This window comes from Urocitellus parryii, chromosome 15 (genome assembly GCF_045843805.1).
Source record: "Urocitellus parryii isolate mUroPar1 chromosome 15, mUroPar1.hap1, whole genome shotgun sequence".
Taxonomy (NCBI): Eukaryota; Metazoa; Chordata; class Mammalia; order Rodentia; family Sciuridae; genus Urocitellus; species Urocitellus parryii.
Window position 1 is genome coordinate 33,710,126 of NC_135545.1, and position 69,615 is coordinate 33,779,740.

At 52.7% G+C, this 69,615-nt stretch overlaps 2 protein-coding genes across 2 annotated transcripts; one reads left to right on the plus strand and one right to left on the minus strand.

Annotated features, from left to right (window-relative positions):
• Window positions 1-2,099: 2,099 nt before the first annotated feature.
• Ccdc102a (coiled-coil domain containing 102A) lies at window positions 2,100-19,495 on the minus strand. The gene is made up of 9 exons (XM_026395691.2): window positions 19,408-19,495; window positions 12,301-13,033; window positions 10,644-10,870; window positions 9,830-9,938; window positions 7,987-8,103; window positions 7,506-7,715; window positions 5,574-5,744; window positions 4,729-4,832; window positions 2,100-2,758 (listed from the first exon to the last, which is right to left on the minus strand). The coding sequence occupies exons 2-9, from the start codon at window positions 12,889-12,891 to the stop codon at window positions 2,629-2,631; spliced, it is 1,659 nt and encodes a 552-aa protein (XP_026251476.1). The 5' UTR covers window positions 12,892-13,033; window positions 19,408-19,495; the 3' UTR covers window positions 2,100-2,628.
• A 6,476-nt stretch (window positions 19,496-25,971) lies between these two features.
• On the plus strand, window positions 25,972-51,976 carry Adgrg5 (adhesion G protein-coupled receptor G5). The gene is made up of 12 exons (XM_026395724.2): window positions 25,972-26,041; window positions 42,145-42,245; window positions 42,467-42,542; window positions 43,399-43,562; window positions 44,095-44,231; window positions 45,033-45,149; window positions 46,380-46,532; window positions 47,232-47,353; window positions 47,522-47,790; window positions 49,675-49,792; window positions 51,294-51,571; window positions 51,876-51,976. The coding sequence occupies exons 2-12, from the start codon at window positions 42,182-42,184 to the stop codon at window positions 51,974-51,976; spliced, it is 1,599 nt and encodes a 532-aa protein (XP_026251509.1). The 5' UTR covers window positions 25,972-26,041; window positions 42,145-42,181.
• Window positions 51,977-69,615: the final 17,639 nt, after the last annotated feature.

Here is a 69,615-nt window from a genome sequence, read left to right on the forward strand (position 1 = left end):
TCCTCTGAGTCACTCCAGGGCTCCCCCCTGTTCCAAGGGAAACTGGATTCAGCCAGAGGGGGCACCACACTCAAGTTCCTGTAAGGTTGGGGCACAGATCTAGGGGAGATGGGTGCAGGTAAGGTCGGATAAGGGTGGGGACTGCCTGCAGCATTCCAAGGAGACGCATCATCTCTCTGCCCAGCAGCTCTGGCCGTGGGGGAGCGTGAGCCCGGAGTGGTCAGAGGTGCTGATGCCTCAGGAGAGAGAAACCCACACTTTTATGTGAAAACTTCCCATTACTAATATTAGCCATGCATTAAAGGGTTTTTTAAAGCATCTTCTGAGCCAAAGCTAATGCTTCTTCTGGCAGGCGCCGCGCCCCGCCCACTGGGAGGCTTGCTGTAGGGAGGGGAGCGCAGGGGGCTGGGGCAGGGACCCAGGGGACCCCGGCTGAGCTGCCCCTCTGCAGTGGGGTGGGAGGCGGCCCTTTCCTGCCATTCTGGGTGCAGACTAGGGGGAGAGCTGTAGAGGGCCCTGCTCAACCGGATCTCGCCCAGGTCTGGGAGCCCGGAAGGGGCCTGTTCTGTGTCTGGGGTGGCCGGGCAGGTGGAGGTGGCTCCCAGGGCTGCTACCAGCAAGGGTCTGGCTCCTAGCTCCTGGGGCCAAAGGGCAGCACTTTGAGCCATCCTGGGGCCAGCTTCCTGTTTGGCAGGAAATGGTCCCTTCCCTGCTGGTGGCGACTTCAGGGAGGGGGCTGGAGGGGCCGGAAGTCATCCCCCAGGGGACCTGGGACCTCTGCCTCCGCAGCAGCAAACCCACTGGCTGGCACCGTTAGGCAGGCTCAGCTCCAGACGGGGCTCCTGGACCGCCTCTGCTCTCCTCCTGGGCCCAGGGCTGGGGTGACCCTGGGCCCCAGCACTCGGCCTCAGGGAGACCTCACCTCTAGGCACATTTAATGCACTCCTCCCCCTGGTGGGGGCCCTTCCTCAACCTTGCCAGACTCCTGGTGCCGGGCTCAGCCCGCCTCTCCTGCACACCCCTGGAAACAGGGCCTCACCCCTTCTGCTAGGGCCTCCCCAACAATGCCGCCTCCCGCAGGAAGCAAGTCCCGGTGCTCAGAATCCACCCAAGGCACTCCAACCCCAGGGGCAGGTCCCCCGAGTCCCACCTCGGCTAGAAGGTTCCCACGATGGTGTTCCCGATGACCACTCCATCAGGGATGTGATGATCTTGTGGCTACGGGAGGTTTCCAAATGAAACATCAAACATAAAATAAGGGCTGGGACTGGGGCTGAGTGGCAGAGCACTTGCTTTGCACGTGTGAGGCCCTGGGCTCGATCCTCAGCACCACAGAAAGGTAAATGAATAAAAATCATTATAATTTTGTGGCCATAAAAATATTATAATTAAAAAAAAATAAAATAAAATTACCTGTAATGTTACTATTCCTAGAGCAGAGCTAGGGTACAGACACGGCTCCCCATGACTACTGTGTCTATGTTTAATGTGCCTAAGACTCAGTACTGACTGTGCCACACCTCCCTCTGGGCGAACGGCCATTGATCACCTGCACTTCATCCCTGTGCCCAGCTGGCCACTCCCTCCTGTCCAGGGCAGACCCCCAAGTGCTTTGATAATAACTAACCTTTATGGAGCTCTGGAGAAACTCATCAAATTCTCTTGGCGACTGTCACTGTGTGAGACCGCTTGGGGAAACTAAGGCTCAGAGAGGACAAGTAACTTTCCTGAGACTGCACAGCCAGTGAGGACCAGAGTGGAAATTTGAACCACCAGGTTGTAGAAGTGCAGTCTCCACTTTTCCACATGGCTGCGCACAGCCTCTCCTCCTTCCAGCTAGGATGCTCCTTCCTCCCTCCCTTCCTTCCTTCCTTCTCACATTCATTCATTTTTTAAATTTTTATTTATTTTGGGGGGGAGTACTGGGGGTTGAACTCAAGGGCACTAGAGCACTGAGCCACACCCCAGCCCTAGTTTGAACTTTATTTAGAGACAGGGTCTCACTGAGTTGCTTAGCGCCTCGCTGTTGCTGAGGCTGGCTTTGAACTCTAGATCCTCCTGCCTCAGCCTCCCGAGCTGCTGCTGGGATTACAGGCGTGTGACACGGCGGTGGGCTCATTCATTTATCATGTCACTCGATGCTCCTGAGCTCTGGTTCAGTGTCAGGTGCAGGCTGACACTGACCCCCATGTGCCCTCCTGGGTCAGCCACACTTTTAGGACTCTGCCCCAAGATTTTGAACTCCATTTATTACAAAAGACTGGGTTCGTCGCATCGTATTACGAACAGCTCCTGCCAGACCACCAAGGCAGCCCAGTGGGGCCCCCAGCAACCTTCCCCCACAGGTTCCGCCCTGCGTAAATCCTGGATGCTGAGGTCACCTGGACTGGGCCTTGAGCGTCCTGTGTTTACAAAACCAATGGCCCACGCAGTCCTGGACGTGCAAATGACATACGTGAGGCAGGAGTCCCTTCCCCAGGCGTCCTGTGAGGCCATGGAGGGAGGGACGGTCCGTGGTGGGAGCCTCATCTGGACTCACGGCACACACAGGCAGCTGTGCCCCTTCATGTGGCTGGTCAGCCTGGGGGTCTGTGGCTTCCGGCCAGTCCTGCCCAGCCCTGGGAGGCTCTAGGCCACCTGGATCTGCAGGTCCTCGTCCTCATCTAGGTCACTGGCTCCATCCCCGGCCTCCTCGGTGCCAAAGCGGGTGCTGCGGATCTTCCCGAAGAGGGGTGCATTCTGCTGCTGCCTGCGGAGCCTGCGGCGGGCAGAGGGTGACGGGTCAGCAGGAGTCCGCCACCTCCTGATCACGTGGCTGCAGCCTCCCCAGGCCCTGACAGCCGCCAGCACCTTGTGTGACCTCCGCTCTGCCCCTGGTGGGGACTCAGGGAGGAGCTACTGTCAGCCTAATTATAGACAAGGAAACTGGGCCCAAAGACACTGAGTGACCGTCCCCAGTCACAGGGAAGGGCGGCCGTGGGGCTGGGCTCTGGGGAGGGGGCTTGGAGAGGTAAGGACCTGGTCCAGGTCACACTGCAGGGCCAGGGTCCCAGGCCAGCCTCCAAGGGCAGAAGGAGCCAGGTTTGGAGGTGGGGGAGGGAGGGGGGTCTGAGCCCCTCACCTTCCCAAGGTCAGCGGGAAGGTGCTCAGCCCTAGGTCCTCCTGAAGCCAAAAACGTGGAGGCCAACTTGGCCTCTAACAAGAGCCAAGGGAGGAAACGCCCGCCCCGCCCGCCCGGCGGCTTCCTGGAAGGCATGAATTATTAACAGGCGGGAGGGGCCGGCACTCCATTACGGCTCAGTGATTTGTGAGCTGTCCCCGGACATTAAAGCATAAAGAGTGGGCAGCTCAAACGAGGCAGCGGTGCTGGGTGGCCCTGCCCGGCCCCAGGGAGGCGCCCGCCTGTTGTGAGAGTTTATGGCCCCTGAAGAATGTGGCTGAGACTGCGGGGAAGCCCTGGACTAGGCGGCCTTTGGAGGGGTGTGCGCGCCGTAGGACAGGCAGAGCCCGCCCACGTTGGGCTTGACCCTTGGCGGGACCCTGCACGACACCAAGGGCATCATCATTTCAGGAAGCTGGGGAAACTGAGGCTCAGTCAGCCACAGCACAGCGCTGTCCAGAGCCTGGACTCTCAGCCATGAGACCTGAGCGCACGGCCTCACATAATACATGCTCAATAAATATGGGCTGCTGATGACGGGGTGACCCTGCAGGGCCGCCTGCCATCTGCGTGGCTGTGCAAGGGCTTTCTCTCTTGGGCCTTAGTTTCCTCCTCTGCCTGCCCCCTAGAAAAAAAGACCCTGCCCCTCTTTTCTCTCTCAGAAAGAACAGGCTGCTCCTGGCACAGTATCTAACCGGGTAGTCATGGTGGTAGTAACAGCAGCAGTTAGATCAGCATTGATTGCGACAGGCACTTTCATAAGCATGAATCAGCTCACTGAATTCTCTCAATGGCCACGAGGTGAGAACTATTCTCACCCCCATTTTACAGTTGGGGAAACTGAGCCAGAGAGGTTAAGTGACCTAAGACCACCCAAAGCCTCAGCACACAGCATGGACCTTCCACCACCCAGGCAGCCTGGCTGCAGGTAGGAGAAGGCAGGTGACAGCCTGGCCAGTGCTGGGCACAGGGAGGGATGCGGGTCAGTCCTGTGGCCCTGGCTTCCCAGCTGTGGGAATGGGGAGGGCAGGCCCTGAACTTCTCCACCATCTCCTGGCATTAGGGGAAGTGCAGGGAGAAGGTGTGACTCTCGGAGGGCAGAGTGTGCCTCTGTCAGAGACCCTCTGTCTCACTGGAGGGGCTGATGGTCCTGCTGGCACTGACGGTCTCACCTGATATTAGGGCAGGGCCTCTGTATTCCCTGGCCTCCAAACCCTCAGATCCCTGCTGGCCTGGAGTCACCCCAGCCCTGGGACCGAGGGGTCTTCTTGTTCTGTCCACGATGCCCAGCCTGCTGGCCCTCCCAGGGCTCTGCTCCTCAGGCCTGACCTCTCTGGCCAGGCTTCCTGCCCTTGCTCCCGCCCACAGCCTCCAGCTGCTGTGGCTTCCTGCACCCCCCTAGGCTTCCTGGCCCTGGCCCTTCCGGCCTGGAAGGGACAGGATTTGGGCCCCAGGACCCTTCCTTTCCCATCCCTGCTCTGGCTCTGGGGGGGCTCCAGGCCTGGCAGGTTTCCCTGAGCCACACCTGGGCCGTGGGCCCTGGCCATGCAGAGGCCCCTGTGGCCTACCTGGACTGCAGGTGCTCCAGCTGCACCTGAAGGTTCTCGCTCTGCTCCGTCTGCTCGTCCAGGGACCGCTGCAGTTTGCGCGCCTGGTTGTGGGCCTCGTCCAGCTGCGGGGTGAGCAGGGACCAGAGCCCAGGAGTCACTGAGAGTGAGGACAGCCAGGCCAGACACTCCTCCCCTCCACTGTGGGGCCGTGTTTGCTCCTAAGGCCTGGCCCGAGGTGCTCTCCGTCACTCCTGTGCCCTCCCAAATCCACTCATCCTCCAGTGTCCCCAGCCACTGGTCCAGCCATCCACCCACCTGTCCCCTCAGCCTGCATCTTCCCGTGGAATGCCCATGCCCCTCACCATCGCAGATCTAACCAGCGTGCTCCACCTGGCCCTGTGCCCACCTCCCCGACACCCCCACCCCCACGAGCCCTCCCTCCTTCCCTCTGTCCACTCATTCTTCTGCCCATGGATGTGGTCAGCTGTCTAGCTATCTGACCACAGTCTACATGTCCAGGTGCCATCTGTCTGTACACCCGGCACCCTCCCATCCTTCCCCTAATGCCAGATAGCTGCTGTCTGAGCCCCTGTCCACCCTCCCTTCTCCTCCTCCCATCCACTATTCGTCCCCCCAGGGCACCCTCCTGGTCCTCCATTCAGCTTCCCACGTGCTGCCCACCCCGGTCTGTCCACCCTAACCCCACCCTCCTAGCCCCGCCCTCCTGTCCATGCATCCACCTGTCACTCCCTACCCACCACCTGAGGAGCCTGGCCAGCCCCAAGGGCCCCAGCACTGTGCACAGCAGGCCCCGAAGTCCCACTCCTCCTGGGGACCCACAGCTGCTCGGCCGCGGTACTCGCCTCGTCCTCGGCCTGGGCCAGCTCCTTCTTGAGCTCCTCCACCCGCAGCCGCAGCTTCTTCACCTCGGCCTCGTGCTGCTCCACCCGCCGGTTGGCGTGCGCCAGCTCGGCCACCTTCTCCTGAAACTGCTTCTTCAGCTTGCCGTGCACGTGCTTCAGGTCGGCCAGCTCCTGGGGTGGGGGCGGGGACAGGGAGGACCCAGTGTCACTGGGCGCTGGGCCAGGGAGTCCTGGGGGTCAGCGTCTCCTCTTCCTGCTGCCAACACATGGGCATTATGGTCTGGAGAGCAGTGGAGGTGCCATCTCGGGAGGCCTGGAGGCTCGGGAGATGAGGCCAGGAAGGAGAAGGCTGGGCTGTGGAGGACCGGGCTCCCCTTTAGACGAGGAACTGAGATGCCCCGGGGATGCCCAGCAGATGCTGGAGCCGCAGGGCAGGATTTCTCAGGAGGGACCGAGGCATTTACAAACCTGGGTCTGAGGGTGACTGAAGCTGGGGAGAGGGAGTCTGAGGAAAAGAGGTCACGGGTGGGAGTGCCCGGAAGAGGAGGACCAGCCGGCAAAGGTGCTCAGCCCTCAGCGCTGGAATCTGTTTTCCCTTCTGCAAACGGCATCATCCTTTCTCTCTGCCAACCTGAGCCTGTTCCTGTCTCCGTTATTTCTCGCTTCCTTGGGCGCAGCAACGGCCTCCCCGGGCCCTCCACCCAGCACAGTGGGCATTAGGAAGGGCAGCCTGCCCATACCTGCCTCCCGCTTTATTTACTCACTTATGTTCTGTGGTCCTGCGGATTGAACCCAGGGGTGCTCTACCACTGAGCTACATTCCCATTCCTTTTTTATTTTGTTGCTCAGGCTGGCCTCAAACTCCTGATCCTCCTGCCTCAGCCTCCAGAGTCACTGGGATTACAGGTGTAAGCCACTGTGCTCAGCTCACCTCCTGCCTCATGTACCTTGGACCCCTTGCTCACCCCCTCCAGCGGTGCTGCCCTAATCATTCTCATTATTCCCCAGTTCTCTCCTCCCCCACCAAGTCAGCTTACCAGTTAACCTCTGCTCTTCTTGAAGACTCAGCTCAAACCTCACTGACTGCGGGGAGCTTTTCCAGGACCCTGGGCCTAAGCTAGGTTCCTGGGTATCCCCTCTTCCTGCCACAGCTCTGGAGCTGTGACCGGTATGAGCATATGTGAAAGTGAGAATGATGCCTGCATCTCCTGAGCTACCAGCTCTGGGAGGGGCAGAGAGGTCAGCCACCTGTCTGCTCACTGCTAAGTCCCCAGCCACCTAAGCAAGTCCTTAATACATGCAGCTACTATGTATGGGACTGACCCATAGTAGGTGCTCAATAAATGTGGCTGCTATACCAAGTGGTCTAGCATACAGGGGGTACTCAATAAATGCAGCGATAGGTTGAGCTTCCTCTCATCCAAAATACTTGGGACCAAAAGTGTTTCATACTTCAGATTTTGGAATCTTTATATGTATGCAATGAGGTATTTTGGGGATGAGACCTAAGCCTAAAGATGAATTTTATTTTATTTTATGTCTTGGTACTAGGTATTGAACTTTGGGGTGCTTTACCACTGAGCGACCTCCCTATCTCTTTTAATTTTTAAGTTTTGAGATAAGGTCTCCCTAAGTTGCTGAGTCTGGTCTTGAACTTGGGATCCTCCTTCCTCCACCTCCTGAGTTGCTGAGTTTACAGGTGCGCACCACCACACACAGCTTGCACATGAAATTAATTTGTGTTTCTTCTACACCTCATGCCTCACTCACAGAGGCTGAACATAATTTTACACAATATTCTGATGGACCTGTGTTTTGACTGGGACCCATCAAGTCAGGGGTGGACTTTGCTCCACGCTGGTGGGCCTTTCAGATTTCAGGTTTGTGGATTAGGGACGCTCAACCTGTACAGTGGGGGTTCTGGATGGGCACCTTGTTCTTCTCGAAGAGCGCAGCCTGGCTGGCCCGCAGGTCGCAGTCCAGGGCGCTGGCTGTTTGTCGCCGTCGCCGGGCCAGGGCCTCCTCCAGGTCGCTGACCTGAGCGCGCAGCTTCTTGTTCTCCCGCTCCAGGCCCAGCTTCTCGGTCTCCAGCCGCTCCCGCCGGCCCCACTCGGCCGCATTCTCGGCCTGCAGACGCTCCATCTGCGACAGCAGGGACGGAGTGAGCCCCTGGGGGAGGGGGCTGGAGGCCCCCACCACCCCCAGCCGGTTTTGGCTGCAGGAAGTCAGATCCAGCTGCAGCCGCTATATTAAGCCAAGCTCCTTCCACGTGCGCAGGATGTGGGGCGCTTCTGGTCTTTGTGAAGCGTTGGGGGGATCTCTGCAGACTGGGGGATCCTGGGGGCGTGGCTGACCCCCCCAGGGCAGACCTGGCTGGGCGCTTCCCGGTGACTGCGGATGGGGGGCCCCTCACCTCGCCCCGCAGCTCAGCCATCTTCCGGTCCATGCTGGAGCGCGCGCCCAGCTCGTCCTCCAGATCCTCGGACATGCGGCCCAGCTCGTCCTGGTGCGCCTCCTTCAGGATGCTGAGCTGCAAGGACACCGCCCAGCCTGTTTACAAGAAAACCGCGGGATCCATCCCTAACAGGCCTGGGGAGGTGCTCAGCAGAGAGCCTTAGCCGTGCCCCCAGTGGGGACAGGTGTCCAGACAGGCCCCGACTCTGACCACTCTGCCATTTCCACTGTCGGCCGCTTCCTGCCCCTTACCATGGAGCCCCCCAGGGTTCACCGTGGCCTCCTCGCCATTCTCCAGGACAGGGCCCCAGCTGGAGCTTTGAAGAGGGCCAAATTCCAAAGGATGCCCCTCGCCACACCAAAACCCCCTTTGATGGCTCCCAGGGGGTACTTGGGACAAATCCAACTCCTGTGATCTCAGGTGTCCTGCACAATGGGAGTCTCGTCCGCTTTCCTCAGCCTCATTTCCCACCGCTGTCCCCTCGATTACTCGAACTCACCGAGTTCCTGCCTATCACGCGGCCTCTGCTTGTGTGCCTGGAACACTCTGAGGTATTTAGCAGGATTGGCTCTTTTTATCCCCAGGCCATAGCCTAAAGGCCCCCACCCTGAGGAGGCCTCTCCTGGCCACCCGGCCTAGTGGCCCACTGGAATTGCCAGTTGAAGGGACAGGCAACACGTCCATCTTCTGCCTGTGTCCCTGCGTGGCCCAGGTACAGCAACCCTCAGCATGCACTGATCTAAACACAGGTGCACCAGAATCCCTTGGGGTGCTTTTAAAATACTACCATTCCCTGCTGGCCACCACTGGGACCCGGCACACTACTGCTCCACGTGAGCTTGACAATGAGACTTAATCACGCCTAGAGAAAGGCCCCGGATGCAAGAGAGAGAATTTCTGCTAAACTGTGTATTTGTGTTTCACTCACGTTTCTTCAAATGATTACTCTTCACAAGTTGAGGAGATTAATGAGGTAGGGTTCTGGACTCAAGCCCCTAAGATGATGGATGATTCAGGAAGGAAGGAAGGGGTCTGCTTCTTGGACTTTTAGGAGCTTCCCTAAGAGGTTCTAAGGGAAGACCAGACTCCTCCAGGGCACAGCCTCAGGTTGTGCAGTGTCCCAGGTCCTCCTATCTCTGGGAACCCAGTGGATCCAGCCTGGCTTTCCCTGGCTGGCTGTGCCCCCTGGTGGCCACTGAGGTCTGCACAGGAGGCAGAAGTGGCAGCCCAGCCTTTCCTGAGACCCCTAATTGCAGTGGTCACTCCCCTCTACGGAGCCTCAGTTTCCTCTTCTGTAATATGGGGATGTGAGGACCAGTTCCCTCGACTGCCACGAGATCCAGCACACCCCAGGCACCCAAGGAACATCACACCCCATTCCTTCACCCTTCGTCCTGTGAGATCTGGACCACTTTGTGGCCTCACCTCTCACTACTCTCCAGCCACAGTGGCCTTCTCTGTGTCCTTCACTCTCTAGGCTTGTTCTGGCCACAGGACGTTTGCATTTGCTGTGAACAGCTGCTCCCATCCCTTCTGAAGGATGGCTTCTTCTAACCCCTTAGGTCTGGCCTCAAATGTCACCTTAGAGAGGCCCTTCCTGGCCCGCCACTCCTGTGTCTCATGACATTATGTGTCTGGTTATTGCCACCCCCCTGCCCCTGGCTTCCACAGGTGACCTCCTGAAGGTACCCTGATACCCAGAACCACTGAGGAATGAATTCTATCTGTCTCCCATCCCAACTCCCAAGATTCAATAGCGTGTTTCTGCCATCTCCAGGAAGACCCGCTGTCCCCAACTCACCTGCTTGAGCATCTCCTGCTTGGTCTTGCTCAGCTCCTCATACTTGATCTTCCACTGGCTCAGCTCCCCCTCCAGCTTCTCAATGTTCCTGCTCAGGGCCATCTTATCCCTGGGGAAGGAACAGGAAGGGGCAGGCAGACACCTGTATTTCAATTTCAGTTAGGACATTGCGGATTGATGGGCAGCGCTGGGGATTGAACCCAGGGCCTTGTGCATGGGAGGCAAGAGCTCTACCATTGAGCTACCTCCATTACCATTAGGTGGATTTTCATTTGTTTGGTATTTTTGGCTTAAACAGCAGCAATTTATTGTCTCTCAGATTTGGAGTCTGGAAGTCCAAGGTCACATGCTGGCAGGGGTGGTCCTATCTTGGGCTGTGAGAAGGTACCTGTTTCAGGCCCCTCTCCTAGCTTTGGGTGGTTTTCTTGGCCAAAGAGGCAATGACCTCTGCAGAAGCATCACCACAGCCTTCACCCTTACAAAGGCGTTTGGTTCTTCTACCCACTGTGGAGCTGGCGGCCAAACCCAGGGCCTTGTGCAGGCTACACAGCTCTCTATCACTCTCTCCCCAACCAGAACACACGCTCCATAGAGGCAGGGACTTGTCTTATTTATGGCCGTGTGGTCAGGACTGAGCACAGCGCCCAGTCCAGAGCAGATGTATTATTAGGATGAATCAAGAAAAACCTGCTGTGGGTCCTCCAAAACCCAAGGCTGGTGCCTGAACAGCACCTGCACCCTAGCGGCTCTCAGGTGCCGTCACACTGACTTTCCTTCTGGCCCAGCCCCCAGTCCCTGCCTGCCCCACACTCACTCTCGCTCCTTGAGCAGCACCTTCTGGGACTCGTCCAGCCGAAGGCGCAGGGCGGTCAGCTTGGAGGTGTCCTCCTCGGTGCTGGCGGTGTCCTCCCAGGGTAGCCGGCTGCGCTCCTGGCGGCTGGAGCTGCCCCGAGGGCCCCCAGACCCCAGGCTGCGAGCCTCCCAGCAGCCCTCGGGCTCCTCTGGTCTGTTCTTCAGGAGGGTCTCCACCAGCTCCAGGTCCTGTGGGGATCAAGGTGGGGGCTACAGCAGTGGCCACTGAACCCCGGGCCTGGAGGCCTTTCTCCTGGCCTCTCTAGACCCTGGTCTGGGATCAGCGTGGAAGTCACGCAGTGTCTCTGGGCCCGGTTTCCTCTCCTGCAGCCTGCCTTGAGTCTCTGGGAAGAGGGACACCCTTCACCTCCTGGAACTGTAGGCAGACATCAAGGTTTCCTGTATCCTGGGAGACTCCCCAGGAAAGGTGCTGTGTTTCCTGGTCACTGGACACACACAAACGTACAATGGCACCGGTCAGAACCAACGCCGAGGCTCAGGTTCCTCCTAGGGCTTAGGAAGATCCCCTCAGAGGAGTCCCAGCTCTCCAGTCCTATTTTTTAGGGGCAGACACTGAGGCATGCGGAGGACAGTGGCTCCGGGGAGTCCCCAAGGGGTGATCTTTTACTCCTCCTGGATCTCAGATTATCGTGAGTGGGGTGCCCTGGATGTCACCTGGCCCAAATCCCCTTTTCACAAATTGTGAAACAGGGATGGAAGGGACTTGTTCTGGATCACAGGACACAGAAGTGGCTGTCAAGAATGTAAGCTCAGACTGCAGACCCAGGGCTCTCCCCAGGTCCCCACAGCCTCCTGACTGTGATCATAACCAGAATGAGTATTAGGCAGGAGCAGCACTGTGAGGCCCTGAAAGGAACTGGAACCTCTCCAAACACCAGGCCAACTTGGGGAGAGGTGCCTCCGTCACCAGAGGTGGCAGTGCCCACTCTAGCCCAGAGAGGGGGCTGGGCCCAGACAAGGGGCTGCCAAGATGCTCGTCTGGAAAGGGGCTGTTTGGGTCTAGAAGTGGGGAGCAGAACCAGGACCCTGCCTCAGGTGGCCTTCTGGAAAAGGCCTGCTGGCCCAGCGGCTCTGACCATTCATGCTCCAGCCATACTGACTGTCAGAATCTGGAGCCACATGGCCTGGGTTCAAACTCACTCTAATCACCAGCTTGGACCTTGGTTCTGACCCTTCTGTGCCCTGGGTCCTTAGAAGGACTGCAGGGATAGACTAAGTAATGTGCACTCAGTGCTTAGCAGGCAGAGGCACTGGGCATAGGCACTGGGCCAGGGGGCAGTTGTTGCCATTCCCCAACCCCCCCCCCAGGCCCTCTCAGCCTCTGACCTTTGCAGTTTCTGTGCCGTCTGGTTCTGTTGACTTCTCAGGTGTGGGACTAGAGGGACCAATAGAACCTGGGATTCTCTCCCCCGAGGATCAACGGAAGGAGGTGATCCAGAGCCCAACCTGCAGACCACCCCCACCACCCAGGTGGCCTGGCCCTCACCACTCCTTTTGGAGCCCTGCAGCCCTGACTTCTGGCCAGGTCCATCAGCCTCACTCACTTCCAGACCCAGGCAAAAGGCCGGCACCTCCTCTCAAACCGGGCCTCCACGCACCTGGCTGCCCTGGGGCCTCTCCGACCCGACGTCGCGCACCGGCTCATGCTCCCGCTCTGGATCCGGCTCTGGGTCTTCGTGTGTCTTGTCCGCGGCGCCTCGGGAGCCCCGCAGCAGCGCCAGCTCGCGGCCCCGCGCCTCGCACTCTCCCTGCGCTTCTTGGCGCTCGCGCCGCGCACCAGCCAGCTCCTTGGTGAGCGCGTCCAGGCGCTGGCGCAGCTGGCGCACCTCCTCGCGCGCGCGGTTGCGCTCGGCGCGGACCTTGCTCCACTTCTCGCGCCAGTTGGCCGTGCAGTCCGACCACCAGCGCATGGTCTTCTCCATCTGCGCAGCTCGGGCGCGCGCCTCCTCAAGCTCCCGCAAGCGCAGCTCCTCGCGGCTCTCCCAGTCCCCGTCGGCCAGCAGCGTGGACGGCGGTGGCAAGGGCAGCGCGGGCGGCGGCCCCGGCGAGGGCGTGCCGCTGGGTGGCGTGGGGGGCAGCGAGTCGATCGGCCCCATGCGCTCGGGCGACGGACTGCCCAGGATGGTCAGCAGGCTGCCCTTGGATAGCTGCGGGGACTCGGCCAGTCGGGGACTTGGCCCGTGGCTCATGGCGCGGCCAGGGAGGGTGCTGGGCTCGAACTTGTGGCTGGGTTCAGAAGCGGCGGGGGGGACGCCTGGCGTTACCACTGTGCATGATGGTCACGGCGACCCACTGCTTGCCAGGCCATCAGGTAGAGATGCCTCCTCGTATCTGAGGGAGAAGGCAACCATTATTAGGCTGTGACCACCGTAGGTCCATAAAATGGGCCACAGCGGCTGGACTGGCGCGGGAACAGCCCTGGCAGAGGCGGGAGGAGGGAGGTGTGTTCCAGGGCAACCAGTGACAGAGGAAGGCCTGGCGCGCAAGGGCCTGCAGATGCACCTGAGTCCCTTCCCGCAGCAGCTCAGCTGATTTGAAACCTGGATTTGCTGTCCTTGACCTCCTTGGTGACATCTCACACTGAATGGCCTGTAAGACCGGCCCACCTTCACACACCCTGGGCAACTCCTCAGAGCTATCACCTCCTCTGGCCACCCCTCAGGCCAGGCCCATCAGCCCTGCCCCTTCTCCCTCACCACATTAACCAGCCTTCTGGACCATTTACCCGAGTCTGCTCCCCACCTCATCCCAGGCTGCCAGTCTGCTAAGGACAGGGGCTGGGTCCTGGCCACTGTTGTAGTTCAAGCACCATAGCAATGACCATTTGTATAGGGCTGATGGCAGCGGGTACCTTGCCCAAGGTTATCTGTGAATTACCTCCTGTGTTCCTCTCAGACTTGAGGTGAAAGTCATGGCCATTACCATGTCTATGAATTCAGATCCAAACACCAGTGCAGAGTTGTTGAATAAAGGCACTGGCTGGCGACAAGTGATGGAAACAACTTTAGACCAGGGGGTTCTGGGGTGGCTTCTCCACTGGAGCTGCGCTTTCTGACCTCCTCATGGTGGCAAACACCTGGGTATCTCACCCAGCCTCCCGCTTTGCCCAGCACTGGCTCTGCAATTCATGGACACAACACCCTCCTTTTGGTACCAGTAATTGAACTCAGGGACACTTAAACACTGAGCAACATCTCAGCCCTTTTTTATATTTTATTTAGAGACAGGGTCTCGCTGAGTTGCTTAGGGCCTTGCTAAGTTGCTGAGGCTGGCTGTGAACTCGCGATCCTCCTGGCTCAGCCTCCTGAGCCTCTGGGATCATAGGTGTGTGCCACTGCCTGCTAATATCCTCCTTTTCAATAAATGAGATGCCTGTCCTTCTGTGTCCCTAACATGCCTTACTACATCAGTCTTTCAGGCTAGTCATACCTGCCCCTAAGACCTGCCCTTGTGGTGGGACTCCACATCAAACTGTGTGGACTCTGGGCCTCCGCCTCCTTCCAGTCTCCAGCCCTCGCTGTTGGCGGTGTATCTACTGTGAATGGGAAGCTGACAGCGCTGTGCCCCGCCCCCCCAGCCTGAGAGGACATGGGAGGTCTCCTTCCTTGGGTCCAAGGCCCGTCCCCGCCCACCCCACCCTGCTAATGCTGTCCTCTCTGGGGCCTTCCCCCTGCTGCAGTCCATCCTGGCACTCCCCCCTCCCTGCCCTCTCTTCTCCCTTTTAAGGCCACACAGAGTGGCCCACACTTGCTGTCCTCCCTCCATCCACTCCTTGGCCTCTCATGGGCCACCCCACTGTGTCACCATGTCCTCTCTAGCTCCTGGCACACCAGCGCTCCTCTTGCTTGCATGGCTCTTCCAGGATGCTGTCCTCCCTCCCCTCTGGCTGCTCCTCTCAGCCCAGCTGGTCAGTTCCCAGGGGTGCCCCTCAGTGCTGCTGCCACCCAGCAGCCTGGGCCCTTCTCCTGCGGCCGGTGCCTGGCCATCTCCCTCATACTCTGACTCCTTCAAATCCACTGTCCACAGCAATACTGGAGTGGCTGTTTAACGACCCAAGCCTGGCGCTCATGCCCCCTGGCTCATTACCAAAGGCCAGAACCCCTCTCCCGCTTCAATCCCAGGCTCACTCCGCCCCCGGGCCTCCAGCTCCAGCAGGTCTTCAGTGGCAAAGGAGCCCCTGAGCATCATCTGCACCACCCTGTCTTCTAACAGGGCTCACGCTCCATGGTCCTGATCTCTCCCTTGCAAAACCCAACAGCCCCTTCCCATTCTTTCCCCAGGCAAATGCTGGCCTCGCTGCTGCTCTGCCGCTCTGCCTGCTCCTGCCTTTGACAGCACAGCCAGGTGTCCCAGGTCTTGCACCACCACTTTAAATCTCTGGCTTTTGTGTCGTGGCTCCTCAGGGACCCTACTATGGACCTCTAGTCCTCTGGCTGTTTGTTTATTATTTCACCCGACAGGTACTCTAGGCCCAGCTCTGCCACCAACCTCTGGGTCTTTCTGGGCCTCGGTTCCCCTCCTTGTACAATGGGAGAGGAGTAAGGAAGCAAAGTCCTACTCCCCCCACGGCTGGCAGTACGGGGGCTTTCACCTGGGCCTTGCACACGCTAGGCTAGTCTTCTTCCACTGAGCCCTGGCCCTTTATTTTTAAAACTTTGAGACAGGATCTCACTAAGTTGCCCAGGTTGATCTTGAACTTGTGATCCTCCTGCCTCAGCCTCCTGTAGCTGGGATTGCAGCAGTGCCACCATGCCTGGCTGGAGCTCGGCACTTCTTCATGAGGTTGCTTCAGATTTATCTGGACAGTTGAAATGCAGCTGCCTGGCCCTAGTGCCCAGACAATGATGCTCAAGAGGTGTGAGCCTGGGAATTTTAGGAGTCCCAAGTTTGGGACATTTTAGCATTTTATGTGGTGCTACCTTCTCACCACCCAGTTTCAGACACACAAACACTTGTCCTGAGCCAACCCCACCTATGCAGCCACACAGAGCCAGGCCCCAGTTCCAGAGGGATCCCTAGCAGGCCAAGTGCCCTTGTGATCAGGGTCTTTGCCTGTGCAATGGGGTAGCTGGCCTGGAGGCCCACTGGTGCCCAGACATCTGTGCACACACAGACACCTCTGCAGACACACATGCAATCCCACGCACATAAACACACCAGCAAGACACGAGACCGACCCACGTGCACACACAACTACATGGTCCATGGAGAAGCTCACCTGTAGACTCAGACTCACCTGCAGACATACATCATGTCAACCTACCCACAGGACACACAAAGATGTCCTCATCCCTAGAAGCAGACACACAAACTCACATGCACACACAGACACGCGCGTGCCTCCTCTCCCCATCTTCCTGGCCCAACTCCACATGGAGAAGTTCTTGGAAAAGAAAAACAATGTGTGCGGCTGCGGAGAGGGGGAGGGGTGGCGGAAACCCAGTGGCAGCCCCACAGCCCTCCCGCTGGTGCTGGCCCAGCCTGTCTGCTGGGCCCTTCCTGTAGCCCCTAAGGTAGCCATGTGGCAGGAAGGGGCACTGCCACATCCTCTGCCTCTGAAGTTGCCAGGCCTGGCGTGGGGCTTGGCCAGGACCTGGGTGCTGATTCCTTCCAGGAATCCCAAGCCCGAGGCGCAGGGGCAGGGCAGGCGCCACCCAGACCCCTAATGGCTTCCAGGCACCCACTCAAGAGGTGGGGGTGGGGGCTCCAGTCAGTCCTTATTCCCCTTCCCAGCTGCCTGGCAGGGTTCCTCCTGGGGGCTGGAGCAGCGGGAGCAGGGAGACTGGGGGACAAGCCTCCTTCCTTTCCCCTACAGGGCCTGGAGGGGTGTGTGCATGCGTGTGGGGATGGGTGGGGGCAAGGTCCTCAGGTTGGTTTATGGAGAAGCCCACCCCACTGGCACAGCAGAAATCCTGCGCGTGTGCGTAGACCCAAGGGCAGCCAGACCTGCCTAGCAATGCCACCCCCTCCATAACAGCCTTGGGGACTCCCTGAGGGGGCAGATGCAGCTGAGGCACAGGGAACAGCTGTACAGGTAGGCTCCAGCGGTGACCCCCTCCCCACCACCCCACCTTCCCCTTCCCACCACAAGGCTCAGTGCATGGGGAGCTCCTATGTGTGGGTGGCGGGTTGATTCCCTCAGGGTGTCACCACCCCCAAGGAGCAGGTCAGGGTGGGCCCAGCCATCACAGGCCCTCCCCGCTCCTGCCTCCCTGGGTTTCTGTTCAGGCTACCCTGGGCATTCCGAGTACCCCTCCCACTCTCCAAAACCCCCACCCATCCTTCCAGCTCAGTTGCCACCACCACCAGGAAATGCCTTGATGTCCCCATTCCCATCCCCCACCTGGGGGGCACAGCCCCGTAACCTCCCACAGTCAGGCCTGGCCAGCTGCCCTCTCATTTTACAGCACAGGTTTCACCCACCCAGAAGGGACACTTGGGCAACCTAGAGCTTCTAGGACAGGCTCTGTATACAGAAGTTGCTTAAAGTTGGCTGATAATGGAGAGCAGGAAGGTGAACCATGATCTTGTATTCCATTAGTGGGCAGTGGATCTGAGTGGGAATCCCAGCCCACTGTTGTGTTCACTGCCTGTGCCACGACAGAAGCACGAAGGTCTGAATCCAACATTCACTACAGTACAGCCTCAGCAGCCCTACCCCCAGAAAAAGACCAGGATCCTCTTGTTCACAGATCTATCTGGAATGTCTCTCCCTCCTTTCTCCATCAGCAAACTTCTGCAGAGCATTTAAAACCCCAGCATCCACTCCCTTAGGAAGCCTCCCTTAATCTCTGTGTGCAGAGTGTAGTGCCCCCAAACACCAGGTGCCTCCCTGGGTTTCAGCCATGGCCACTCTGTGAAGTCCATGAGAGCATGTGGTCCTGCAGAGCCCAGCTTACAGCAAACGCCGTGTGAATGCTACCTGGGCTGATGGATAGAAGAGGGACCATGCTTCTGTTAGGATCCCCTTGTGACCAGGGACAGTGTGGAAGGGTTGAGCTATCTTGAAAATCAGAAGTCGGTTTTTGGCCAGGCTCTAAGACAGGTAGGTGTCTGAACCTGTTTGTGACCAAGGTCAGAATCAGAGGTGATCTCCAGGCCACTCAGGGTCTGGCATCTTGCCCAAGGAAGCGTGACAACTTTGTATTTTGTCTTTAATATGTATGGGTAGGTCTCTCCATATCCACTGAGTTGTGAGCAATGCTAAGACCTGGACCGCGGCCAGCTGACGGGATGGGGGGCCCAGAAGCACTGACTGCTCCTCCCAAGAACACTCAAAACCCCCTGTGTCCTCCCAGAACCTTTCAGGTAGGGCTGTGGGGCAAGCCCAGGGCCACAGGCCTGGCTGCGGGCAGGGAGCAGAGCCCAGCAGGAAACCACAGAGAACAGCCTGATTGGATAAGTGTAGGGCCCATGGCTGGTCAGGCCGCAGGCTGTGGGCACCTGTCCCTCTGACCTGCTGCCTACACTCCAGCCGCTGGACCTCCAGAGGAGAACTGGGAGTCCAGAAAACTGGTCTCCAGGCTGGAACTGAGCCCAGCAGTGGGCACCCTGGCTGTTTCCAACTGCCCCCTCGTCTCAGACTGAAGAGCCACAACGATATCCTGGATGACAGAATGGAACTCCTTTCTTTACAGATGGGGCAACCGAGGTCCGGAAGGACAGCTATGTGTCCCCACACATCGTGTACCAGCAGCAAAGCCAGGACAGGGAGCTGGGGTATTGGGATTGGTTGCCTTCTCTCCTGGGTCATGACCACCTTAAGGGGACAATGCCTCTGGGAGCACCTATAAAATGGAGTCCTCGGGTACCAGTGCACAAGTCCCTGGTCTCTCAGGGCCTCAGTTTACCTACCTACAGGGTAGAGAAAGACATTAATAAGATTCCTAAAAAGATCTAACCAAGAGGCGGGCAGGAGTGTGCTCAACGGAACCAGTCCAACCCCCACCATCGCTATGGAGAGTGGGGTGGACAGGGTTACTATGCCCACTTAAGGCAGGCAAACCGCAGCCCCGGGTGAAGAACGGGCTAGTCGCGATCAACGCTGGTACCCCGGGAACGGTGGGGCGACTGAGACCCCCTCCCTTCCCTTCGCAGTAAGCCGTGGCTCCACCTGCCCCAACTCCTTCCAGAAGTTAGTTTCCAGCTTCCCCAGTCGCCTTGGTCCTCACTTCGCCGCCCGCTTTGCTATCGCCCGGGTCCTGTGCGCCCCCCAGCGCCCCCTAGCGGCGGCCCGCGGGTCTCCGTCTGGCGCGGGGCGGCCCCACTCATCCCACCGAAGGGCCCCCATTGGCCACCGCCGCGAGTCTGGGCGGGGCTCCGCGCCCCGATTGGCCAGTGCCGCCTGTCCATCCCGCATTCGCCATGGTGACCACGTTGGGTCCCCCGGGAGAGTTCCACATTCCGCCCCCGCCCGCCGCCCCCTCCCGCCGGCCGGGCCCCCGCCCGCGACATTCCGAGGGCGGCCCCCTCCCCCACTGCCCCTCCTCGCCGAAGGCCCGGAGCCCAGGGAGGTGGGGGAGTCCCCCGGGGGAGGGGGCCAGAAAGTTCTGCTCTGAGTTTGGGGGCTGCTGCGGGCGCCCCAGGCTCCCCTCTCCTCCAGTCCGCCCCAACTTAACTCCTTCCCTCCCACGTGAGGCTCGCGCCCTGAGCGTGTTCCTGAGCCGCGGTGGCTTCCCGCGTCCCACCCCGCGGTCTCCGCTCACCTCGGGCCGGGCCGGCCGTGGCTCCGGACGTGGGGCCGCGGCGGCTGGGTGGAGCGGGCACGGGGCTGGCCGCGGCCGTCGCCGGGAGGGCCGAGGGAGGGCCGCCGAGTCTCCTCCTCCCTCCCGGGGGGAGGCGAAGGGGGGGCGGCGGGGACCCCGGCGCGAGCGCCCGCCGTGGCCCGGCTGCGACCCCGGCCCGCGGAGTCACTGGGTTGGGGGACTCCAGCCTGACTGCAGGCCAGGGGCGAGGGGAGCCGGGCGCGGGCCGCGGCGGAGGGCCCGGCTGGAGAGCGGCAGGACCCCGACGAGGCCCCACCCTCGCGTGGGGGCTGGCGCTTGCGGGGACCCGAAAGCAGATCGGGGGCCACGGGGCTTCGCTTTCCCGAAGTCTCAGGTTGCCCGAGCGCCAGCGACATGCTAGGTGTCCCGGGGCAGAAGTGGGCACCGCGGTCCCCAGCTCACAGGTGGAGGAGCGGTGACTCTTGACTTTTGTTAATTGCGTTCTTTCTAGGGCCAGCGATGTCACCCAGTAGACGTGGGGCTAGGAGTCTGTGCCCTCCCTGGGGCTCAGTTTCCCTTTCAGTACAACCAAAGCGTTGACTAAATCAACCTTACACCTGTTAGGAGTAGTGGGGACCTGGCCCTACTTGTGGAGACTTCTTTAAGATATTCTATGGTGCTTGGGGGCGAAGGGACACGTTCAAGACCCTTTAGGGCTTCCTCTGTCTTGGCAGTAGGCTGTCTGCTGTTTTGACAGGCAAGGGGTGTTGAGAGGATGTCTCCTGATCGCATCCTGTACCCTGGAAGTCCGCTTGAAGGTGCATGTATTTTAAAAAAAAGAGGACCCCAAACTTACAGAGATGGAGGGAACCCCGCTGGGGTGGGTTATGACCTCGAAAAAGTAAAAATGACGATGTTTGTTTTACCCCATCACTAAAAATATGGATTGTCATCTCAACCACGCACAAGCTAGAGTGAAGAATGAAATCGAATGCTAATAATATTTGAAGGCCTTTTTTCTCCCCTAACAAAGTTGAGAGTAAGCATCCTTCCCTTCTAACACTTTTTTTTTTTTTTTTTAGCTAGAGGATGCTTTTTTTTTGCAAAAATTTGAGGGCTTCCTCAAACCTGAGGATCACTCTGAATCCTTTGAAGGCCCCACCTTTCTTTTGGGAAGGTCCCAGTCACTTCCTTTACGTTTGTTCTGTGTCTCTGCGGTCATCCACTGCTGGCTTCTCAGTATTGCTCCCATCTGCTTCATGAAATCCCACACTTTTTTGCAAGATTTACAGTTTCACTTGTGGATTCATTTGCTGTGTATGTGTTCTGCATGGCAGCCTGCTGACAGCAGCTGATAACCAACTGGAAACAGGTTTTGTGGTAATACAAGTTTGGAGTTTGGTTAACGTGCCGATTACTAATCTGCACAACATGTGGCACTGTGCTGGCCTTTGCTTCCTGTGCAGTTTGGACCTGTGAGATCTTGACATTGAGAACTCAGGACAAGGACACCCCCTTTTTAAAAAGTGTGGTACTGGGGATTAACCCAGAAGCACTCTACTACCGAGCTACACTCCCGTGCCTTTTAATTTATTTTTTGAGACAGGGTTTCACTAAATTGACTACGTTGGCCTTGAACTCAGCCTCCCGAGTTGCCTGGAATACAGGTGTGTGCTACCATGACAGGTTTTAGGGCACACAACCCACAACCTTTTTTTTTTTTTTTTGAGGGGGTACTGGGGATTCAACTCAGGGGCACTTAGCCACTGAGCCACATCCCCAGCCCTATTTTGTATTTTATGTAGAGGCAGGGTCTCATTGAGTTGCTTAGTGCCTCACTGTTGCTGAGTCTGGCTTTGAACTTGTGATTCTACTGTACCTGGCTTAGTTTTTTAAATTTTGAGACAGAGTTTCACTAAGTTCCTTAGAACCTGGCTAAGTTGCTGAGGCTAGGTTTGAACCAGTGATCCTCCTGCCTCAGCCTCCAGAGTTGTAGGGATTATGGGCATGCACCAGTGTACAGCAGGGCATGCAGCCTTTATGTTGGGGAATTGAAGCCTCAGAGAGGCTCTTGACTGGGATTTATACAGGGTCTCACAGCCAGTAAGTGACAGCCTTGAGCCAAGTGCCAGGAGTTCTTTCCCAGAGTCTTTGGAGGCGAGGCCGAGTTGGTATACGTAAACTCTGCCTATAACTTCATCACGATCGGGCCCTCCGTGCAAGAGACCGTAAGGGAGATCCCTGGTGGGACATTAGAGCAAGTGAGTCACACCGTGAACAAATCAACAGGGTGAGGTGAGGTGGGCTGGGAGGAGGGGGACCCACTCACTTAGAGAACCCAGATGAGTGCTGGGCAGCTCACAGAGTTACCGAGTTTCATCCACGCAGTACGCTGGGTGTGGCCACCGCCCGTTCCATTACCAGGAAAGGGAACCAGAAGCTGGTTGGCCCCAGCTCTTACCAGGACGCCTCAGAGCCCAGATCTGACTCTCAGTTTTACCACTGCCACCCCTGCTCCTAACATTGCCCCTCCAGGCACTTCCCCAAATGCAATACTGGCTTCTCCCAGGGGCTCTGGAAGAGTGTCTGTCCCCAACTCAGGACGGCAGGGCTTTTGTCTGAGGCAGTAGACCCCGTGCTCAGCAGTTCTCTCCAACACCCAGGCCCCTACTTTCAGCCACCAACACAAAGCACTTGGGCCCTTATTTACTTGGTGTTTTTCTTTAAGTCATTTCACTTTGGGGGGGTATAAGTGCATTTTCAAGGACTATTTCATATGACTAGGGAAAACAGAACTCTGTACTAGTTGCCATAAACAGAAACAAATCAGAAATCAACAGCATGCAAAGCCAACAACGTCATTCAAAGCTAGCTAGACATTTTCTCTTTGTTAGAAAGGGACATGGTGGGCACATCCTTGTTCAGAGCAGCAGTAGCCAAAAGGTGGAAACAGCCCAGGTGGCCCTCTGCAGAAGCGTCTGTCGGATGAAGGAACGTGACATATTCGTACAGTGGAATATCAAAAGAGTTGACGTTCTGGTGTGCTCACCGTGGGTGAAACTTCAGGCCATTGTGCCTGGTGACCTAGCCAGTCACAAAAGGACAAATACTGTATGAGTCCACTCGTGGGAGGTACAGGTACCTAGAATAACCAAATTCATAGACAGGAAGTAGAATGGTGGTCTCCATGGGGGTGGGTGAATGGGGAGTGGGGACAGAGGTTCAGTTTGGGAAGATGGAAAGTTCTGGTGACAGCCACACATCAGTGTGACTGCACTTCATGCCACTGAACTCTATGCTTGAACACGGCTAATGTGGTGAACTTCATGTTATATATATTTTATCACAATAAATATGTAAAATCAGGTATCTTATTTTTGAGGTCTAATAAAAGACAGAAGAGTGTGGGGGCGCTACAGACAGCTAGGTGCAGTGGCGCACACCTGTAATCCCAGATGCTCCGGAGGCTGAGGCAGGAGGATTGCTAGTTCAAAGCCAGCCTCAGCACCTTAGTGTGGACCTAAGCAACTCAGTGAGACCCTGTTTCTAAAATACACACACACACACACACACACACGCACACACACACACACACACACATATATATACAAAAAAATGGCTGGGGATATGGCTCAGTGGTTAAATGCCACTTAGTTTAATTCCCCGTACTAAAAAAAAAAAAAAGAAAGAGGCTACTACACAGAGGCCTCTGATTGAGAAGGACTTGGAAAGTCGAGGACTTGTTCATGGTGTGACTCGGTTGCTCTAATGTCCCACTAGGGACCTCCCTTTCAGTCTCTTGCAGATCACCAGGCTGAGCAGCCCTCCACAGGGAGACTTCTTTAGGGATGGCATGTGGCCCTCCATCTTGCCTGGGGGACTGGGCAGGGCACTGGCATGCCTCCCTACGCTTGGCCTCCAGGTGATTTTGTGGGGCAGCAGAGGCAGAGAAGCCTTCTGGGAGGAGGCGGGACTTGAGCTGAACCCCACGGGTGGAGAGGAGTCTATCCAGGACTGGGGGTGTGTGTGTGTGTCATCTCCCTGGGATGGAGCAGGGAGATGGGCACCGCCAGAACTGGGTGGGAGCAAGTTGGATGGGTTAGACTGGGAAGGCAATAGGGAGCCACTACTGGCTTTTGAGCAGGAGAGTGTCTAGGAGTGAGTGCCAGCTGGGGTGTGCAGGGCCAGGTAACTGGCACTCCCGGCCGAGGCGGGGCACACTGAGGCTCTACAAATGCAGCCTAGGACACCGATGGGCTGGCAGCGGGCAGGCCTCTTCCTGGCCGCTGAGAGTAGCTGTTCAGGCTCCCATGTAGTGTGAGAAAGCAGGACACTGGTGATTCAATCCTAGAGGTGCCAGGAGACTTCAGACGGGAAGAGCCTAGAGGTCAAGTTCTAGGTTATGGTCAGAGAAAACCAAAGTACAGTGCCTGAGGGTGTAGCTTAGTGGTAGAGAGCTTATGCTGGGTTCCCTCCTCAGGACCACAACACAACAAAGTACCCAGAAAGGCCAGGGCTGAGCAAGTCACCCAGCAGGGGTGTGGCCACAGAGTCAGGACACAGTGCACTGGGGTTCTTGCACTGAAGCTGGGGCTGGGGACATGGCTGCCTTCTGAGGAGTGGCTCCTCTCTCCTTCCCTGCAGAGCCACCTGGCCACCATAGAGCCTTCTGTGCTGGGGCTCATGCTAGAGGGTGAAGAGGGTGGGTCAGAGAGGAGGGAGGCCGCAGGCGCCTTTCTGGTCTTTCTCTGGCTGCATCTCCATCTTCTTCTGGGCGTGGACCAGCACAGGGAGTCTGGGTGGGGACCAGGCAAGAGTCAGCACCCTATCTCCCCCTAACTCTGCTGCCAGGGAGCTCTGCTGCCTGGGAGGCCGTTCCCCGAGGGTTCTGCTACTGGGTGACTTAGGGCCAGGTCGCCTTCTCTTTGGGCCTCAGGTTCCCCCTGTGAGTGAATCATAGTGGCCTGTGAAGCACATCCGGTGACTTTGCCAGGCTTGTGGTAGATAAGCCCTGCACGAACCCCCACCCACGGGGGGTACCATCATCATCTCCAGAGAAGAAACTGAGGTTTGGAGAGTTGGGGTTCTTTGTCCCGACTCACCCAGTCCGAACGGTGGTACTTGCACCCAGGCAACCAGAGCCAGCCCTGGCCTGAGGTCCCTGCCATCGCCAGTGGCCTGGATTCTCAGGTCAGGCAGGGCTCCCTCCCTCTGCCTTTTCTGCAGGTGGAGAAACTGAGGCCCAGGGAAGTAGTATGGCTCCCCCAAGGGCGCAGAGCCGAGGTGCTCTGCACAGCCAGGTGACCCAGACCTCATGCACCCCTGCAGAGGGGCAGCTGCCCCGGAAGTGCTGCGGGGCCCGGGGAGGGCTTGGCGAGGCCATGGGCCGGGAGGAAGCAGACACTGTTACGGGGAAAGAAGAAGTGAGGGGAGCGCTGTGCGGTGTGGGGCGTGGAGAGGTGGGAGAAGGGAGAGGCGAGGTCGTTGGGTGCTGGGTGCGCAGAGAGGCCGCAGCAGCCTCCCGACTTCCCCTTCTTCTGCAGAAGCAGCAGGACGGCATCGAGGCAGGGCCAAGAGGCCAGGCAGCAGCTTCCAGGTTCGTGTGTTCTCGGGGACTCTCCTCCCTCACCAGCGGCGCCCTGTCTTTACCCGCTGCTGGATGTGCCCTTGCCTAGGGGACTTGGGGACCTCCTAGGAGCAGCTGGGACCCATCCTCTTTCCCTTTTTGGGAGACAAGTCTGGGGGAAAGTAGAGATCTGTTTTTAGAAGAGGCCATTTAAAATGAGAGATTAAACACTGGGTCCAGGTCCTCGTTGCCTCATGTGGCTTGGGGAAGTTACTGGACCTCGGTTTCCCCATCTGTGAAACGGGTTAGCCTGGTTACCTGAAATGATGGGGATGAGGGACTGTCTGTCTGGTCCCCAGCATGGGACTGGCACACTCCAGGATTGAAAAGATTCCTCTCCAGCCACCCTGGATTGGAGTCTGGGGACATTGTGTCTCAGGGACATGGCCCTGGGGGTGGCTGGGTCACAGACTCCCTGCTGAGTTCTGCTGTGGCCTTCCTTTGCCCATCTGTGAAAGGGGCTGATAAGAGCATCTCACAGGGCAGTTTTACAGAGACCACAGTTTTGCTTCTCTTCTGGTTGGGGAAACCTAAATGGGGGCTCCAGGGGGTGTTTTGCAGAGGTGGCTGCTTGGTGGAGGCAGGTGGGGCCCTGGGCAGGAGCTTGACTGGGTCTGCAGGCCCTGGTCCTGTGGGGAGAGGCTGGGCTTGGGGACCAGGACCAGGTCTGGGGAGGAAGGCAGGGCTTCCCAAGCCTGGACCTGGGTTAGGGCCTGGTTCCCAGGAGTGTGGATCATAGAAATGGTTGGTTGAGTCTCTCTCTCTCTCTCTCTCTCTCTCTCTCTCTCTCTCTCTCTGAAATAAGTCTCCTTGATGGTATCTTTTTACAGATGAAAAAACCTGAGGCCTAGGGAGCCAAGATTCCTGTGCCCAGCTTCCCTCCGCTGGGCACTGAGTACAGGAGCTGGTTCTCAAGTTCACGTCTTGGGAAGGCTCTGTCCTGTGTCACCTGCGTCTCATTTTTCTGTTGGCCTGAACAGCTTTGTACTTGTCCAGACAGCAACTCAGGTACCCAGCCATCTTGGGAAGGCTGCAGCGTGCAGCGGGCAGAGCGGGGACTTGGAATCGGGAGCCCTGAGTGGAGTCCCAGCTTGGCCACTGGCCTGCAGCAGAACCCCAGGCCAACGCCTCTCTCCTGGGGTTCAGCTTCCTCGCAGCCTGTTGGAACCGTCTTGGAAGTCAGGGAGAGGGATTTCTACTTCTCCAAGGGCTCCAGGCAGTAAATCTCAGGGGAGGAACCTGGATGGCCCAGGGTGTGGGTGATGTGTGTGGGCGCCTCTGAAGGGATAGGAAGGGCGCCTGGAGGCCACATGCAGAAGTGAAGATGGTGGTTTGCCCCTAGGAAAGGGGGCAGAAGCCACGGCTTCTATTTGGGGTGCTTGGGGAAGGGGTCACTTCTGCTTTGGCCTTGATTTCTCCAGGTGTGCTGTGGGGTCAGGCTCCTCCTCCGTACCTGCCTAGGAGCAGCGTGGAAGGGCCTTGGTACCTGGCCTTAGAGGATCCAGACTCTGGCAGTCAGATCCACTTGCCTGCTGGTCCTCAGTTTTCCAGGGGTTGGCCAGGGGTTGGCCAGGGGTCTTCTATACTATTAGGTCCTCTTCTACTGAGGCCTCTGTTTTCATACCTGAAATATTTCCCATTTGTTCATTCAGTTGTTTCCCCAACCCATGTCTTTTCTCTGAGGTTCTGAGTGGGCAAGTGAGTCACACAAGGTAACACAGCCAAACAAAGCCAAAGAGCCAAATAAGTGAGAACCCAGCACTCGGACTCCAAAGTCTCCATTTCTCTTTTAAAATGAGTACATATTAATAAATAGTATTAAGAAAAATGGGTGACCATTTGGGGAAAAAGTAAGATCAAGTCTATTTCTCGAATTATCTCCTAAGACCAAGGAGACAGGCTGAAGATTCCAATGTGAAAATGAAACAATAAAATTACCAGAAGAAATGCAGGAGAATTCCTTTATAACATTGGAATAGGGAGGGGGTTTCTAGCTAGGACTCAGAATCCAGAAGCCCAAAGAGAAAGTACGGAGCTTGTAATAGACAAGGAGCTGATTTTCCTATTACAAAAGAGTTTCTAGAAATTAAAAGGAAACATATAACCCAATAATCAAATGAACAAATGGGGAACTTGCTCCTGGGAACCCGCTTCAACCCAGCTGGGTTGTTTATAAGAGTAAAGGCTAGAACTGGCACAAATGGCTACAAATAGGGACTATTAAATCAATTCTAGCTTATTTCTACAATGTTACAGTATGTGGTTGAAAAAGTGGAGTCTCTCTAGACCCTGTTGTGCAAAGCTCTCCCAGATGTATTTTCAAGCTTAGAAAGCAAAGAGTGGGGCTGGGGATGTGGCTCAGGGGTGCAGCGCCCCTGGGTTCAATCCCCAGTAACAAAAAAAGAAAAGAAAGAAAGAAAGAAAAGTGAAAGTGGCTGGCTACAGTAGAGTCTGTAATCCTTGAGGCAGGAGGATGGCAAGTTCAAAGGCAGCCTCAGCAACAGAGAGGTGCTAAGCAACTCAGGGAGACCCTGTCTCTAAATAAAATACAAAACAGGGCAGGGATGTGGCTCAGGGGTTGAGTGCCCGTGAGTTCAGTCCCTGGTACCTGCCCTCCCCCGTCACACAAAAAAGCAAATGCAGGACAATACATAGGGTGGGCTACTTTTTGTGTAAAGTGGGGGGAATTCTGTTCGCCTATATCTGTATGGAGAAACTCTGGAAGAGACATGGAATTCTAGAAGTGGTGGTACCTGTGGGTCGCTGGGAATTGAGAGGGGGCATCTGCAGGGTGGAGGACTGCTTTGCATTTCAGACTTCTGTATTTGTTTATCAAATATAAAATATTCGAAAGATGTAAATTTCTAAACTATCCAGAGTAAATGCAATTTGAGAAATGTATAACTACAACTTTTGGGGAGAACATGAGGAACTGTAGACAAGGAAAACAAAGGGGAGATTATGATCTCCCCTCTCAGAAGCAACTCCTGCCTGTTCTTGGATGCTTATCCTGCTTTTGCACATGTAAGAAATAGGATTTTGGGGGGCTGAGGTTGTGGCTCAGTGGTAGAGCACTTGCCTGGCACATGTGAGGCACTGGGTTCGAATCTCAGCATCACATATAAGCAAATAAATAAGTAAAGATCCCTCAATAACTAATAAAAATATTTTAAAAAAAGAAATAGGATTTTGGGGCCAGGATGAGATTTCATTGTTTTGCAACATGGTTTTTGATTTTTAGAAGCAATATGTTACTATTATTTTTTCTATGTTAACATATAGTCATTTGGAGGATTGAAAAGAATCCTAAGTATCAAACTGTTTTTTTTTTTTTTCCTGTTGTGAAGGTTATAAGCAAACACTCATAGCAAATTTATTTGTAATAGCCCCAAATTGGGAACAATCCCAGCGTCCCTTGAATGGATGCATGGTTAAAACAAACTATGGTACATCCACACGAGATACAGCTCAGCAATATATTTTTAAAAAATACACTTGAAAAAAGCTATTGATATGCACAACTTGGATAGATCTCCAGGGGAATTATCCTGAGCAACAGAAAAAAAGCCAATACAACATCAAAACCAGGAAAGTAACTTTGGTACAATCTGCAGACCTTATTCAGAGTCTGCCAGTTTTATAGGCTCTCATTTACGCATGTGTGTGATGTGGGTGCCTATTTAATTCCATGCAATTTTATCACATGTGTAAATTCCCATAGCAGCCACCACAACGAAGACACAAAACTGTTCTGTCACCACAAGGATCCTTGTGCTACCCCTTCATAGACATACCCAACCTCACCCGGGCAACCACTAATCCTTTCTCCATCTCTATAATTTTCATTTCAAGCATGCTATGCAAGTCAAATCATATAGTTCGCTCCATCTTGAGATTTTTTTTTCCTTCCTTTTTTTTGCTCTGGAGAATTCCCTTGAGATCCATCCAAGTTGTGTGTACCAATAATTGTTTGTTTGTTTTTTTCAAATTTATTATTATGAGTATTTTGGTACAGAGATTGAACTCAGGGGCACTCAACCACTGAGCCATATCCCCAGTCCTATTTTGTATTTTTAGAGACAGGGTCTCCCAGAGTTGCTTAGGGCCTTTGCTTTTGCTGAGACTGGCTTTGAATTCATGATCCTCTAGTCTCAGCCTTCTGTGCCACTGTGCCTGGCAAATTAATTATTTTTTATATTGCTGAGTTGTATTTCATGACGTGGGTGTATCACTTTCCATCCATTGAAGGGCATTGGGGGTCGTTTTGGGGCTGTTATGAATTAAGCTGCTATGAATGTTCATATACTGGTTTTCTTGTGAGCATGGGTTTTTAGATTTCCAGGATAAAAGCCCAAGAATACCATTGCCAGGTCACGTGGTAGATGCACATTAGGTTTTACAGGAAACTGACAAACTGTTCCAGAGGGGCGAAGCTCTGATTTACTGAACTGTTCCTCCCTTGATTGACAGATACATTGTTTTCAAGTCTTTCTTGTTGTAAACAGTAGTATTCTAGGCATCCTTTTTTTTTTTTTAACTTACAAAATGTGTTATATTTTCCACTTCTACTTTTAACATATCCCAGGCACTTTAGAACATCTATAATGTCTAGCTATTTTTTAAAAAATATTTATTTATTTATGTATCTTTAGTTTTAGGTGGATACATTAGTTTGTTTTTATGTGGTGCTGAGGATTAAACCCAGTGCCTCATGCACGCTAGGCAAGTGCTCAACCATTGAACTACAGCTATTTTCAGGAAAGTACTTAGCATTTTCAACTACATATATACTAATGAGGAATACAATGTACTCACAAAACAATGGTGATCGTTGTAGGAGAATGTCTTTTACATAAAACCTATCTGGCCCAAGAGCTCCTTCTTCTCACCATCAAAGTCTTCTCCACGTTCTCTAACCCACTGGACAGGATTCCTAGAGGTGGTCTAACAAATCCATTTCAAAGTCTCTTCCCAAAGACACTTCTGATTTTTTAAAACAAATGGGCATTTACAAGATGTTATTTTCTAACTCAACCATCCGAGGGCAACCTCTTTGCATTTAGAATTTCCAGATGTAGTAAAACTTTTGAAAGGTTGTGGAGCAAGTTGAGAGCAGCTTTTTCATATTCTATGCGAAGGCCTTCGACAAACACCAGTAGATCTTCCCAACGAGTGGTGGACGTGGTGGGCATTTCCAATGGGTCGAACACGGCATGTTCCCCTACCTTTTCTCCTTTGTTAGAAGGAACACCAACTGCCCAAGAGCCGCCAACCTTTCCAGAGTCTCAGGAGTGGAAGTGCCAGATTCACAGGTCAAGGTCAAGGTCAAGGTCAAGGAGGGTCTTTGAGGGTCAAGGTGCAGTCTCCCTGGAACAGGTGCTGTTGCTGGCGTGCAGGTTGATGGTCAGGCTCCTGTAGTCCCTGTGCGTCGAAAAGTGGTCGAGGAGGGCCCTGCGCCGCTGGCTAACGTGGCTGGGCTTGCCGCCATCCACAGGCCTTCTCAAATTCTAGCCTTTATACTCCAAGATACCACTTTTTTGGAAGGTCACACCTACTCTTTGGAGCAAAGTTCAAGTACAAAGCCTTTCTTTCCTCCAGTCCTTACCCATCACGTCCCTGTGGAAGCACCTGACATTTAAATCTGAATAATTCTAAAAATTTTTCTCTTAAACCTATTTGATTCTTCCATCCACAGCTGTATTTCCTGAAAAAAAAAAAATGATGCAGTATTTGTCACCACTTCCTCACAAACCAATCACCGGTTTATCCAATCTGCCATCTAGCATTTAGCCCGTGAGTTTAGCCGTTTGCATTTATTGTAATGGTTGATGTATGTGGACTCGGTTTTCCCCCATCTTCCCTTGTCCTTTCAAATACTTATGCAAACTGCTTTTTGTTTGATTTGGTTTGGTTTTTGCTTTCTCCTACTTCTCTACTACATTGTCAGCACCAGGGGCAGACGGTGTTTTTATTATTAGAAAAGAGGGAAAAATAAAGGGGGGGGGGAATGGAACTGTACTAATGCTGTTGAAACAATATAAAACTAGATTCTAGAAGCCCCAGTTACACACCAGCATAACGTTAATTGCAAATCTTTCTTGTCTATTCATTATAGCAAAATTAGCAAACCTCTAATTTTCTTACTAAAGTTTCACAGAATATTCTACTTCCTCTTTTTGCATAAAAGTTATACTATTTTATATATATATGTAAATATCTTTATTTATTTATTTTTATATGGTGCCGAGGATTGAACCCAGCGCCTCACATGTGTGAGGCAAGCGCTCTACCACTGAGCCCCAACCCCAGTCCATATATACTAACTGTTTTTATTACTTTAGTGGTGCCCTTGAAACCTCACCAAAAATATTTAGCATACTAAATCTAATGTTATTTAATATATTAAATCCATTCATTTTTTTTTTGAGGAGTAGGTACCGGGGATTGAACTCAGGGACACTCCACCACTGAGCCACACCCCCAGCCCTATTTTGTACTTTATTTGGAGACAGGGTCTCCCTGAGTTGCCTAGCACCTCACTTTTGCTGAGGCTGGCTTTGAACTTGTGATCCTCCTGCCTCAGGCTCCCAGGCACCTGCCCAGCTAATGCATCCATCTCTTTTGGGCGTGGTGGTGCTGTGGGATTGAACCTAGGTTCTTGTGCATGTGAGGCAAGCACTCTACCAACTGAGCTATACCTCCAGCCCTAATCCATCCATCTTTGAACAAGACAGAGCCTTAGAATAGTTTACTTCCAATCCCTCCCTCCCAACATCCATGCTCTGATTGTCCAGCCTAAACATTTTTGTGGGTATTTATTCCTGACTCGCACTATTATTTCAACAGGGTAGAGTCATAAAAATGAATTTCCTGAGTCAAAGGTTATCCAGAATATGACTTTCCTATATGTCACCGAACAGTCCCCTCTGTGATGGGACTCTCGAGTCTCAGGTGGGGATTGGAGGATGGGCCTGTCCCTACAGCCTCTCCCTGGGTGCTGACCTTTGCAAGTCCAGTGGTAGGAAATGGACGATCCTGTCCTTAACTACCTCCCTGGGCCACTGCCACCAACAGGCGTTTTGAATTTTGGGGGCTCTTCCTCCTGGAAGCCCTGGGAATTTTCTTCCTCAAGAGAGAAGGAAGGTTAGCTCTCCTGCCCTCTCCTGCCCTCTCCATTTTGTCTTCTCTGACCTCTCAGTGTGTTTTGGTTTGATTTTCTAATGTCAGGTTTTAGAGGTACACTTCATATACAATAAGATGCACCCCTTCTTTTTTCGGGGGTACTGGAGAGTTGACCCAGATGTGCTCTACCACTGAGCCACATCCCCAGCCCTCTTTTATTTTTATTTTGAGTCAGGGTCTGGCTAAGTTGCTGAGGCTGACCTCAAACTTGCAATCCCTCTGCCTCAGCCTTCTAAGGTGCTGGGATCACCCGCATGTGCCACTGTAGCTGGCTTCAAATTCGCCCTATTGGAGAGTAGTCTAATGAGCTTTGATAAATGTACGCAGGCGTGTTACACATATATTACAATCAAGATATAGGACATTCCTCTTGTCTTGAAAAGTTGCCTTGTGCCGTTTTGTAGTTAATATCTCTTCCTTACCCCCTTGATAACTACTGATCTGGTCTCTGATCCTGTTGTTTTTACTTTTCTAAATGATCTTGTAAGTGGAATCAGAATCTTTTGTGTCTGGCTTCATTCACTTAGCCTTGTGATTTGGAGAGTCACCCAAACATTGACTATTTCAGCCATTCATAACTGTTCTTTGCTGAATAATATTCCATTGTATAGATATACCACAATTGGCTTTTACCAGTTTATGGAATTTGTATTGTTTCCAGATTTTGGTTATTATGAATAAAGCTATTATGCATGTGGAAGTCTTCAAGTAAAAGATGTTTTCATTTTTCTTGGGTAAATACCTAGAAGTAGAATTGTTGGTTGTAAGGTATGTGTATCTTCAGCTTTATTGGAAACTGCCAAGTTGTTTATAAGGTGATTGTCCCATTTTGCATTCCTTTCAGAAATGGGGAGCATTCCAGATCTTCTATATCCTCCACAATACTTGACTTTCCCAGTTTTAGAAGGTGTGTAGCAATATCTCATTGTGGTTTTTATTTGCATTTCCCTAATGACTATTAATATTAAGCATATTATCATGTGTGTATTTGCCATCTTTTTTAGTGTAGTGACTATTCAGCTCTTTCCCCATTTTAATTGGATTTTTTTCTTATTAATTGTAAGAGTTCTTCATATTTTCTACATACAAGTTGTTGATGTTTTTGTTTTTTAATCAGCTATTATATTTGGAAATATTTTCTCCCAGACTTGGCTGGTCTTCTCATCCTCTATACATAGTGATCTTCAAACAACAGAACTGATGACATCCAAATTACTAATTTTTTTTTCTCTTATGGAGTGTGTTTTTGGTGTTGTTTCTAAGAAATCTTTTCCTAATCCACGGTCAGAAAGAATTTCTCTCTCTCTCTCTCTCTCTCTTTTTTTTCCTACAAGGTTTACAGTTTTTGTTTTGTATTTCAATCTATGGTCCATTTTGAGTTCAATTTTGTATGTTGCAAGTTATGGATCCAAGTTCTTTTTTATTTTGGCATTGGAGAGCCAAATGTTCTACTTATTGAAGATCATATCTCTCCACTGAATTACCTTTGCATGTTTGTCAGAATTCAATTGATCAAAAAATGATAATAATACAAATTTTAAAACAAATCAATACACGGATGTATTTTTGGACTCTTCTGTTTCACCTTATCTGCACATCTGTCCTTATGCCAATAACACGTTGTCTTGACTACTACAGCTTTATGTAAGTGTGACATTGCCAGTGTGAGTCCTGTGGTTTGTTCTTTTTCAAAATATTTTCACTATTCTAAGTCTTTTTTTTTTTTTTTTAGTAATGAGGATTGGACCCAGGGGCACTCTACTACTGAACTACACCTCCAGCCCTTTTAGTTTTATTTTTGAGACAGGCTCTTGCTAAGTTGCCCAGGCTGGCTTCCAACTTGTGATCCTCCTGCCTCAGCCTCCTGAGTTGCTGGGATTACAGGTGTGCACCGCTGGGCCTGGTGACAGTTTTTTCCCTTTCAAGTGTAAATTTTTAACAAATAATCATTTTTTAGTTGTAGTTGGACACAATAGCTTTATTTTATTTATTTATCTTTATGTGGTGCTGAGGATCGAACCCAGGACTTCTCACGTGCTAGGCAAGTGCTCTACCACTGAGCCACAACCCCAGTTCTCAAGTGTAAATTTTGGAATCATCTTATTAGTTTCTACAAAATATCCTGCAGAAATTTTGATTGGGATTGGATACATATTCCTGAGGGACATTGCTCTATAATTTTCTTTTCCTGAAATGCCTATGGCTGTGAAAATATGGGGGGCCTCAGGAAATGAGTTTGGAAATGTTCCCACATTCTTTATTTTCTGAAGGACTGGGCTTAAGATTGTTATTATCTATTTCTTTCTAAGAGTTTCTGTAGAGGAGGTATTATCATTTCCTAAATGTTTGGAAGAATGTTCTGGTGAAGTCATTTGGGCTTAACTTTTTCTTTATGGGAAGGTTTTAATTTGCTTAATAAATAAAGGACTATTCATATTTTCTATTTCTTCTTGAGTAAGCTTTGGTAATCTGTGTTTCTTTCAAGAATTTTTTTTTGTTTTGTTTTGTATGATGAATATAATTTGTTAAGCCTTACACTGTTAATATTATTTCCTGACCTTTTTCAGTGCTAGAGGTGGAACCGAAGGCATCCTGCATGCTGGGCATGTGCTCCACCCCTGAGCCACATCCCCAGCCCCTCCCTTAACTTTTTATTGTCTATAGGTCTGCAGTGATAGACCCTCTTTTATACTTGATATTGGTCATTCTCCCTCCACCTTTTTTTTTTGGCTAGAGATTTGTCAATTTTATTTATTTTTTCCAATAACCAACATTTAGGTTCATTGATTTGTCTTCATTTCTTTTTAATTTTCTATTTCACTGATTTATGTTCTATATAATTTTCTTTCCTTCTGCTTACTTGGTGCTTAAATTTTATACTTTATCAAGGTAGAAGCTTAGATCAGTGACTTGAAATCTTCCATCATTTCTAACATAAGCATTTAAGGCTCTGCATTTTCTTTTTTTTTACCTTCATGCTTTTAATTTTGTATGAAATTCTACAGTAACCAAGTTTACTTTCTATAAAGGTTCACTCTCATAACAGGATCCCAAAACCTCAAGTTCAAATTTAGATAATAAAATAAAAACTTTGGTTTTCAAGTGGTTTAAAAATTTAAAAAAAAATCACAGAAGCACTTATATTAATAGCAGCATCTCACAAGAAGGGGGAAGAGCAGTAATCAGCTCAGTTAGGGACTACAAAGTAATGCCATGCACGAAAGGACTAAGGAAGAAGAATGACAGCTATTGATCATTAGACCACTAATGGCTCTCTCACCCACAGAGCTGTCTCCAGAATCTCGTTATAACTGATATTTTAAGTTTCTCTGTTTGCAGTAAACCTAGATCTAGTTACCACAGGCTTTGCACAGACACTTTTGGGTTATAAGGTGATTCAAACAACATACTTAATGCATCTATGCTTGGTAAATATTTTTCAAATAAGTCCATCAAAATCTATTTTCTTTTAAGCATTGCTTTAGCCATAGTTTCCCTTGTGATTTTGTTTTAACCCGGGGTTACTTAATAGCTTGTTATTTAATTTCCATGTATTACATTATTAATTTCTATTTTAATTCCCTTGTGGCCATAGAACTTACTTTGTATGATTTTAGTCCTGTTAAATATAGATTTATTTTATAGCCAAGTGTACGGTCTGTCTTTGTGAATGTTGTATGAATACCTGAGAAGAATGTGAACTTTGAGGTTGTTGGGTAGAGTGTTCTATAAACTAAGATTAAGTTGATTGACAGTGTTGCTATGTCTTCTAGTTTTGATTTTATATCTACTTGTTCTATCAGGTACAGAGAAAGAAATATTACACCCTGCAATTACAGTTGCTGATTTGTGTGTTTCTGCTTTCAGTGCTATCAATTTTGAAGCTCTGTTATCAGGTGCATTCATATTTAAGATTTTTTTGGATGAATTTATACCTTTAGCCTTATATAATCTTTAGTTTTTAGTTTTGGGTACTGGGTGGGTAATGCCCGAAGCCCACACCCCCCACCCCGCCCTTTTTTTCAAAAATTTTGAGAGTGAGTCTCACTAAGTTGCTGAGGCTGGCCTCAAATTTGTGATTCTCCTTCCACAGTCATCTGAGTCACTGGGATTACAGGCATGTGCCACAGCTCCTGGCTCTTGTCCTGTAGAATCTTTATCCCCAATAATATTTCTTTTTTTTTTTAATATTTATTTTTTAGTTTTTGGCGGACACAACATCTTTGTTGGTATGTGGTGCTGAGGATCGAACCCGGGCCGCACGCATGCCAGGCGAGCGCGCTACCACTTGAGCCACATCCCCAGCCCCCCTAATAATATTTCTAAGTTTTACTTTTTTTGGATATTAATCTAACTATTCCATTTTAATTATTATTGCTGTATCTGGGTTCCACCATTTTACATTGAATTTATTGGTATCTTTATATTTAATATGTCTTTCTCATAAATAGTAAACCTTGGTTTTAGCTTTCAAAATCCAGGCTGATAATCTGCCTTTTAACCAGAGCATTTGGTCCATTTATTTTTAAATTTTATATATATATATATATATATATATATATATATATGTGTGTGTGTGTGTGTGTGTGTGTGTGTGTGTGTGTGTAATTTTTTGAACTGGAAATTGAACCCAGGGGTGGTAGACCCCTGAGCTATATTCCTAGTCCTTTTTACTTTTTGAGACATGGTCTTGTTAAATTGCTGAGGTTGGCCTTGAGCTTGTGATGATCCTCCAGCCTTAGCCTCCTGAGTCACTGGGATTATAGGCGTGTGCCACTGCACCTGCCTTGGTCCGTTTATATTTAGTGTAATTGTCTCTATGACTGCGTTTTAACCTACCACCTTGCTATTTATTTTCTCCTGTCCTGCCTATTCTTTGTTCCATTTTCTTCTTGCCGTGTCTTATTTTAGAGTGAGTATTTAAATGCCCATTTAGTTCTTTTTGCCCATTGATTGACTGGGTTAGTTGTGTTTTTGGTGTTAAGTTTTTCTGAGTGCTTTGTGCGTTCTGGACATTAATCCTCTGTCAGAGGAGCAGATGGCAAAGATCTTCTTCCATCCTGTGCGCTCTCTCTTCATTCTCCAGTTTCCTTTGCTGTGCAGAAGCTTTTTAAATTGATGCCATCCAATTTGTCAACTCTTGGCATTGTGTCCTGAGCTTTAGAGATCTTGTTAAGGAAGTCACTGCCGGCACCAATATGTTTGAGAGTGGAGCCTGTGTTTTCTTCTAGAAGTTGCTAAGTTTCTGGTCTATTTCTTAGATCTTCGATGCACTTTGAGTTGACTTTTGTGCAGGGTAAAAGATGGGCATATACATAGAAGAATGTAGAAAAATTAAATGATTTTATTTCTATGATCGTCTTATCATCTTATCTTACTGTTTTCTTTTTCTAAGGGTTACTCTTGGGTTTACTGTATACAAATTTAACCTTCCACGATTGACCTTCAAATAACCTTGCAACACTTAACATACAGCATAAGAATCTGACAACAGAATATTTCATGTTCACGCTTTTGCCATTTGTGCCATTTTTCTTCCACAGTATTACAATCCCCACAATATGCCTGCACTATTACAGATATAAAAATTAATTATTTCATATTTAACACATTTTTACCAAATCCAACACTTTTCATCTCCTTGTACAGGTCCAGATTCCCATCTGGTATAATTTACCTTCTACCCTAGGAACTTCCTTTGGAATTTCTCTCAGTTCAAGTTTGTTGGCCATGAATTCTCTAAGTCCTGGCTCATCTGAAAAAGTTCTTATTTGGCTTTCATTTTTTAAAAGATATGTTCACTGTGCATAAATTTTAAGCTGATGGGTTTTTCTTGAAAGATATGCTACATTTTCTTCTGGCTCGTACAGTTTTTGATCAGAAGTCTTTCCTCGTCCTTACTGTTTATCCTGGTTCTTGTTCTCCGAACGCCCTTCAAGATTTTCTTTCTTTTTGGTTTTGCAGCCACACGTCCATGATGGGACGGGGTGTATTTTATTTAGATGCATCCTTCTGGGTTTGGCAGAGCTCCTTGGATCTATGGTTTGTTCTTTTAATAATTTAGGAAAAGTTTTAGCCATTTTCTCTTCAATGTCACTCTTTTATTTCTGTTGTTTTTCTATTGTTTGTCTGTTTCTGTTTCTGTATCTTCTCTGCTCTCTCTACTCCCAAGACTCCAATGACGTACATATTGGAATATTGTTTGTTACAGTTTACATGTTGAAGTCCCTCCTCAAAGCCCCTGTGTTAAGTGCTTTCTATCCAGGGTGATGCTCTGGGAGGTGGTGGAAATTTGAGAGGTGGGGTCTACTCAGGGGAGACTATGGGACTTGATCCTTTCCTCCTTTCTTTTTTCTTTTTTTCTCTTTGATATAAGCAGTTTTGCTTGTCACATCCACCTACCATGACGTGCTGCTTTGCCACAAGCCCAAAGTAATGGAGTCAATGCATCGTATCTTCTATTTCTGATTCTTTAACTTCTAAAACTGTGAATCAAAGGTAACCTTTTTCTCTTTATAAGTTTTTATCTTGGGTATTTTGTTATAGTATTGGTAGGCTGAGTAACACAGTGTTTCAGCCAGGGTAATCTATATTGCTCTATCTTCAGGTTTACTGAGCCTTTACTTGGCTAGGACTGGTTTGCTGATAAATCCATTGAAAGATTTCTTCATTGCTGATATGGAGTTTTCATTTCCATCACTTCTTCTTGGCCATCCTTAGTAGTTTCTATGGCCTCCTACAATTTCCCGTATGTTCTTGGAATTCATTTTTCTCACTACATCTTTTATGTCTCAATAATGGCTTCCTTTTCTTCCTTCCTTCCTTCCTTTCTTTCTTTTCTTTTTCTTCCTTCCCTCCCTCCCCCTTTTCCCTCCTTCATTCCTTTCTTTCTTTCTTCTTTTCATGCTGCAGATTGAAACCAGGGCCTAAGCCAGCAACCACTCTACCACTGAGTTACCTCCCCAGTCCTGGGTCCCTTTTCATTTATTTGTTTATTTTAAGTGGAGTTAGGGGCTGAATGCAGGGATGTTCCACCACTGCCCTTATTTATTTGAGACAGGGTCTCTCCCAGATGTCCAGGCTGGCCTTGGGCCATCCTCCTGTCTCAGCCTCTCCAGTAGCTGGGATTTCAGCTGGGTGCCCTGCACCTGGCTATCCCAGGCCTCTTCTTTTACTTGGTTTTATTATGTGCCATGGAGTCCCTGACTGGCCTCCAGGCACTGTGCATAAGAGGACAGTAGTGGGTGAGTCAAACCATATTTACTCCTAGAAATGGGCATATTTTGTATCTGTGGCTTTGGTAGAGGGCATTGAGTTGATCGAGTCTGTGGTTGATTCAGGTTTTTCGTTGCCATAGTTACCGTCTGTGATTACTTTGTGCTGAGCATCGGGGCTTGAGTCCCCGGGGATTTTCTCGGTGTCCCTGTTTGGTGCTCAGCTTGCACAATGCGACACCGACGGGCTCTCCGGCCGGGTTCTAGCTCCTTCCCCAGCTCAGTCTGCGGTTGCTGGTCCCCTGGTGCAAGTTCTGTGGTGGGGGCGGCGGCTTCTTGTTCTGCTGCTCTAGTTTCGGTCTTAGACATTCAGACGAGAGCCCAGGAGGGGGACTCGCCAGGGTTCCTGTTTTCCTCCCAACTCAGTGCAGGTGCGGGAGTGCAGGCAGACTTCCTGTCCCCCACCCCAGGGAGCCACCTGGGCCTGATGGGTGGGAGGTCCTGAGCAGCGTGGGGGGCTGCTCCCGCCCCTTCCTGTCAGTCAGGATGCCAGCACCGGTGGCTGTCCTGCTGCGGCCAGTGTCCAGAGGCTCTCACCATCGGTGCAGGGTGGGGGCGGGGCGGCTTCTGTTCTTGCCTGAGAAGGGTCAGACCCGCCTGGGGCAGGTCAGCCCCGGTGTGGGAGTCTCCCAGGAGAGCCAGGCGTCCCCAGGGCACCCGCACCACCTTGACCTCTGCAGACCCAGAGCTCAGGAGGGCCTCTCCCCGCACTGCTGCGCCTCCCTGGGTCCTTGTCACCATGGGGCCTCTCTCAGGCCCTGCCCCTTCCAATCAGTCTCATCGGCTCCCAGGGAGGACTGAGGGAGGGACTGTCAGAGGTCTGGACCTCTTTTGTTTATTTATGTATGTATTTATTAAATGTATAACTAGTTTTTTTTTTTGGTAGTTGTAGATGGACAGCAAGCCTTTATTTTATTTTTATGTGGTGCTGAGGATCGAACCCAGCGCCTCACCGTGCTAGGCAAGCGCTCTGCCACTGAGCTACAGCCCCAGCCCTGAACTCCTTTGAAATCTGGATCTCTCGGGATGCTAAGCTGCCACTCTAGCCATGAAGAATTCATTAAGATTGAGACAGAAGGATAGCAAGGTCGAGGCCAGCCTGGGCCACTTAGCCAGACTCTTGTCTCAAAGTAAAAAAATAAAAGGCCCAGCAGCTCGGGAGGCTGAGGCAGGAGGGTTGTGAGATCAAAGCCAGCCTCAACAATTTTAACGGAGGCCCTAAGCAACTCAGTGAGACCCTGTCTCTAAATAAAATTTAAAAAGGGCTGGGGAGGTGGCTCAATGGTTGAGTGCCCCTGGCTTCATTCCCAGAACCAAAAAATAATAAAAATAAAAATAATAAAAATTAAAAAATAATAAAAATAAAAAGGGCTGGGGACATACAGCATCCCTGGGTTCAATCCCCAGTTCTGGGAAAAAAAAAAAAAATTCTTCCAGACATGGATTGTTTTCTTCTGGTCTCCTCTCGGGCAACTGTGCTTTCTCCACAGAGTGTAGAAAGGGGAAAGAGTTCCTCTCCATGGCACCCGGGCACCACCTTGAACCTGTGTTCCAAATACTCTCAGAAACCAACTCGGTGGGTTGCCCTGGACCTCAGCCCTCGAAGGGCTCAACAATGGATCAATAAATCGTTCGGCTTTTTTCCATGGTCACGCTGGAGTGACATTGTCTCGTGGCTCTCTACATCCAAAGTGGAAGTGGAAATCATTTTAATATGCCTTTTACACAAGGAGAAACAACCTTCCTGTTCAGTGTTGCTATGACGACTATATAAATCCTAGTCCTTGGAGGAATTCCTTCTGGAACCTTCTTTTCCCCTGCCCCTCGGGACAGGGTGTGCCCGATCGAACCCAGGGCCTTGCATGTGCTAGGCGAGCTCTCTACCGCAGAGCCACAACCCCAGTCACCCCGCCCATCCTGTTCTTAACCATCAGCCTCTTGGCACAGTTTCTGGGGAGCCTCACCTGCCCTGCGGTGGGGATTCCTGTACATCATGTGTTCTTTCGTGGTTCGCTTCCTCATTTGGTTGGGGTGCATCCTCCAGCAGCTTTCTGAGAAAGGGTGCCTGGGTTGACATCTCCAGTAGTGCTTGTTGGGACGATTTACATTTAAGAGTGGAGCACTAAAAACTCCATTGCTTGTCTGGGCTTGGGGACCGGGAGAGCTTTCCCATCAGTTAGATCTTGGCCATTTCATTGAGGAACACCGAATGCTGGTAGCCTTAGGACACTCTTCTTGGAACAGTCAGTTTAAGCAGTTTCTTGGTTCCTGTTAGAAGATCCTGACCCAGGGCAGGTTAATGTCAGGGAGGGACTGACTCAGATGTTGCTTGTTCCCAGTTCCCCCCAGGATGAGGTGGGGGGCTCTACGGAGTCCCCAGAGAGTCCTCTTTATGGGAGGGTGTCTAGGCAGAGCTGTGGATGGCAGCTGTTACCCAGTGATCAAACATTCTGGAGTCACAGAGACCCGGCTTCAGGCACCTTCAAGCAAAGCGAGACCCCGCCCTCCCAGCCTCAGCCTCCTCATCTGAAACGCAGGCATGGTGAGGAGCTAAGAAGAGGCTGCAGGTCCCAACCCCAGGACATGCCAGGCTCCTGGAAGAAGTCAGAGGTGGCTCTTTGACCACATTGAAGGTGGTATGTGCACATTTTCCAGGGCAGGAGCTACTTTTGGAGAGACCTGGCCACAGGGCATGGATGGCTGCAGGACCCTTTTCGTCTGCCTGTGCTTTCTGATTTCTCAGGGCAGGATCGCAGGTAAGAAGGCTCCGCTGGCCGGGTCAGACCCCATGGAGGCCCAGGGCTGTGCTGTGGAAGGCCGAGGGCTCAAACCCAGGCAGATGGAAAGGGGGCCACTAGTCCTCCTGGGGGCAGCAGCATGGGTGAGTCTCCGGCTGGGGATGGCAGGTCCAGAGGCCGTGGGCCAGGGGGCAGCTGAGGGTGCAGGCTGAGGGGGAGGACGGTCCTGCCCCCCACAGAGACAGCGCAAGAACTCCTGAGCTGGATGCGGAACATGGAGCAGGCCAAGGGCCGGAAGCTGACTTCTCCTGCTTGGTGAGTGGTGTCCAGCTGAACCTCTCGGTCAACTGTGCTCCTGCCCCAACCTTACCCCGAATTAGTGCCCCAGCCCTGGTCCCGTGCAGACTCTCTCCTTCTTTCTTTTCTTGTGGTGCTGAGTATTGAATCCGGGGCCTTGCACAAGCTAGGCAAGTCCTGTATCACTGAGCATCATCAAGACAGGGCCTTGCCAAGTTGCTGTGACTAGCCTTAAATTTGCAATCCTCCTGCCTCAGCCTCCTGAGTTGCTGGAATTATTGGCATGCCAGCGGTGCCAGCCTACCGCGGTGCCAGTCTACCGCGGTGCCAGCCCAGGGTAGACTCTTAACTGCATTTGTCAGGTTGTGTTTATCGAGAAATCACTGTGTGCCTGATGCTAGGTTATGGAAATGGAAAAGAGACATGTCCCTGTCCTCCTGGAGTGTTTTGTCTAGGACAGGAGCCCTTAACCATCGATGTCATAAAACCAAGTGGGTCTCTGCCTTTTCCTAGGCAGGGACTCTAGGACTGTGGCTGGAGCCTCCATGGTCTGTGACTCAGTGACCAAGCAGCTCTGGGTGAGAGGTCAATGCTGGTGACCCACTCGGGCTAAGAGCCGCCACTAGGAAGCACAGAGATACGTCTCTCCTTAGGGGGAGCAGTCAGGGAAGGCTTCCTGGAGGTGGTGACAGCAAACTGGGACCTGAAGAGGAGTCAAGTGGGAGAAGGAGATGGGTGGGAAGCCAAGGTCAGGGTGTGACAGGGACCCTGCAATGGTCTGGAGTGGCAGTGACAGGCTGGGGCACGGGAGACCCTGCACGCGCAGGCCACCCACAGCTCTCTTTTGCCCCTTGGCCGCGTGTCGGGCCCTCAGGCAGGTGGAGGGCCTGGAGCAGAGGCTGCTGAACGCCAGCTTCTATGGGGACAAACTGAGCCTGGAGACGCGCACCATCCAGTCTCTGATCTTCAAGCTGGGCTGCGACTTCGCTGGCCTCGCACTGAGCAGCCGCACTCTGGAGCAGGTCTCGCAGGTCAGAGGTGGCCGGGAGAAGGGGTGGCCTGATGTCCTGTGGGAGGTGAAGGTCCACACTGTCCCCAGGCTCTGCGGCCTGGCCCCAGCCCAGGCGTCACCCCGAGTGGCTGAAGCTGCCTCCTCTGTAAACTGGGAGCGTGGGAACAGCAGGAGGGGAGGCGCCCATGGCCCCTGAAGGACGGTGTCTTCGTCCCCCTTTGTCCCAAGTCAGATGGAGGTGTGTCCCTCGGGTGGCAGCGTTGGGAGAGGCCAGGGAACCTGGCTCCGCTAGTACCTGCGTGATCCTGGCTGGATGCCTGGTTGGTACCAGTGCTGACCTGGCTCCGTGCTCAGGGACCTCAGTTGGGTGGGGTCCAGAACCCAAGCTGGAGGCTGGAGCCCCTGATGGACGCTGGGCCCTGGGGCCGGGGGAGGGGCAGTCCAAGGCTCTGCCAACGGAGCCCCCCCGGGGAAGGAACTGCAGAGGGTGAGGCCCGGAAGGTTTGGGTCAGCAAAGGCACTGGGGCCAGGCCCGCAGGCCCTGGACACCGGGCTCAGCCTGTCTTGGCCCTCCGCAGGCCCGGGTCCCGCACTCCATGCAGTTCCCCGCAGAGCTGACCCGAGAGGCCTGCGCTGCCCGGCCCCGGGAGCTGCGGCTCATCTGCGTCTACTTCTTCACCACCTACTTTTTCCAGGTCAGCAGGTGGTGGGTGGAGGAGGGCAGGTGCCGGCCCCTTCCTGGGGACACTGCAGGCCACTGCTGGCCTCTGAGTGGGGACCAGCCCACTGTGCAACCTTGGCCTGCCATAGGCCCTTACCGGGCCTCAGCTTCCCAACAAGCTGTAGGGAGGTACCCTCACAATCTGCAAATTAAACCTAAGAAGGCTCACAGGTGTGCGCCTGTGTGAGTGACAGACACCGAGGCACAAGGTCCCTGTCCCTGAGAACCTGTCTCCACACCTGGACTTTGGGGATTTGCTGGATGCAGTGGCGCACACCTGTAATCCCAGTGGCCCAGGAGGCTGAGGCAGGAGAATCGCGAGTGAAAACCAGCCTCAGCCAAAGCGAGCTGTTTAGCAACTCAGTGAGACCCTGTCTCTAAATACAAAATAGGGCTGGGATGGGGCTCAGTGGTCAAGTGCCCCTGAGTTCAATTCCCTGTACCCCCCACCCACCTCACAAAAAAAAAAGATCTTAGGGATTTAACGTTAGTGTGAGGTTGATGGCAACCATAAAATGGTGGATGAATGAGGGTGGGGGCGGAGTGTTCCCAAGGGACAGTGCCAGGGGAATCTAGAGAAGGTGCCTCTCAACCTTGGCTTTGAAATTGAGGATAGGTGTGAGGTGAGGGCTGGAGGGTGGAATGCATTAAACAAATGGGCAGCGCGCCCCCTGGTGGTGGGTGAGAGGAGAGCCCCAGGTGGTGGGAGGAGGGGCTGGGAAAGAGGGCTCTGGTCTCCCCTGGGCCCTCAGCCCTTGGTCTGATGTCCTTCCAGGATGAAAGCAACTCATCCCTGCTCAACAACTACGTCCTGGGGGCCCAGCTGGACCGCAGCCACGTGGACAACCTCACAGAGCCAGTCAACATCAGCTTCTGGCACAACCAAAGCTTGGTACTGTTGGAGTACCCCCCTTTCCACCCCACCCCTGCCCCTCTGTGGTTCTCCTGTTGAACACTGGTTTGACCAAACTCAGACCTGAGGAGCCGTCACATTCTGAAAATTCCTACTAAGGAGATGAGAAACTTTCACTCATTGCATTCTTCAGGATTCTTTCTGTTGCTAGTGATAGAAGACCACCTCAAGCCCGCTTAAGCACAAAAGGGAATTCTTGGCTCACGTCAATGACATGTCCAGGGGTGATCCACCTTCAGACATGGCTGGATCCAGGGACTGACACAGTACTATTATGGGTCAGTCTCTCTCCATCTCTCGGCAATTGTTTCCTGCCTTGGCAAGATGGGTGCTAATCAGGAGGGCTTCCTTTCCCTCTTTCCAGGGGGTCTACCTCACCAGTGCAAATCAGGATCCAGGGTCCTAAAGGCTCAACTGGGTCATGTGTCCATCCCTGAACCAGTCTCTGTGCCCAGGGGGACGGAACGTGTGGATTGGCCCCACCTGAGTCATGGGGGTGGAGGAGTGAAAACCCTCGTAGTGGAATAGGGGGAACTAGGTGGACACAGCCCAGTGCCCTGTTTCCCTGTCCCTGTCCTTGCTGAAAAGCTCAGAGCCCTGTCCTCCAGCTCCATGTCCCTGCGGCTTCACCAGAACTGCCCTGGACCTTCCTTCCCTGCTCCGGGCAGTTCCCTCCCCCTGGAGCAAACGCCCTACCTCCAGTGTCCTGGAAATGGGGGTGGAGGCCTCGGTGCCCCGCCTCTGGCCCTTCCTCTGCGGTCTCCAAGGCGCTGCCCCGTGTGGCTGGAATGAGTCTCTCCCCCTCTGGGCCTGGGTCTGGGTCATCCGTGGCCCTCACCAGTGGGAGAAGGGGAGAAGGGGGACCGCTGGCTATAGAGCATCTACCATGCCAGAGGCCAGCGCTGGGCCTCAGGAGGCCCCGGGGACTTTCATTTTGCACCAGCCTCCCTCGTAACCTGCGCATGAACGACCCCACTTTGCAGACAAGCAGACTGAGGCTCAGAGAAGCCTAGCGTCTTGCCCAGGTCCCTCTGAGAGTCCCTGGTGGGCGTGTGGTCGGCATCTGGGACTGTCCCATGCCCAAGCTCAGCCCGTGCCCCGTACGTGTTGGAGGGAGGCACCGGAGCCTGCTTTGCCCCCCGGGACGCCCAGACCCTGAAGTCTGGCCCCTCCCTGCTCCCCCGGGACTGACCCAGCATCTCCCCTCAGGAAGGCTACACGTTGACCTGTGTCTTCTGGAAGAAGGGAGCCAGCAAGCACCACTGGGGGGCCTGGAGCCCCGAGGGCTGCCGCACAGAGCAGCCCTCCCCCTCCCAGGTGCTCTGCCACTGCAACCACCTCACCTACTTTGCTGTTCTCATGGTACGTGTGCATCCAGGCTGGGCGAGGGAGTCAGAGCCACACAGGGCTCCCATGCCCCTGGAAGAGGGGCAAGGCAAAAGCTGGTATAAGAGGAAGAAAATCCAACTCAAGTGGGCTTAAACCACACACACACACAAAGAAACTTAGGGGCTCATGTTCCTGAAAAGGTTGGGCTATGGAGGTTTCAGGCATGGCTTGGTCCAGGAACTGAATAGCACTGAGACAGGATTCTCTCTCTGTTCTTCAACTGTGTTTGATCCGTGCTGGCTTGGCCCTCCAACAGGGTCTCCCCACTGGATAATATGACTGCCAGCAATTCCAGGCTCATGCCCTGGGAGCTTTCAGGCCAGTGGAATAAAAGCCTTTCTTACCCAATTCTGCCAGCTAGTCTTGGGACTGAATCCTGTGGCTTGATGTGTATCATGTGCTCACCCCTTGAGCCAATTGCTATGGGCAGGAGGGGGAAGGCTCCGATAGGCCAGGCCTGGTAGCCCGTCCATACCCGGGGTGGGAGAAGTGGGGCCCCTTCCCACAGGGGCCCAGAGGATGGGGGAGGGGCATTTGCATGGGGGGGATGGGAGTTTCTGGGGGAAAGTCGCTACATCTGCCAGGGAGGCTGCGCTTGCGGGGAAGGGACCCTCCGTCAAGGGCCGGGGAGGACATGTCCACGCTCCGGCTCCAGCCCCCTCCCTCCCGCAGCAACTCTCGCCGGCCCCGCTCCCCGAGGAGCTGCAGGCCCCCCTTGAGTACCTGTCCCTTGTGGGCTGCAGCATCTCCGTGGTGGCCTCGCTGCTCACCATCGTGCTGCACCTCTATGCCAGGTATGCCCCTGCCTCCGCGCCCCGTCCGTCTGCTCGGCCTCCTCCTGGTCCCCACCGGGTCTCCCAGGGCGGGGCCAGGAGGCAGGGGTCACAGCGCACGCAGTGGGGTCACTGTGCCTCCCAGTGGGTGGCGCTGCCCGGTGACATCCCGCCGTGCTCCCACCCCAGGAAGCTCAGTGACGCCGTCACGCACATCCACATGAACCTGCACGGCTCCGTGCTGCTCCTGAACGTGGCCTTCCTTCTGAGCGCCACGGCGGCCGTGGCCCCGGTGCCTGGGCCCGCGTGCTCGGCCCTGGCGGCCACGCTCCACTTCGCGCTGCTCAGCTGCCAAACCTGGATGGCCATCGAGGGCTTCAACCTCTACCTTCTCCTCGGCCGCGTCTACAACGTCTACATCCGCAGATACGCGCTCAAGCTGGGCGCCCTGGGCTGGGGTGAGCCCGCCTGCCCACTTAGGGGTCAGCGGGCCCAAGTGACGGCCCTGCCACCCCCGTGTCTCTGTCAACACACACACTGCAGCCCGTCTCATCACCATCTGCACCTCCACCTCCACCATCACCCCACCAACCGCTGCAACCACCATTACTACCTCCACATCACCTCCTCCAGTTCCTCCATCACCACCTCCGCCACCACCATCAGCCCCACCAACACCAGGATCACCGCCATTACTACCTCCTCATCACCTCCTCCAGCTCCACCAGCACCAATCACCTCCATCACCACTATCACCTCTACCTTCAACCCACCATTACTACTACCTCCTCATCACCTCCTCCAGCTCCACCAGCACCATCTCTGCCACCATCACCACCACCACCTCTACCACCATCACCACCTCCATCAGCACTCTCACCTCCATCTTCAACCCACCATTTCTACTACCACCACATCACCACCTCCAGCTTCACCTCCAACACACCATCACCACAACCATCAGCTCCAAACCCCCTTTAACCCACCATTACCATCACCATAACCATCACCACCTCTATCTCCATCACCATCACCACCATCACTTCCAACACAACCATCACCACCACCATCACCCCCACCAACTCCACTTCAACCATCATTACTACCATCACCACATCACCTCCAGCTCCACAATTACCACCTCCACTTCCACTTCCAACACCATCACCATCACCTCCACCACCACTATCAGCCCCACCAACCCCCCTCCAGCCCACCATAACTACACCACATCACCACTTCCAGCTCCACCTCCATCACCATTATCACCTCCACCACCATCTCCACTGTCACCATCAGCTCTACCACCTCCAACTCCAACACCACCATCACCACCTCTACCTCCACCATCACCATCACCATCACCATCACCTCCACCATCACCATCACCATTACCATTAGCTCTACCACCTCCACCTCCAACACCACCATCACCACCACTGTCAGCCCCACCAACTCCCCTCCAGCCCACCATAACTACCAACACAGCTCCACCTCCATCACCATCATCACCTCAACCACCATCTCCACCATCACCATCACCATCAGCTCTACCACCTCCACCAACACCATCACCATCACCTCCACCACCACCCTCACCACCTCTACCTCCAACCACCATTACTACCACCACATCACCACCTCCAGCTCCACCTCCATCACCACCATCATCACCACCATCTCCACCACCATCTCCACCACCATTAGCTGTACCACCTCCACCTCCAGCACCACCATCACCACCTCTACCTCTGGCCACCATTTCTACTACCACCACATCACCACCTCCATCAGCTCCATCACCCACCTCCAATCCCACCATCAACCCCATTACTTCCTCCCACTACCATCATCACCTCCAACTCCACTTCCAGTTCACCATTCACCACCATCAGCTCCATACTCTCACCTCCATCCCTCCCTTGCTCCCACCACCATCACCACCTCCACCTCCATCACCACCATCCCCAGCCCCACCGTTTCCACTACCTCCCACCATCATCTCCATCGTCACCATCATCCTCATCCTCACCACTTCCTTCCTTCCATCATCGGTGCCTCCATTACCACCTTCCCCCTTTTTCAATTATGTCTACTTCCTCACCCCTCTCTCCCATTTGCTCCTCACCCCTTCTTCCCCGGGTGGTCCCCTCTACTGCCCCTCCTCTTCTGTCCTAGAGCCATCCCTCATGAAGAGCCTCCTCTGAGAGCGCAGGCTCAGTGCTCAGAGGCTGGAGCTCAGCGCGGCCCCTCCCCTCCCCTGCCCAGTGGGGTTCCCTGTTAGCAGGCCCAGAGATGAGGGTCAGCCCTTTGGGCCTCCTGAGCCTTTGTCCCACCCTCAGGGGTCCCTGCCCTCCTGGTGCTGCTTCTCCTCGCCGTCGAGAGCTCCGTGTACGGGCCCCGTGTGATTCCCATCTCCAGGAGCCTGGAAAATGGCACGATCCTCGGGAACACGTCCATGTGAGTGCCCGGCGTTGGCAGAGTGCCCTGTGGGCCTGGGGCTCTAGACGGGTGTCCTGCAGGTCAGGCCTGGCTGGAGGGCGAGGAGGAGCTCAGACGGGGATGTGGGGGGGCGCCACACTCCTCCTCCCGGATGTGGCAATCTCCTGCAGGGCAGCTGCGCCAGCTGACGCCAGGAAGCCGTGGGTCAGAGGGGCCCGCTTGGCTCCCAAGGCCCGCAGTGGAGCCTGCCTGTTGGGCCCAGCCTTGGCCTGCAGCTCCCAGTGGACTGTCCAGCACAGCCTGCCCCTGACCATCCTTCTCAGCCCCGTGCTTCACTAATCCAATTCCGGCTCCTCCCAACTTGCTCCAGGGCACGACCTTGCCAGGCCCCACAGACCCCCCTGGCCTGAGAAGAGAGTGCATGGACCTGGGGGAGGGCAGGACAGGGATGGGGCTCAGTGTCCTTGGGGCTGGACGGGAGGCAAGGCCCTGGGGGGCCCGGGGACAGTCTGCTGCCTCCTCCTGGAAGCTGCGACGTCAAGCCTGCTGTAGAGTTAGGACAGTGAGGCACAGAAGCCCTGGAACTCGCCCAAGGAGACCCAGGCAGTCAGTGGCAGAGCTGGACCTTGCAGCCAGTGACCCCAACCACCAGGCCCGCCTCATCCCACTGTCCCCGAGGGCTCAGAGCTGGGTGAGGGGAGGGGCCGCTTTCTCTCTGGAGGTCGGGTTGTGTCTCCAAGGAGGTGTGACTCACCCTCCTCAAAGGTGTGTTTTACTATAGACTATGTGATAGGGACCCAAGAGTTGAAGTGACACATGACAGGGACGTTAGGGACCCTAGGCGAGGCACTAGCTTCCCTGTAATTTTCCCTCCCCTCCCTCCACCTCCGGAAGCCATAACTCTGGCTTCTGTGACCCTCTTTCACCTCTTAACCGTCGTTAATACCCTCGAATTCCTCACGCCACCCTGGAACACGACCCAAATGTCCGCTGACGGATTAAGAGGGTGAAGGGGCTGTTGCTGCTAGTGCATCACCTAGCAGTGACATGAACCCCAGCGCTGTTCCCAGGACAGTGGCTGCAGCAGCAGGAGCCCCTGGGGTCCCTGAGGAGGTGACCGTGACAGGGGCACAGGGTCTGGGCTCGGACCAAGGGACTTCAGGTTCCACCTCTGCCCCTGACTAGTGTGTGGGTCGACTCCAGCAGGACTGGAGGTTCCTGAGCCGGAGCCTCAGTTTCCTCGTCCTCAGGGTGGGGAGGGATAGTGCCCGCCGTGTGGGTCATGAGAACCGCGCGGCACTGTCCATGCCAGGCAGCCGCCCAGCGCTCAGGTTGGGTAAGAGGCGGCACCTCTGGCCAGGAAAGACCGGAAGGGCTTGGAGGACCTAGGGCCAGGGTGGGGAGGGGGGGGGGAGAAAAGAAGGAAAGGATCGTCTGGGCCGCAAGTCGAGATGACATCCAGAGGCAGCCCCCCTGGGCTCGGAGCTGCGCTGACCTGGTGCCTCGCTGTCCCCCGCAGGTGCTGGCTGTGCAGCCCCGAGGTGCACCAGGTCCTGGTCATGGGCTACAGCGGCGTCACGTCCCTGTTCAACCTGGCGGTGCTGGCCTGGGCGCTGTGGGCCCTGCGCAGGCTGTGGGCACAGAACAGGGCGCTGAGCGGCCGGGCCTGCAGGGACGCTGTCACCGTGCTGGGCCTCACCGTGCTGCTGGGCACCACCTGGTCCTTGGCTTTCTTCTCCTTTGGCATCTTCCTGCTGCCCCAGCTCTTCCTCTTCACCATCGTCAACTCGCTCTACGGTGGGCCCCGGGGGCAGGAGGCCCGAGGATTGCTCGCAGCGGTTGGGAGGTCGAGGGCGAGGGGACCAGGGGCGCTGCGTCATTGCCGAGCGGGGTGCAGCCTCGCCTGCACGGAAGTGCTCTCTGGGCCAGCGGGGCCGGTCCTCTGGCTCCTGGAGGCCATTCCCTCTGTCCTCCAAGAGGAGGAGGCTCTGAGGACTACTCCTGGGCCCAGGGAGGCCCCGCTCAGCCCGGCTCCGGGTCCCTGGGCTCCGGGCGAGGCTCCTGCTCTCAGCGACGCCCACTGACGGGTCCTTTCTTGCAGGTTTCTTCCTCTTCCTGTGGTTGTTCTTCCAGAGGTGCCACTCGGAGGCGGAGGCCAAGGCAGAGATGGAGGCCTTCAGCTCCTCCCAGATGACGCAGTGACCCGGCACCGCCTGCGGCCCAAGGCCCTGGCTCCTACCAGAGACGGTGGCAGGCCTGCCGCAGGACACCGAGGCCCTGGTGCCTCCTGGGCCTTGCTACCTCCACCGCCTCCCCAGGCACAGAGGGCGGCGTGGGCCGGGGTCCGCCCTGCTGGCCGGGCCTGTCGGCAGAGCTCGGGCCTGGGAGCCAGGAGGCCACGTTCCCAGGCCTGGCTCTGAGTCCTGCCGAGTGATCTGGGGCCTATCATGGACCCTGGGTTTCCACATCGGTGACGTGGGGACAAGTGGCTGACCGGGAGCTGTGTGAAGACTGAACACCGGGGGAGAAGAATGTCAGTGCGGGTGGCATTCCCTCCTGGCCTCCCGCTGTGGCCTCCCCTGCCTTCTGGAGTGGGTCCCTACCTTCCTCCTGGGGAGGATCAGGCTTCACCTGACCCGCGGCCCCTGCCAGCCCTCAGGGCCCCACCCCAGGCCTCACCAGCCTGCGCTCAAGGAAGGCCACTTTTCCTTTCACCCCCCAAATGATAACATCCAACTCAGAGCCCATCTGTCCCAAAGATGGGGCGGTCCAGTCCTCTCCAGGGCATCCTCCTCCCGTGCTTCCAAGACCCCCACAGTCCCTTCAGGTCAGCCACCAAGGCCACAGGCCTTCCCTGGCTTTGGGGCGGGGAAGCTTCTCCCTCCAGTTGGTTGAGCCTCTGAGTTAGGTGTTTCCCCTGGTGGGCATGAGGGTGTGGGTCCTAAACTCCAAGCTCTGGTGGCCACGGTGGCCGTAGACCCGTCTGTCAGGAGACCACACTCTTGAAGCCGGTGCTTTTCCCGGGATAGACACCAGGCGGCGCTCTTGGCCTGTGAACCGAAGCATTGGCGCCAAGGCTGCCCCTGGAAACGCAGCCGTCACCTGTGGACCCCAAGTGCCCGCTGGAGAGAGGGGTCCCTCCAGGACTGTGCCTGTGGAGTGACTGCAGGAGGAGACCCCAGGGCAGCTGGGCGAGGTCACTTTGGGGGGCTTGTGCCCTAGGATCCCTGGCACTAGAGCAGCTGACCCGGATGGACTCTTAGGGCTCTGCCCCAGGCCATCGACAGACTTGGTGACCTTGGGCCAGGGAACTGGAGCGGGTCCTTGTTCTCCCAGGGGCTCCTCTTCCCCTCTGCACATCTCTGGATGCAAACAGCTCCTCGCTAGCTGGCGAGTGAGTGGTCCAGGCCCAGGGCCGCTCCTGGCTGAGACTGTGGACAAGTCACTCAGACTGGGCCTTCCTTTCCCCCTCTGTACAATAGGGTCAATGGCGGGACCTACTCTGGAGATTCAGCAAAACAGTCCCTATAAAGAGGCTCGGTCCTCAGGGAGGTACTGCTGGCTCTAGTGGGGCTGTTGCTATGACTGGTGTCGGCCGAGCCGCAGGCCCAGGTCTCCCAGCCTCTCGGCCCCTTCTCAGGCACCTTCACCCTCCTGTCCCCTCCGGGCGTCTGCTCCAGCCTTTCTGGCTTCTGTTCTAGGAATACTCACTGCTAGTGTGCCCCTCGGCTGCCTCCCTGTCCCCCCACCTCCTCAATCCCCCAGTCCTCTGGTGGCTCATTTATCACGTCTTCTAGGACAACGCTGGTTGCCCCAAAGAGAAGGCCCCTCTGCTCTGAACCCAGGCAGAGCAGCCCCCCGTCAGGGTGATGGAAGTCCCCGTCAGGGCTCCCCGGGGCCCCTGGCCCGGCCACACACCGTAGAGGGTCCTCCAGGCCTCGCGGGCCCCCTGTGACGTGGGTGCTGGGGGATCACGGGAAGGTGGGCAGCTCCAGGCAGAGGTGACCTGGGCCGTGGCTGGATGGACAGCTCTGTGAGTCGGGCCCGTGGAAGGCAGCACCCACCCAGCCCAGAGCCTGGCCTCTCCGACCCCAGGGAGCCTGGACCTACCTGAGCCTGTGGCCCTGGCAACCCTGGTGGGTGTGGAGGTTGCAGGAAGTGGTCCCAAGCTGGTGGCCTTGAGCCGTGTTGGGGTCTAGGCTCTGGGCAGGGACTGCTTCCTGGAAATACCCCAGTGGGGTGTGGGGACAGGGGCTGAGGAGACTGCAGTGCCACCCCGCCCTCCCCTCACTCCCAGCCCCGCCAGGCGGGAAGATGGTGGAGGCTGGAGGGAGGTCCCTGTTCAGGGCCAGGGCCTCCGAAGGGCAGCAGGCGGAGGACAGCAGGTGGGGCCGCACGCTTCTGTGGGTTGCTTTGTTCCTGGTGTCTCAGGGAGATGCGTGGCGGGTGTTGAGAGTGGGGCTGCCGGGTAAGGCACAGGGACTTAGTTCTGGAGACACACTGACTCTGAAATAGTCACAGTCTATCTGAAATTCAGATTTAGCTGTGTGTGTCCTATATATCTATTTTTAATTTCTGCTAAAACTAGCAACCCTAGTCGAAAAGAGCACTGCTTGGAGATCCCAGGCGTGGACTCTTTATCCTTCAGATCCACCCCCGGGCAGCCCCTTGGCCCCTCAGAGAGCCCCTCACATGCAGCCCACTCAACTTGCGGTTTCTGTGTGTCTATGGTCAGCCCAGGCCATCACCAGGAACCCCAAGGGTTCTGCGTTGGGGTGCCCCCACCCGGCTATCAGCCCTGCTCGGAGCCAGCCTCTTCCCGGGCCTCCCTGCCTCCTTGTTCCCAGTTCAAACTTTACCCAGAAGCCAGAGGGCATTTTCCACGCTGCAGCCTGACCATGCCCCTCCCCTGCTCACAGATGCCCTGCCACACCCTCTCATCCATGCTGCCAGACTGTCCTTGGGAGCTTGATGGCCCCAGGTCCTGCCTGTGCCCCGCCTGGAGCCCACCTCCCTCCCGCCTCCCTCACCCCCTGGACCTGCCACACTGACACTGCCTTTGGTTCCCTGGACTGCTGCCTTCTCCTGGGGGGCTGGCCTGGGGCCGAATGCCCTCCCTTGGCCCTCACTGGGGCTCCGTGGTGACATGTCCTTAAAGTCTCAGCTCTGCACATCCCTGTGCCCTCCAGACCAGACAGGGCCTCGTCCCTGACCTCCAAATCTGCAGTAGGATCGCCTCCCGACTCCCCTCCTCTGTGACAGACGTTGTCTCCCTGTGTGACAACTGTCCCTGTCTGTCTCGGTGTCAGACGGAGAGCACAGTGGAGACAGGTGCGGTCTCATTTGCTCATTCAGCCGCCGCATAATTGCTACATGCTTTTATTTTGGGTGCTGCGCTGGTTGCTAGGGATGTATAAATAACCAGTCGCCACATTCTAGCGTGGGTGGGCGCCACATCAGAGGCCATTCAACACTTCCATAAAAGATCTGACAGGTGGGGACTTGGGCTGTGCTCCAAGGAACAGGAAGCCAGGTTTGGCAGAGGGATACTGAGGAGTAAATGGAGGGGTGCTGGATTTGGGGGTGCAGGAGAGGCTCAGTGAGCTGGCCCAAAGGGACCTGGAGGCCAGCCCAAGGCAGGAGTCCTTAGAGCAATCTTTCCATGTGCTGATAGGGAACTTTGGGAGAGCTGGGGGTTGGGGGAGAAGGGTCGGGGGAGCCGCTTTCAGGTGAGATCAAACTCCCGAAGGTGACGGCACTGACCCGGGTTGGGGTGCCCTAGAAGCAAACGCAACGTGGAGGGGAGTTTGGTTAGGATAGGCCAGGAGGATGCCCAGAGAGTGAGATCAACTTTCCGAATCACAAGAAGATAAGCCACCATGAATGAGCGTCAGCGGGGACAAAAGAAGCAACAGAGTCGGACCCAGCCACAGAGCAGTGAGCAGCGACGCGGGAGACGGCTGAAGAGATAAAAGAAGCTGCGTGCGGTGGTGCACGCCTGCAATCCCAGCTACTCAGGAGGCTGAGGCAGGAGGATCTCAAGTTGGAGGCCAACCTGGGCTACTGATTTTGTCTCAAAATCAAAGTGAAAAAAGGGAAACGGGCTGGGGGTGTGGCTCAGGGACAGACTGCTGGCCGGCCCGTGTGAGGCTCTGGGTTCAACACCCGGGACTGTAGAAAGGGGCGGGTGGGGGAGAGGGGGAGAGAAGAACAGGTGGAATTTTAAAGATGAGCATAGAAAACAAGGAGGAAGGAAGAGAGAGATCTGGGGGGAAATGGAAATCTAGAAATGAAAACCATGATTTCAGAACCTAAAACTCAAACAGCAATAACGGTGGAATGGAGAATCAGTGAGCCGGAAGTCATTGATAAAAAATGCCACAAGAGAGATAGGAAGGTGGGTCATGCCCAGGGAGGCTGAGAGCAACCTTGAGGATGAGGAGAGCTTCTCTGTCGGAGTCTCTGAAGAAGAGAATAAAGGGAATAACCAAGAGGTACTATTTGAAGATAAAATGGCAGCACCTTTTCTAGGAGTGTTGGAAAACAGAGCCACAGAGCCAGGAAATGCACAGTCCCCCAAGCACAACACACAGCAATCCATCCTGCGCCTGCGTTTCACTGAGACCACGGAGTGCCAAAGGCGGAGGAGGGATGAAACGACAGGTTGTCTGCGACGGGGACAGACGAGCGCCAGGCGCCTTCCCGACAGCCCGACAGAGATGCGGAGGCGGGCATCACGTCTCCAAAGGGGTGAGACCCAGCGATCGTCGGCTCACAGTGACGTCCTGCCAAGGACCCTTTCAAGAACAGAGACCAAAGGACCGAGATCCGTTTCTTTTAACACTTGCAGGTAAATAAAAGCGGAAAACGATCCAAAGAAACTTCAAAAAGATGCAAAAAGATCCCAGACGGCCAGCCTGAGAGGCAGGAAGGAGTGGGAGCGCAGAAAATGATAGAAGTAGGAAAGAATCATCCGTGTCCAATAAAAATTGTGATGGGACAGAAAGATCTTAAGTCCCTGTCCATCTGGGGGCTTAAGATATGGGTGGACACTAGTCCTGGGGGTGGTAGGCAGTTTGAGTGTGTCCCCGAAGGGTCATGTGCTGGAGCTTGGTCACCAGTGTGGTGAGGTTGGCAGATGGGAGGCTTAGGTCAACTGTCTCAGTCCTCCTGGAAACTCAGCCTTAACCATTCCCTCCCCACACATTGACTACACATCGGACAGGGGGACAATTTTGCTTCAATTTTCATAGTTTGCAAAATTCAAGAGGAGAAGAAAAGCCTATTGTATTTACCCCTAATTTTTTGGGGGGGATGGGGTACTAGGAATTGAACTCAGGGGCACTCAGCCACCAAGCCACATTCCCAGCCTTATTTTTGTACGATTTAGAGACAGTCTCACTGAGTTGCTTAGCACCTTGCCGTGGCTGAGGCTGGCTTTGAACTCGTGATCCTCCTGCCTCAGCCTCCTGAGCCACTGGGATGACAGGTGTGCGCCACCGCGCCCAGATACCCCTAGTTTTGGTCACTGCATTAAGGACTCTTTTTTTCTGACACCTCTTCTGATTTGCCCCCTGGGTTTTACATACACGTGGAATCATGCATACGATAGAACCTTTTGTGGATGCAGAATATTGCATTGTGACCGCACCAGGTTCGGTTGGTCTACTCACCTGCTGGTGGCCCTGTGAATGGCTTCTACTCTGGCTATCATGAACAACGCTACTATGAAGAGGAATGACCAGCCTTTTGTGGGGACCTATGGCATTAATTCTCTAAGGCACATGCCTAGGAGTGGAGTCCCTGATCAGAGGGGAACTCTCTAATTTTTTGAAGAAATGTTGAACTGTTTTCCGAAACAGTCATTTTATCTGGCCAGCGGCAATGTCCAGGGGTTTCGATTTCTCCACGTTCTTGTTGACACTTGTTACTGTCTCAATTTATGTTGTCCTCATTGTTACTGATTCGTAACTGCCTCCGAACCTTCAGAGAGGTGATCTTAGAGTCTTTTTTCTTAGCTCCAGTTATTGTCAGCAGGAAGATGTTCTGGTTTGGATCTGCAGTGTCCCCCAGAGGCTCACGTGTGAAGGCCTGGTGCCCAGTGCAGCAGTGTTCGGAGGTGAATCTCTGGGGAGGCGTTGGGTCACAGGGCTCTGATCTCACCAAGGGATCGATCCATTGGTGATCAACTCATCAATCCATTCTTGTATCTGTTGACCTGGACAGTTGTGAGGAGGGCTGGCCAAGTGTTTTGTAGAGTGTCCCTCAACTGGGATCCATCTCTTGTTTTTCTCCTGCTTTGACGGGGATTCTGATTTGTGGGGGAAGACCCCAGACCTGCAGTGCCATCTGATCAGTAGGACTTGGCACCGTGGATGTTGACCTTGGTCACCTGGCTGAGGCGGAGATTCTCAGGCTTCTGAGGGAGCTTTCTAAGATGATGAAAATATTCTCTATTTTGAAGAGTGGAGGCGATTGCGTAACTTGTTCTTGTCAAAACTTGCAGAGCAGTTCGTTTAAGAAGTGAATTCAATCGTGCGTAAGTTTACTTTCATAAAAAAAAAATCTGACTTTCAAAATTTGACAGAACAGGGAGAAATGGAAAAATTCACCACTGGCAGGGGACATTTCAAGTGCTTCTTTTAAAATTTTATTTCACTTTGTTGCGGGGCTGGGGCTGGGCCTCAGGGCCTTGCATGTGCTACCCAAGTGCTCTACCTCAGAGCCAGGCCCTGGCCTCTCAAGTGCTTCTCTTAATTATTGATAGCAAAGCTGAAAAAATTAGCCAAGATACAGAGAATTTGAGCAACACAAGTAACAAACTTGATCTAATGGACAATAATGGATCCTGTGTCCCGGGGTCACAGTCTTCTCAGGCTCTTACAGCCCATTTACAAAAATCGATTGCAAACTGGCTTAGAAAGCAAGCTTCGAAAATTTCAAATATAGAGTACATTCTTTGACCACAAAGCAATGAGGCTGAAGAATAATATCAAGCATAGTTTTAAAAATCCCTATATTTTGGGAAATTTGTCATAGGGATCGAGAAATTGACTGCAGCACAGAAAAGAGAGTCTAAAAGAAAATGAAACCATAATGTGGAATTTGATCCAAGACAATGTCAGATCAGCCGGCAAGAAACACTATCCAATAGGCCAAACGGCTAAAATCGGTTATGTACATGGGGGAAAAGTGCAGTTGGAGCACTGCCTGTAGCATAATCAAGAATCAGTTCTAAATGGATGAAAGATTTATATGTCAAAAGTACAACTTTAATACTTTTTAAAGAAATCAGGCTAGCATCTTTTAGAATAGGAAAGCAATTCTTAAATAAAAAATGCATAAACCATGATGAAGAGATTGATATAATGTAAAAAACAGTAATTTCTGTTTCCCAAAGATACCTTAAAGCAAGGGACAAGCCAAGTCAAATCTGGACTGTTCACATTACATTCGTCTGCTTTCTGTTATTATAACGAAACACCCGAGGCTGGAGAGCTTATGAAGAAAACAAATCTATTTAGCTCACAATTTTGTAAGCTAAAGATCCAAACAGCATGTTTATGGCTCTGGTGAGGACCCCCCTGGCTGTGTCATCTCATAACAGATGAGGTCACAAGGTAAGACAGGAAGCCAGAGGCTGGGGCGTGCCTTTGGCTTCCTAGGCCCCACCTCTTAAAGGTCCCACTCCCTCTTAACATCCTGGGGACCACGCTTCCACCGCATGAACCTCATATCCAAACCAGAACCTACACACAACTAAATCAGGGTTGGTGTTAAGAAGCTCTATGGATCAGTAAGAAAAGAATAAACAATTCGAGAAGAAAATGGGCAAAGCACATGAACTGGCATTTTGCGAAAGAAGAAACAGTTATAGGCGAATAGCAGGTGAACAGGGGGTTCACAGGTGTAAAACCCATGCGGCTTCTGGGGAGTCTAGTTTTAGCCACTGGAAGGAAGGGTTGTTAATTCTTTTTTTCCATAGCTGTAGGTGGACAGCTGCCTTTATTTTATTTATTTTATGTGGTGCTGAGGATCGAACCCAGGGCCTCCCACGTGCTAGGTATCTCTCTGCCACCGAGCTACAGCCCCAGCCCAGCGTCATTAATTCCTGCAGTGACCAACCCTCTTGGCCTGAGTCTGACATTGTCCACAGGTCACCAGGGTTTCTGGGAGGTTCTGGTCAATCTAAAATAAGCCTGTGGATGAGGGGCGCCCGCCTGGGCCGCTCTCTGATATCTCCCCTCCGTCGTCTTCAAGCGACTTTATTGCTTAGTTATTTGGGGAGGAAAGTAAAACAGAACCTACAAAAACTGGCTCCTTCATGCTGGGCGCCCTCCTAACCCTGGTGCACCAGGTCCCCGCGACTCGACCCCCGGGGTGTTAGGAGGGAACCTTGCAATGGGACAAGAGCCACCTCGGAATGTCCTGGGAGCCAGCTCAGCCGCAGAACTACTGCAACGGTCCAGGTGCCTCGAACAGGAGCGTAGCCAGGTAACCCTGGAGTTCACGCAGTTGAGGAGCATGAACCCCGGAAAACAGGGGCGTCCCGGCCACTGCCCACAAGACAGACCAAGGACACAGAGTCCCCAGTGAAGACACCAACCTGGAGGGTTCCCACAGCTCCACGCCTTTGAACTCAGGGGCACTTGGCCACTGAGCCCCATCCCCAGCCCTATTTTGTATTTTATTTAGAGACAGGGTCTCACTGAGTGGCTTAGTGCCTCACTAAATTGCTGAGGCTGGCTTTGAACTCGTGATCCTCCTGCCTCAGCCTCCCAAGCAGCTGGGATTACAGGTGTGTGCCACCATGCCCTGCTCGGTGCCTTTTTAAGAATGCTTAAAACCAAGGAAAAGGAAGTGGTACCTAAGTTTGTAGACTGCACCCACCGACAGAGTGAAAGAGGGACACACAGAATTCAGGTCACCTCTGGGGTGGGCAGTGGAAGTTCAGGAATTTGATTTTATTTACGTCGAAAAGTGGCGGTGCAGGGGTTGGGGGGAGGTTACTCAGTTTCTTTCTTTCCTGTTCTTTCTCTTTCTTTACCTTTGTGTGTGTGTGTGTGTGTGTTGCTGGACTCGAACCCAGGACCTTGCACACCTACACAGTGCTCTACCATTGAATTACCTCCAGCCCCTAAATTCACATGTTAGAATCCTCACCCCTAAACTGCTGGTATCAGGAGGCAGGTCCCCCTTTTTAGTGATACTGGGGGTTGAAGCCAGGGCCTTATGCACGCTGGGCAAGTGCTCTACCCCTGAGCTACACCCCCAGGCTCAGGCACCGTTTCCCAAAACTGACATGAGTCCACAGGTTTTTGAAACATGAGGGAAGTGTGGAAGCAGGGATTGACCATTTCTGCATTCAAGCTGCTTCTTCTTTGAGCCCCGTTTTCTCCCTGGTAACAATAAGAGGAAATCCTTACCACGTACCGGATGGTTTCTAAATATATCAGCTCATTTTCACAACAGCCCTGTGAGATGTTAGTATCATATAAGGCACACAAGGAAATCGAAGCACAGAGAGGTTCAGTGTCTCGCCCAAGGTCACACAGCTTCTTGGTGCTCTGCTTCCCTCTCACAACTGTATGGGGGTGGGGGTTTGACCAAGGGGCAGTGTTCTGGGGTGGCCGGGGTTGTACGTGTGTGTTCATCCTGTGCTCACACCCAGTCAACCTTGAGTCTTCCCCCTGCAGGGCCTGTGAGGGAGGAGGGGGCAAGGTGGTTAAGGATGGGGGGGTCCCCAGAAAACTCAGATTCAAACCTTGGCTCTACCACTCACTCCTCATGGACCTTGGCAACCTCCTGGCCTCTCGTGGACCTTCATTAGTGACCTGTCCACTGCCCCAGCAGTTGTCTCTGGGCGATCTGTGACAGGGCTTGGCCAAGAGTGGGCCCTTCAGGGCATGAGTGACCCCTGGCAGGAGCCCAGCACATTCTAGTGGGCTAGGAGGGGCCCTGTGCAGCCCCAGGGCATCTAGAGTGGTATTCTCACTGTGACCACCAGGGGTCAGGCTTGACCAGTTCTGCCTCTTCCCTGGTCCCAGTGCCTGTGGGTGGCCCGCAGAGGGCAGGGTGGTGGGGACACCATGTCCCCGCCATCTGACAGGGAGGGTGTTTCCAGCAGGGCATGTTTGACACCCTGGCTTGACGCATTCTGGTAGGAGGAAGCCGGCCGGTCTGGCCACCTGTCTGGTGGGCTATGGTTCTGACATCTGCCCAGTCCTTGTTTGTCTGTTCAGTTACCTGTCCATCCTTTGGTCTGCCCATTCAGCCATATGCCGTCATCTTGCGTTTGTTCACCTGCCCTTCATCCGGCCATCGTGTGATTATCTGTTGTCCACTGTCTTCCGCCTATAAGCCCTCCCTCCCTCCATCCATCCCTCCCTCTCTCCCTCCTTCCCCCTCCATCCACCCTTCCTTCCATCCCTCCCTCCCTCCCTCTCTCCCTCCTTCCCCCTCCATCCACCCTTCCCTCCATCCCTTCCTCCCTCCCTCCCTCCCTCTCTCCCTCCTTCCCCCTCCATCCACCCTTTCCTCCATCCCTTCCTCCCTCCCTCCCTCCCTCTCTCCCTCCTTCCCCCTCCATCCATCCTTCCCTCCATCCCTTCCTCCCTCCCTCCCTCCTTTCTTTATCCGTTCATCCTGGTGTTCGCCCACCCATCTGTCCATCATGATTTTATCTGTCCATCCATCCATGCCAACGCCTGTCCATCTACCCCACGTCCATCCCTCATGCAGTGAGATCCTCTGTTGAGCCGGAACTTGCCACTCACAGGGCAACCTGGGGTGGGGGACCCAGAAAAGAGGGCTAGAGGGGCCGGGCCACAGAGCAGGGTGGCAGGAGGTACTGAGGGTCTTCGGGATTCTGTCCCCGCAGGATGCCCAGAGGCCCTCCAGCTAGCAAGGGAGTGGGGGAGGGGCAGCTGTCCTTGCTTGTCCTTGAGAGGACAGGAGGGCCATGTAAGTGTGGAACCATTGGTGACTTTTCTGTCTTGTGTATTTCTGCATGTCTCAGGCAGTGTCTCAGTTAAGTTTTAGACTTTTATCTGAATTTTACACATTCCCGATGGATCAATTTCTTGGTGCTTGCTATGTTTGGAAGCATTATAAATGGTAGTTATATTAGTTAGCTATCGATGTGCAACAAATTACCCTAAAATTCTGTTGGCTAAAATAACACACATTTATTATATTCCGTTTTTATGATCCAGGAACCCAAGTGTGGCCTCGCTGGGTGCCCCTGGCTCAAGGTCCCTTCTGAGGTTTCCTGGCCCGGGCTGTGATCTCATCTGAAGGCGGGACTGGTGGGGGCAATCCACACGGCTGCCTCATGACGTGGCAGCTGTCTTCCCTCAAAGAAAGGGATCTGAGGGCTGGCAGCTGCAGTCTTTTTTACAACCTAATATCAGAAGTCACACTCCATGCCGGATGTGGAGGTGCAGATCTGTCATCTTAGCCACTAAAGAGATTGAGGCAAGAGGATCCCAAGTTTGAGGCCACTCTCAATAACTCAGTCTCAAAATCAAAGATAAAAAGGGCTGGGGATGTCGCTCAGTGGTAAAGTACACCTGGGTTCAATTCCAGTGCCCCCTCCCCCCAAAAATCCATACTCCACGACTCTGTCGTACTCTATTCATTAGAAGCAGAAGTGAGTCACTAACTCCAGTCTATACCTGGGGATGGGGTTACACAAAAGTGGGAGCACTAGACGGCAGGGATGCTGGGAACTGTGTTGCAGGCTGCCATGACAGTGGTTTTAAACTGTCTTCATTTTCTAATTGTTATGGCTCACTACATAGTATTGCATAATAATGTTTAAATATTGATTTTTTTGTATCCAGCAATCTTGATAAGCTTGCTTATTAATTCTAATATTTTATTTGTAGATTTTGTTGGATTGGTGTGTGTGTGTGTGTGTGTGTGTATGTGTGTGTGTGTGTGTGTGTGTTTGTGTGTGCGTGTGTACTGGGGATTTCACCCCAGAGCACTTTACCTCTGAGCTACATCCTCAGTCTTTTTTATTTTTTATTTTGAGACAGGGTCTCGTTAAGGTGTTGAGGCTGGCCCTGAACTTGTGATCCCCCTGCCTCAGCCTCCCAGGTTGCTGGGATTATAGGAGTGTCCCTCTGCACCTGGCTGAATTTTTTATGTATTCATCATATTGTTAATGAATGGTAAAATCTATTTTATTTTTCCAAATTATGTATGGTTCAGTTTTCTTCCTTTTTTTTTTCTGCAAAGCCTAGGCTAAAACAATATCTTAACAGTGTGGTAACAGCAGGCTTCCTTATCTTGCTACCAATCTCAAAGAGAAAATTTTTGACAATCTCATCTAAAAATGTAATATTTGCTGTAGGTGTGTGTGTGTGTGTGTGTGTGTGTGTGTGTTAAAATCAAATTTAGGAAGTCCCTTCTATTTCTAGTTTGCCAGAGTTTTTTTTTTTTTTAAATCATAAGTGTGTTAGGCCTGGTGGAACACACCTCTAACCCCAGCTGCTGGGAGGGTGAGACAGGAGAATCACAAGTTCAAGGCTAGCCTCAGCAATTTAGTGACACCCTGTCTCAAAAAAAAAAAAAAAAATTAAAAAGGTTGGGGGATGCAGCTCAGTGGCAGAGTGTCCTTGGGTTCAATACCCAGTACCACCAAAAAAAGAAAAGGGAAAAAACATGAATAAAACATTGAATTTACCAAATATCCCTTTTGGACCCATTGTGATGATTATTGAAGTTTTATATTTTGATCTGTCACTGTCATGAATCACATTAACTTTTTCTAATGTTTTGTCTACCTAGCATTGGTTAAACCTAACTTGATCATAACATTATCCTTTTATACGTTACAGATTTAGTTTGCTAATGTACTGTTTAGAATTATTGCAACTGTGTTCTTGAGTGAGGGTAGCCTATAATTTTTTTCCTTGTTTCTCGTTGGGTTTTGGTGTCAAGATGATGCTCGCCTTGGAAAAGGAGTCTGGGTCTTCCTGAGAGTGTGGGCCAACCTGGAATCATTTCTTCCCAGTATGGTAGAATTTCCCAGGGAAGCTCTCTGGTCTATAGATTTTTTAATTTATTTTTTAGTCGTATACAATACGTTTATTTTGTTTATTTATTTATATGTGGTGCTGAGGATGGAACCCAGGGCCTCGCACGTGCTAGGCGAGCGCTCTACCGCTGAGCCACACCCCAGCCCTCGTCTCTAGTTTTCATTGTGGGAAGATTTGTGACTGAAGATACAAGTTCTTTAATGTACAGGATTTTGGGGGGATTTCTGCTTCTACTAAAATCAGTTTAGGCAAGTGAGACTTTTCTAGACTCCTTTTATGAAATTTAAATGTATTGGTATGAACATGTCATAATATAATCTTTTCATGTGCTACACTAGGGCATGATGGTATTCCCCTTTTCTTATCGGACATAATTTGTGCCTTTTTTCTTGTCAATTTCTTGTTTCTCTAGAGGCTTTCCAATTTGTTAGCCATTTCAAAGAGCCAAATTCAATTTTTGTTGATTTTTCTTAATAATATCTTGGCTTCTATTTTTATTAACTTATACTTTCATAATTATTTTTCTCTGTATACCCTTTGAGTTTATTTTACTATCCTTTTGTTTCTGATTCCTCAAAGTGGATACTTGGCTCTTAATTTTAAGCCTTTGTTCTTTTTCTAATACGCAGTGTATTTCCTTATAAATATTTCTTAAGAAAAATCCCCTACAGCTGAACTTGGTGGCACACACTGTAGTTCCAGAGGTTCCAGAGGCTCCAGAGGCTGAGACAGGAGAATTACAAGTTCAAAGCCAGCCGCAGCGACTTAGCGAGACCCTAAGGCCTCTAAGCAACTTAGGCCCTCAGCAACTTAGTGAGACCCTGTCTCAAAATAAAAAAATAAAAAGGGCTGGGGATGTGGCTCCGTGGTAAAGCGCCCCTACGTTCAATCCTTGGTACCAAAAATTAAAAAAATAAATAAAGAAAGAAAATATCCCATAGGTTTCTGATATATAGTTTCATCAAAATAGTTTTACTTTTCAATTATGACTTCTTAGACCTGTATCTTTTAAAGGAGTGTGTCTTTATATTTTCCAAATGTACGAGGATTTACTAGTTATTTTTTAATTGATTTCTGTCTTAATTACATTGTGGCTAGAGAAACATTATGTGAATGATTTAGATTCTTTGAAGTTTATTGAGATTTGCTGTATGGCCCAGAACATGAGCCATATTTATAAATGTTCTGGGAATACTTCAAGCGCACATCGTAGGGTTATTCTTGGGCAGTGGTCTACACAAGTTCATTGGTAGTTTATTAACTGAATTCTTCAGATCTTTCATATCATTTCATCTCCTTTTCTAATAGAATTGAAAACGGTGTCTTTAAATCTGTTGTGTATATTGATTTCTTTCCATGAAGTGTTATTAGGTTTTGCTTTACATAACTTGAACTTAGACACACAAATTTAATATTGTATGTTTTACTACTAAAGTTAACTTTTATGATTATATTTATTATTATTATATAATGCTTTTTGCCTTAAAGCTCACTACATTGTCTTTTATGAATACAAATAGCTACATCATTTATCTTCCTTCCTTCCCTCCCCACTCCCCTTCCCTCTCCCCCATCCCCCCCTCCTCTCCCCTCCCCTCCCTCCCTCCCTCCCTCCCTCCTTTCCTTTTTCCTTCCTTTTTATGGGGGGTTGAACCCATGGGCACTTTACCACTGAGCCAGTAAAGTCCCCAACCCTTTTTATTGTTTATTTTGAGACAGGGTCTCACTGAGTTGCTTGTGGCCTCACAAAGTCGCTGAGGTTGACTTTGAACTTGAGATCCTCCTGCCTCAGCCTCTGGAGATGCTGGAATTACCGACATGTGGCAGTTATCTCGTGGCAGCAAAATAACATCAAAGAAAAAGCCCAGGCTTTTTCTTTTTACTAGTATTTTTATCTTACCCTGATATTTTTTTTAAATTTTTTTTTTAGTTGTTGATGGATCTTTATTTTATTCATTTATTTATGTGCAGTGCTGAGAATTGAACCCGGGGCCTCACACATGTGAGGCAAATGCTCTACCACTGAGCCACAGACCCAGGCCTCTTGCTCTGTTCTTATGTTTTAGATCAGAATCTAATTTATACTTTGCCTTTTAACTGGAACATTTAGTTCATTTACATTTAATGTGAATATAAACATAATATGTACTTAGACATTCAGAATTCATTCTGTCATCTTACTTTGTGTTATCTTACTCTCCTACTTTTCTCTTCTTCCTGGCCTTCAAAAATTACTGACATGCATTTTATGATCTTATTGCATTCCTTTGCCTTGTCTGAAATACTACACCCTGCTTCTATTCCTTCACCGCAACACTTTTTTCTCTAAAGTACCAGATAATAGTTTAGGTTCTGTGGGCTGCAGCCAGCCCACCACATATTCTTTGAATTTTTATAACCATTTAAAGATGCTGTGACAGTCCTGAGCCGGCAGCCTTACAAAACAGGCTGCAATCTGCTCTGGCCCACGGGCCTTTTAGTCCCCTTGAGTCACCTCCAGTTGATAACATGCTCACTTCACTTATCAAAGCCTAAAACTAATTTTGACCCTTCCTCTGGGTAACACAGATACTAGGACATGTTGATTCTGTGACTTCCCATCCCCAATTCATAGGTTATAAAAAAAAAAAAAATAGAAAGAGGGACTAGGAAGCAGAGAAATGGTGGACATGCACAAATGTGTACAAACATGGAGTGTACAAAACAGCCATGATTTCTACTGGAGTTTAAAATAAAATGTTTAAAATAAAAGTTTAAAATAAAATTTTATAACGTCTTTCTTTCTTTCCTTCCTTCCTTCCTTTATTTTTTTTTTAACAGACATTCAAACAAGGGGCACTTTACCAATGACCGAATAAAGTTCCCAGCCCTTTTTATTTATTTTTTATTCTGAGACAGGGTCTTGCTGAGTGTCTTAGGGCCTCTCTAAGTTGCTGAGGCTGGCTTTAAACTTGTGATCCTCCTGCCTCAGCCTCCCCAGGAGCGGGGATTCCAGGTGTGTGCCGTTGCACCCAACTACTATTTTATTTTAAACTCCACTAGAAATCACGGCTGTTTTGTACACTCCATGTTGGTGCGCATTTGTGCATGTTTACCATTTCTCTGCTTCCTAGCCCCTCTTTCTATTTTTTTCATAACCTCTGTCCTTCTGCGTACGCCCCTTCCCTCGCCTCCCGTACATGCTCTAGACTTTTCTTCAGCGTGGGTCTGCTGGTGAGGAATCAGGTTTGATCTGCCAGAACGTGTCTTTATTTTGTCTTCCTTCTTGAAAAATATTTGCGCTGACTGGAGATTCGGGGCTGGCAGTTATCTCGTGGCAGCAAAATAACATCAAAGGCCTCATTCCACGGTCCTTGGCGGCTACCTTTGCTCTTGAAGGTGACCCGGGGGTCTGACTGCCCTTCCTGGGGAAGTCACTGTCTTTTCCCTCTGGCTGGTTTTCATATTTCCTCGTTGTTTCCGTCTTACGTTAGGTCCCCGTTTCTTGTCATGTGTTCAGCCTGGGGTTTCCTGGGATGGTTGAATGGGTGGACCTCTTATGCCATTTCTGGAAAATACTCAAAATATTCAGCCATTGTCTCTTTATATATTTCCTCGGACCGACCCCTTCCTTCTTTTCTCCTTTGGAGATTCTGACTCAATAGAGGTTAGATTTCTCTTCTCTCTCACTGGGTTTTCTCCTCTCTTAGGATTCTCCACCTCTGAGTCCCTTCGGGGTGCATTCCAGATCGTCTCTCCGGATTCAGGGGTGGTGGTTGTTTGTGAAGAATGATTTGTGCGGTTCCCCCAAAGTCCAGGTGGGTGCAACCCCCCTGAGCCTTGCCTTTGTTCTGAGGGGAGATGGGACAGATGGGAACATGTCAGACCCTGCCCAGAGCTCGCGGCTCCTGGGCTGCCCCAGGCGGAGGCTCCTGTGCGGCTCTGTGGCCACCACTTCTCAGAAGGGCTCCTTCCCCTTCCGCCTGAGGACCCAGCAGCTGTCTGGGCCCAGGGACAGGGCTGCTGAAGTTCTGGGTATTCCTTTCCCAGAGGGGGCCCACGCCCTGGATGGCGAGGGTCTGCTTTAAGACGCCCCTCCCTTGTCAGGAGCTGGGCCCTGACTTGGGTCCTGCTCCCCCTGAGAGCCCCCACACCCAGGGCTGCCAGGCACTGACACAGAAGTGGCCTGGGTGGCTTCATTGTGGCTCAACCCTCTGGGTTTGTGTCTCCTCCCCTCAGACTCAGCCTGCTGGGTCTCCAGGGAGGCTGGCCTCCCTCTCTGGGCCCTTCAACACTGACATTCTTGACTCACAAGTTCTCGCCGTGTTGGGTGGGAAGAGGAAGTGGCCCTCACGGAAACGGAAGCCTTGACACCAGTGTGAGGTTCCCTGAGCTGAGGCTCGGAGGGGCCACATCCCTCAAGTGACCCCTCTGTGTTGTGTCCCAGAAGGGAAAACGGCCTCTTCACCATCCTGGTCTCCATCCACATCCAGTCTACAGCTTGTCACCACCTCCATGAACCATGGCTGGGACGATGGGACCTCGGATGCTGTGAGCATGAGTGAGTCAGATGTGGCAGGCGAGAAGCCCAGCAGTGCCAGGCCCTTCCCCTCCTGGGGAGGCGGGCAGGTGGCCACATCCCAGTGACCTCTCCTGCACCCACTGGCCCCGAGGCCCTCCTGCCTCCCCCCTCCCTGTCTTAGGCAATGACAGCTTACAAGCTGGGACTCAGAAGTCACCTTGGCCGGTGGGATCCCCAACGCCAATTTTTATGACCCAGGACAGTCACCTAGCTTCTCCAGGCCTGGGTTCCTA

Excerpts from the sequence above, each read along its gene's own strand:
- Ccdc102a (XM_026395691.2), bottom strand. The coding sequence starts at position 12,891 with ATGAGCCACGGGCCAAGTCCCCGACTGGCCGAGTCCCCGCAGCTATCC. Across the intron at positions 5,745-7,505 it reads CGCTCTTCGAGAAGAACAAG|GAGCTGGCCGACCTGAAGCA; the intron begins GTGCCCATCCAG and ends CCCCCACCCCAG. Across the intron at positions 4,833-5,573 it reads TGGCCCAGGCCGAGGACGAG|CTGGACGAGGCCCACAACCA; the intron begins GCGAGTACCGCG and ends CTCACCCCGCAG.
- Adgrg5 (XM_026395724.2), top strand. The coding sequence starts at position 42,182 with ATGGATGGCTGCAGGACCCTTTTCGTCTGCCTGTGCTTTCTGATTTCT. Across the intron at positions 46,533-47,231 it reads CCTACTTTGCTGTTCTCATG|CAACTCTCGCCGGCCCCGCT; the intron begins GTACGTGTGCAT and ends TCCCTCCCGCAG. Across the intron at positions 47,791-49,674 it reads GCTGGGCGCCCTGGGCTGGG|GGGTCCCTGCCCTCCTGGTG; the intron begins GTGAGCCCGCCT and ends TCCCACCCTCAG.